This window comes from Myotis yumanensis, unplaced genomic scaffold (assembly GCF_028538775.1).
Source record: "Myotis yumanensis isolate MYYU_CA2020_CCGP unplaced genomic scaffold, mMyoYum1.0.hap1 SCAF_18, whole genome shotgun sequence".
Classification (NCBI taxonomy): Eukaryota; Metazoa; Chordata; class Mammalia; order Chiroptera; family Vespertilionidae; genus Myotis; species Myotis yumanensis.
The window spans coordinates 8,833,142-8,893,230 of NW_027223769.1; the positions used below are offsets into that span (position 1 = coordinate 8,833,142).

The 60,089-nt window shown below is 53.5% G+C and overlaps 3 protein-coding genes across 9 annotated transcripts; all 3 read right to left on the reverse strand.

The window, feature by feature from the left end:
- Window positions 1-221: 221 nt before the first annotated feature.
- Window positions 222-17,815, reverse strand: HPN (hepsin). 3 transcript variants are annotated; one of them, XM_070398006.1, is made up of 13 exons: window positions 17,646-17,815; window positions 17,020-17,089; window positions 11,393-11,494; window positions 11,269-11,310; window positions 5,116-5,245; window positions 4,921-5,043; window positions 4,735-4,775; window positions 4,330-4,495; window positions 4,040-4,230; window positions 1,435-1,530; window positions 1,100-1,242; window positions 776-940; window positions 222-562 (listed from the first exon to the last, which is right to left on the reverse strand). In XM_070398006.1, the coding sequence occupies exons 2-13, from the start codon at window positions 17,033-17,035 to the stop codon at window positions 524-526; spliced, it is 1,254 nt and encodes a 417-aa protein (XP_070254107.1). In that variant the 5' UTR covers window positions 17,036-17,089; window positions 17,646-17,815; the 3' UTR covers window positions 222-523. The 3 variants fall into 3 exon arrangements, with proteins under 3 accessions (XP_070254107.1, XP_070254109.1, XP_070254108.1); XM_070398008.1 differs by lacking the exon at window positions 4,921-5,043; XM_070398007.1 differs by lacking the exon at window positions 17,646-17,815 and having other exon boundaries at window positions 17,020-17,108.
- Window positions 17,816-19,539: 1,724 nt separating this feature from the next.
- On the reverse strand, window positions 19,540-31,595 carry SCN1B (sodium voltage-gated channel beta subunit 1). The gene is made up of 6 exons (XM_070398182.1): window positions 31,221-31,595; window positions 29,395-29,561; window positions 28,427-28,667; window positions 20,807-20,948; window positions 20,243-20,314; window positions 19,540-20,155 (listed from the first exon to the last, which is right to left on the reverse strand). Exons 1-5 carry the CDS (start codon window positions 31,258-31,260, stop codon window positions 20,248-20,250), a joined length of 657 nt encoding a protein of 218 aa, XP_070254283.1. The 5' UTR covers window positions 31,261-31,595; the 3' UTR covers window positions 19,540-20,155; window positions 20,243-20,247.
- A 2,773-nt stretch (window positions 31,596-34,368) lies between these two features.
- On the reverse strand, window positions 34,369-57,709 carry GRAMD1A (GRAM domain containing 1A). 5 transcript variants are annotated; one of them, XM_070398995.1, is made up of 20 exons: window positions 57,643-57,709; window positions 56,528-56,846; window positions 47,890-48,100; window positions 47,782-47,802; window positions 47,258-47,342; window positions 47,014-47,117; window positions 46,841-46,936; window positions 45,944-46,024; window positions 42,884-42,996; window positions 42,591-42,741; window positions 41,638-41,836; window positions 40,456-40,596; window positions 39,228-39,346; window positions 39,012-39,154; window positions 38,263-38,366; window positions 38,011-38,184; window positions 37,829-37,916; window positions 36,624-36,731; window positions 36,420-36,540; window positions 34,369-34,820 (listed from the first exon to the last, which is right to left on the reverse strand). In XM_070398995.1, the coding sequence occupies exons 2-20, from the start codon at window positions 56,794-56,796 to the stop codon at window positions 34,728-34,730; spliced, it is 2,421 nt and encodes an 806-aa protein (XP_070255096.1). In that variant the 5' UTR covers window positions 56,797-56,846; window positions 57,643-57,709; the 3' UTR covers window positions 34,369-34,727. The 5 variants fall into 5 exon arrangements, with proteins under 5 accessions (XP_070255096.1, XP_070255098.1, XP_070255101.1 ...); XM_070398997.1 differs by lacking the exons at window positions 56,528-56,846; window positions 57,643-57,709 and adding an exon at window positions 53,385-53,546; XM_070399000.1 differs by lacking the exons at window positions 56,528-56,846; window positions 57,643-57,709 and adding an exon at window positions 49,325-51,362.
- Window positions 57,710-60,089: the final 2,380 nt, after the last annotated feature.

The window sequence follows — 60,089 nt, forward strand, 5'->3', positions numbered from 1 at the left end:
ATAGGCACAGTTCTGATAAAAATATTTGAGCAGCTGGATCCAACAGTACCTGAAGCCAGCTGCTTCAGGACATCTCTGGTTATGAATCAATTCTTTTCTCCTGAGCCAGTGAGAATGAGAGGGTCACAGTCCCTGCCTGGTTTTTTCCAGGCCCTAATTCCTTGTTTCCTTCCCCCAAAATATCCTCATTGCTTCTTACATTTGCAAACTCAGAGGCCACATTAATCAAAACCAATTTTATTATTTAAAGAACAGCTTTTCATCAGGGATACCTAGATGGGATCCCCAGATGGCAGAACAATATTTACATGCGGGTCAGGAAGGGGAGTCTCAGGTAGTCCCAGGGCTGAGTGGGCCCGCCACTGTGGAAGACAGGACCCTGGAGGGAAGGTCTCCTTGCACTTGTGGGCTGGGCCCAAGAAGAAAAAAGTTCCATCCCAGGCCCAGGCTGGATCCCATGTGGGGCTGAGGCCACCTAGATTAACTTGGGCCCTGGAGGCGTCTGCAGCAAGGAGAGGTCAGGTCAGAGTTGAGTCACCATGCCGCTGGCTTCGGAGTGAGTCTGGGGAGACAATTGGGGCCTTCTGAGGTCTGAGAGGCTTCCCTGAAAGTCCCACAACTAGCCTCCTCTTCCAAGAAACCCTTTTTTAATCCCTGTTCCACAGGGTGCCTCTTCTAGGCCTGAGCAAAGGTCTCCAGAAAACCCTGCCTCCCTTGCCCCAATGAGAGTCCCAGACTTTCGTATCCTCTGGCCCCATCTGGGCCCAACTTTCACCTTTATGGCCTGGAAGATCCACTCCCGGAAGTCACTGACTTTGGTGTAGACGCCTGGCTTCTGGGCCAGGGCACAGCCAGTGCCCCAGCTCACAATGCCACAGAGCCGCCAACGTGGGGTCCGAGAGATGCTGTCCTCACACACGAAGGGGCCACCACTGTCACCCTGGTGGGGGCAGGGGAGGCAAGGCTGGAGGTGCTTTCGGATGGCCATGGGCTGTGGTACGGAGTCATCTGGCCCTGAGGTAGGAGCCTGACCACCCACTGCCCTGTGTCTCCATCTCTAGAGTGGCAGGGTCAGGGGCTGTCCCCCACAACCCCTCACCTGGCAGGCATCAATGCCACCCTCATGGTAGCCAGCACAGAACATCTTGGGCTTGATCTGGTTCCCGTAGAAGTCAGGACCGTTGCAGACATCGTTGCTGATTATGGGGACTCGGGCCTCCTGGAGTACCCCAGCCTGTTGGCCTGGGGGTGTGCGGGCAAGGCTGGGGAGAGCTGGTGAGCATGCACACCCTCCTCCCCTCCTGGTGCCCACCCCAGGCTCCTGTGTCCCTATGGCCCAGGGCCGAGAGGCACCAAACCTGCCAGACTGCCCTTCCCCCCCGGCCCAGGTCAGTCTCCCTATTGGCGGCTTCCCAGGCAGAGGGTGGGACTCACCGTAGTACTGCGTGTTGCCCCAGCCAGTCACCGTACAAATCTTGCCATCCACCAGGGCCTGGCCGGCAGCTGGGAGGCACACGGGCTGGATGTATTCTGTGAGAGAGACCACGCTGGTCCAGCCCTACCTGCAACCAGCGTCTGTCCAGCTGCCTCCAGTGCCCCTGACACACCCTTTCCTCTGTTCTTTAAAGCAGCTACAGCAGCAGTTGCTGTCTCCTGAGAGCTCACTCGGCATCAGGCACCTTCCCGTGTCAGTTCCTTTCATCTCCAGCAGCCCAGGGAGGAGGAGGACTCTCACCCCATTTCACAGAAGGGGGGACGAGGCCAAGGCACTTGTTCAAAGTCTCACAATGAGTGGCAAAGCCAGAATTTGAACCCAGATTGCCCAATTCTCAGGCCCGTGTTCTTTTTTTTTTTTCTCGTTCTTTTTTTTTTAATGTTTTTATTTATTTATTTTTAGAGAGAGAGGAAGGGAAAGAGAGAAACATCAATGATGATAGAGAAACATTGATCGGCTGCCTCCTACACACCCCCTACTGCGGATTGAGCCCGCAACCCAGGCATGTGCCCTGACTGGGAATCAAACCTGCGAACTTTGGTGCACGGGACGCTCAACCAGCTGAGCGACACTGGCCAGGACTCATATTCACCCTTTTAATCATGTCAATAATCCTAGGAAGTCCTTTTTACGGATGAGGGAAACTGAAGCACAGAGAGGTAAAGCCACAGGCCCCAGATCACGCAGCTGACAAGGACCTGCATCTGCCGTTGCAGCTGTGACCCCTCAGCCATGTTTTTTAAACCCAAGCCACTCCCACCCCATCCCCTGTGCCTCACGGACACTTCCTTACGTCAGTGCTGTCAACCCCTCACTCTTTTCACTACAGAGGAGACTTTATTTTGTTCTAAGGGGGGAAAGAACATGTATCACTCCCTTAAATGGAAAACCAGTATCATGAATCATTAAAAAGAAAATAACCATAAAAATAAGTATAATGCAAACCACAAAATGGTCCTGGCTTCCCTGGCACACAGCCTGGGGGCTGCAGGCTGATTCCAGTGCCAGGAGGCCTGGGCTCAAATCTCTGCCATTGGCCAGCTGTGGAATCTGAGACATCATTTACCTTCTCTCTGTTGGGCCCTCTCCCCGGGTGGAAAACAGGATGATAAACGGACCCACCACCCTAACTGGTTTGGCTCTGTGGCTAGAGCCTCGGCCTGCGGACTGAAGGGTCCCAGGTTCAGTTCCAGTCAAGGGCATGTACCTTGGTTGTGGGCACATCCCCAGGAGGGAGTGTGCAGGAGGCAGCTGATCGATGTTTCTAACTATCCCTCTCCCTTCTTCTCTGTAAAAAAATCAATAAAATATATTTTTAAAAATGGTGGGAGATTTATAAAAAATAATAATAATTTTTTTAAAAAAAGGACCCACCCTCCCAGGCTGTGGTGAGAACTAAATGAGCTTGTGCACAGGACCCTGAGAACAGGGCCTGACACAGAGAAGGCGCCGTGCAAGTGTTCGTGTTCATTCCTCTCATCACTGCATCACTTTATTGTACTATTTCACTATTACTATCCGACTGGTGCCTGTTGGAAGCCCATCACCACCACCATGGTTTTTATTATTATTACACACAATGGCCTGCTGAAAGCTGAAGCCCAAGGCCTGCCCTCAGCCCGCCAGGCAGCCTGGAGAAGTGTCAGAGACACCCTGGCCCCACGTGAGTCCTCCTCATTGGGAGCAAGGGAATGCCCTGGAGAGCTGCAGGGGGAATGACTCTTAGCTGCCTGATTCATCCATATATTTAAAACATTATCTTCATTTCATTTGATTGGGGTTTTTTTTGGTAAAAAATGTTTTTGATATATAATTCATATACCACACAATTCACCCACTTAGGATGCACAAGTCAGTGGTTTTTAGTGGGTTCACGGATGTTGAGTAGCATGCGGGGCACTACGAAGGCACATCCAGCACCACACTCAGTTTGAGGCCATTTTTGTCACCCCCAAAGAAACCCTGTGTCCTTAGCTGTCACCCCTAACCTCCCCACCCCCACCCCTGCCACCACGAATCTGCTTTCTTTCTCTATAGAGGTACCTATTCTGGACAGAAACATATAAACGGAATCACATAGTGACCTTTTGGTCCGACTTCTTTCTTAGCAGAATGTTTTCCAGGGTCGGCCATTGCATATCACAGAAATGTTTGTTCCTTTCTGTGGCCAAATAGTATTCTATTGTATGGATTGGCCACGTTTTTATCCATTTGTCAGAGGACAGACATGGTCGTGTCCACCTGTTGGCCACTGCGAACAGTGCTGCTGTGAATGCATGTGTACAAGCTCCTGTGTGGACACGCGTTTTCATTTCTTTGGGGCGTCCTCCAGCAGTGGAATCGCTGAGTCGCGTGGCAACTCCACGTTTCACTTTCTGAGGAACTGCCAGACTTTACAAAGCGGCCGCACTAGCCATTCCTACTTGGTGGGCACCCACTTGTGTCCCTCAAGAGCATTTCCCTTATCACCATGGACTCCTAGGCCCCTGGTCCCTCCTCTCACCTCACGGCCTCAGGAGTCCCCAGGCCAGGGCTCAGACTTACCTGTAAGGGGCAGGGGGCTGGAGAGGTGGACCAGAGCGATATCATTACTGTTCTCCTCACTGTTGGGATCCCGAAAGGGGAGATAGCCCCCGTGGTAGATTACTGCCTGAACCCCCATCTGCAGGCCGTGGGGTGAGGCCTGGGCAACAGCGCCGGCAAACACACTCCATCGTGACAGGACCCGGTTCCTCCTACCAGGGAACAGGAGGGGAGGGTGGCAGCCTGCCTGGGAACAGCCCCCCCACCTCACTGCCCCCGCTACCCTCCTCGGTGCCATGGGGGTCACTTACTCAGGGAAGCAGTGGGCAGCTGTCAGCACCCAGTCTCCGGAGAGCAGGGACCCGCCACAAAGGTGCGCTCCATCATAGCGGAGACTGACTTGCCATGGCCACTTGCCCAGGCTGGTGTCCTGGCCTCCCACAATGCGGTCTACGGGCAGCTTCCTACGGCCACAGTCTGTGAGAGAGGGGAGTCGGGGAGTGGGGGCCTGGAAGCCCTCAGGGCCAGCCCTGCCCCAGGAGGTCTGAGAGGACACGACCTGGTCCTTGGAGGACCTAAGAGGATATGGCCTGCTTGGGGTTGTCCGATGGGACAAGGCCCTGCCCTGGGAGATCTGAAGGGGACATGGACCCATCCTTGGGGGACATGGTCCTACCCTGGTCTCAGGAAGAGGGTTCTGAGTGTCAGGGTCTCACCTTGGCAGATGGTAGCCAGGAAGCGGCCCCTGGGACAGTCACTGTAAGAAAGACAGGGATGGGGACAGAGAGAAACAGAAAGAGGCCAGTTCAGACAGAGAAGGAAAGTGAGGAAGAGCAGGTAGGAGTGCCTTGGGAGCTGCGGGGCCAGGGTGTGTGCCCCCACCTGCCCACTGCCCTCCTCACCACACGGAGATGACCTCAAGCAGCCTCCGGGCGTAGGGCAGCCTTCCCTCGTCCACACAGAAGAAGCCTGACGTGCCGTTGGCACCCGCTGTCCGCACATCCAGCTCCGAGTGGGCCAGTGCCCTGGGCAGGGCAGGGGTCAGGCCTGCTCCTCCCACCCTCCCACTGCCACCCCTCCAAGGGACACCCCAGTACCTGAGGAAGCCCATCTCCTCACAGCTGAGTCCCGCCACCCTGGCATTGGAGCGCGAAGAGCACAGCAGCCGCCACGTCCCCTCCGTCTCGTCAAAGACTGTGAGCCGAGTGTCTGCTGGGCTGACCTGCACTGCAGGGAGACAGGACGGCCACACGCTCGCCTCCTGCCCAGCCTTCCTGGCTGCGCTCCGCCATGTGTTCTAGTCCGAGTCCCAGCAGGGCTGATCAGAGCACCCCATGCCCCCCACACTCCTGTGTCCAGAAGAGCACGTGACAAATTAGACCCAGGAACAGCCGCCCTGGGACTTGGCTGGCCCTGCTGGGAGCAGGGAAGCGCCTCTTTCCACAGGCCTTCCTAAGCTGGCTGCTCGCGCGCTCTAAGTCTGGGACTTTGCTGGGACATTTGGAAAAAGGGAAACTGTTTCGACCAGTCCCCCAAGGGAATGGTGTGTGAGGCTGCACGTGCTGAGGCCATCTTTGCCCACGTGAAGGGACAAATAAGCCAACATAGAGGAAAGCCAAGAGATTTCTGCGAATAGTTTTAAGCTCCTGATGGAGCCAGGCTTGAAGAACTCCCAGGAGTGGTTGAGTTAATCATTCCCTTTTTTCATTTAGCCAGTTTATTTTTTTTCTTCTGTCTTTTGCCATCTGAAGACCCTTGACTAATACATCAAATTGCCAAAATATTTAAAGACATCCTATAGTCTTAAATTTAAAAAAGAGGAAAGGATAGCTATCTTTCCTGTAGGACTTGTCAGAGCCTTGAGTATATTAAAGTGCATAATTCTCCAAGCAGAGGATGTAGTATTCATTCATTCACTCATTCATTCACCAAACTAAGCTTTAACTAGACTCATACTTCATGCTTCGTCCTAGGGGGGCGATGCTAGGCACACAAAGATGACTGAGACAGCCCTCACCAAGCCAAAGTCTGGGGTGAGGGAGATAACAAGAAACGCCACCCAACCAGGCACATCCTCACACGGAGACGAGGCAGGGCAGGGACACAGGAGGGCTGAGCAGCGCCTGGGCGGATTCCTCCTGCCTGGTGCCGGTGGTATTGAAAGCTGATGTCCTCTCAGCTCCTCACAGGCCACTCCCCACACATGGCCAGAGGACCCTTGCTCACCCCTAAGCCAGGCCACAGCCCTTAGTCATATTTATTTACATGCCCCACTCAGTACATGCCGGCTCTAGTTTAGGTAGTGAGCAAATCAGACAAAACCCCTGCTCTGTGGCATTCAAAGGCCAATAGGTGAGATGGATAAGGAAAGGTACCGATAAGGAAAATAGATCATGTGTCACCAAAGAAGGGGCCAGGGAGACAAATCAAGCTTTGACAGTCAGGGTGCTGGTGTGAGCAGTGAGGCTGCGATTTTCAATAGCTGGGAAGGAAAGCTTCCTGAGAAGTGGTAAGGGAACGAAGACCTGAAGGAAGTGAGAAAGAGAGTTGTGAAGAAAAGTGAGGGGACAGAAAACTAGGCCAAGGGAAGGGAATGCAAGTGCAAAGATTCTCAGGCTGGGGGTGGGGGCTGAGGAATAGCAAGGAGGCTGGAGCAAAGTGAGCGAGGGGAAGATGAGGCAGGAGACGGACTGGATCAACGCTAGGGACTTTGCTTTTACCAGGAGTGAGGTGCTCCTGGGAGGATCTGAGCCAGGAGGGCTCTGACCTGCCTAGGGTTCACAGGCTCCCTCTGGCTGTGTGTGGAGAACAGGGCGGGGGAGGGAAGGGGGGGCGGGGGGAGCAGGAGATAGAGGTGGCTGTGATGTCCAGAAGGGGGAGGATGGAGGCTGGGCCAGGGTGGAGCACTGGAGGGGGAGAAGAGTTTAGATTTTGGACAGATTTTACAGGTGGAGCCCGCAGGGTTTGGGGACAATTGGATTAAGGAAAGAGAGGGGTCAAGGGCAATTCCAAGGTGTTTGGCCTGAGCCACTTGAAGGACTAAGCTGCCACTGACAGGGATGAGGAAAGCGGGAGGTAGGTTTGGGGGAAGATCGGCTGTGGGCCTCTCCTTTTCTCCTGCCTCCACATGACGGCTGTTCTGAGAGCACATTCTGGGACCCTGATTCTGGTGAAAGTCACTTTCGCAACCTGTCAGGGAAAACCCAGTGAGACCACACCAAGCTGAGCGATCTTCCCCAAGCCCCACAGATCTGGGCAAGGACTTCCAGGGAGAACCCTGTCCTGCTGAGGACCTACTGTGCACCAGCGCGATGCTACATGCTCTCCGTCACTGTACCCCAAGGCCACAAAGGTCATCCCCATTTTCCAGATGGGTGAGGGGAAGCTGGGGGAGGCGGGGTGACTTGCCCCGCATCGCCAAATGAGGCAGAGAGGATATGTACTCAGGCCCCAGTGACTCCAAACCCCAAGCTCTTAACGTTGCCCTACACAGCCTCTTAGGCAACTTCCCCTCGTAAGGGTGAAACAATAATAGCGCAGAAATAATCATACTGACTACGTTTCCTGGGGTTGTCCATGGGCTGGCCCCATGCTATGTGTCATATTCTCTCCCACACCATCCCGGGAGGTAGAGACCATTCCTATGCCCATCTTACAGAGGAAGAAACAGCCTCTGAAAGCCTGGGGGGGGGGGGGGGGGGCTGGAGGTGGTTAATGGGGGGGAAAGGGGACATATGTAATACTTTCAACAAAAAAGATTTAAAAATAAAAATAAATAATTTTTAAAAGGAAAAGAAACAGCCTCAGAAAGAATGTATTTTTCCAGGGGCCTAAAAACTGGCAGAGCCAGGATTTCAAACCAGGCCTGCTGACCTGCATACCCATTGCTCCTTCTGTGGGTCTAACAGAGACCCTTACTTGTCCCCACCCCAAATACACTCACCCACAGCCCAGACTAAGAGCTTCCTGGCTAATAAGAAAAGATGAAATGCTGCCACTTGCAACAACATGAATGGATCTTGAAATGTCGTGCTGACTGAAATAAGTCAGTCAAGAATCTTATGATTTCACTCATATGTGGGATATAAAACTAAAAGCAACAAATGAACAGACAAGATAAACAAACAAAAACTCACAGACACAGACAATATGGTAGTTACCAGAGGAAGGGGGTTGGGGGGCAAGTAAAGGGCAAAGGGGGTCAAATATATGGTGACGGAGGAAGATTTGCCTTTGGGTAATGAACACATGATGCAATATACAGATCATTTTTCATAGAAATGCATGCTTGAAGTCTATAACCAATGTCATCCCAATATATTTAATTAAAAAAAAATTTTTTTAAGGCGTTTCCTGGCTTGCTTGCTTGCTTTAATCATGGCCCCTTGCTCTGGGGTTGGGCAGGGGGTTCCTGGCACTTCTGTTGGGTGGTACCCACCACCCCCTGAGTTCCAAGACCAAGACTTGGATTTGAAATACCAAGTGGGGTGGAGTAAATTCTTACTTTGAAATAAGTGCTCCAGAAATGTGATTTCCAAAAAGCATGAGGTTTTAGGAAAACATCACTTTATGATTGTGTTTTAGGGAAGGTGGAGGGGGAAGAAATGTAAAATGCCTTATAATTTAGAATTCAGTGGCCTTATTTTGTGCCACTCTTTCTCTCACTTTTAAATTCTTTATTCTCATTTGTATTATTTTAGTCAATGCAAAGTGTGTTCTGGGTCACTTGGTTTGCTTACCAAATTGTCTGATATATTTACAAGTGTGACAACCCCAGAAAAATGAGGCAAGGGTATAGTTTTATTTTTTTGTGGGGTTTTTTTGTTTTGTAATTTCCCAACACTTTTTGAAAACCCCAAGTATAGCTGAAGGGCAAGGGTGCTGGCACTGGCCTGAGCTGGTCAGAACTGTGGCCTGTTACCTTCCGTTCAGTGAAGCCCAGGACAAGTTAGTTCATCTTAGTGGTTTGTATTTGTGCTCATTCGTTAAGCAAAGATTTCCTGCCCTAGCCAGTTTGGCTCATTGGATAGAGCGTCGGACTGCAGACCAAAGGGTCCTGGGTTCGAGTCTGGTCAAGGGCACGTATCTAGGTTGCAGGTTTCTCCCTAGGTTGCAGGCTTCTCCCCGGTCCAGGCCCTGGTCGGGGCACATGCAGGAGGCAAACTCTCCCTCGCTCTTCTACTCTCTCTAAAAAATCAGTGGAAAAATATCCTCAAGTAAGGATTAAAAATAAATTCCTGAGCACCCACCATGTTCAGGACACTGTCTGGGGCAGTAAAAAAAACAAAATGCCCTGCCCTCCTAAAATTCTCCAGGAGTAAATAATCCACTGTGAGTGTGAGGAGCGTTCTACCCTGGCAGCAGGATGGCCATGGGCTTGGGGAACATGTGGTCTGGGAGTGCCGGAAGGCCTTGCTCAGGGAAGTTAAGCCAATGTTTACCTAGTTGGCTGGGAGCCAAGCCCTGCCTGGATCATTATGTCCTCTAATTCTCACCCCGAGCTTACAGATGAGAACATGGAGACTCTGCCAGGGCCCCCACTTGGCAGTGACACTGCAGAACCCTGAAACCTGCCTCTAGGTACGAGCTGGAAAGAGGTGGGTGAACAAAGGCTATAGTGCCAGGAGGGTCCTTCAAGGGTGTGAGAGTGCCAGGGGCAAGTGTGAAGTGAGGGTGTAGAAAGCCCTCGCTGAGAACCCAATGGTGGTGGGGAGCCATGGAGGGACTTGGCAGGGGCATGATCCCTCTGCCCTGCCCCTGATGTGACATGTGGTCTTGGGCAAGTCAGTGCACTTCAATGGCCTCAGTTTCCCCACCTGGGGTGATGAAAATAGCTCCAGCTTCACCAGGCTATTGTGCAAGGACCACAGCCAGGGCCTGTGTGAGCATATGTGAGTCCTCACTATGGCAGCTCCCATTTCTTGAGGAGCCATAGCACGTAGAGGTTCTGCATAAGAGCTGAATCCAGCGGCCGGGTTCCAGACCCCAGAGCTTACTAGCCGTGACCTGCAGCATATCGCCTGGCCTTTGTGTGCCTCAGTTTCCCCATATTAAAATGGGCTGTTGTGAGGATTTAATGAATGGACACCTGTAGGGCCAAGGCCTGTGCCTGGCACATGTAAGTGCTGCTATGACAACTAGCACTGATGTTGGCTTCCCTTGCCTGGATTTTCATTTCTTCTCTTAATGTGAGCTGAGTCCTTTATGGAAGTAGATGAGGCGCATGGGAGTGAAAAAGATATCCCATCACCCAACTTCCCCTTCCTTCCTGCTGTCCTGGACCACGAAAAGGCAGCTTGGAGTTGGCATTTTGGGCAGTTTATTCATTCATTCCACAATGAGCTTCTGTGCCTGTTAGCAGTGTGGTCATTTTCTCCTGCAGACATATCTCTATCAAGCAAGTCTAAGAGCTACTCCTGGTCCCATCACTGACCAGCTGTGTGTCCTCTCTGGTCCTCACTTTCCACATCTGTGAATGAGGTAATAGAAGCTACCTTCTAGGGGAGCTAGAAGAGCTCGCTGGGTTCATACAGTGCCTCTCAGACATGTTTTGTGTACGCTCTGCAGTAAAAAACAAAACAAAAAAAAACAGCTTTCCATCGTGATGTGGCCTTGAACTTATGTTTTCTGAGGCAAACCATGCCATGGCTCTGAGCCTCAGTTTCCCCATCTTTAAAATGGAGAGAATAACAGTCCCACCCTCATAAAACCAAAATAAAAGATTAGCAAGAGTTTTCTTACTGAGAGAGACTCATTCGAATATTTTCTAGTCTCATCTACTTCATACGTTTTATTTTATTTTTTTTAAATATATTTTATTGATTTTTTTTACAGAGAGGAAGGGAGAGAGATAGAGAGTTAGAAACGTCGATGAGAGAGAAACATCGATCAGCTGCCTCCCGCACATCTCCTACGGGGATGTGCCCGCAACCCAGGTACATGCCCTTGACCGGAATCGAACCTGGGACCTTTCAGTCCGCAGGCTGACGCTCTATCCACTGAGCCAAACCGGTTTCGGCATACTTCATACGTTTTAAAATCCGATTTTCCACTCACTGATTTAATTTTATGATACATTAATGGGTAACACATTTAGAGTCTGAAAAACACTGGGTTAGACGAGTGAATTGCTTTCAGCAGCACCTGGTCCAGACAAGCACTCGGCACAAGTGCATTCATTCCAACCCCCTCCACGGAGCTCCCCCAGCACAGGTTCCTCCAGGCGCCCCAGAGGGCCCTGCTTTACTCACCCGGATACAGTGGCTTCTGATCACTCCTGAGTAGAACGGTCACTGCAGAGAAGGCAGAGGTGAGGGCAGGTAGGCTGGGGCCGCAGGGGCAGGGGAGGGTAGAGGTGCAGGGGGCCGCTCTCACCAATGGCCCAGGACGCTGCCCCGATGCCTGTCAGGAGCAGCAGGGTCCCTGCAGTGAGAGCTGCTACCTTGGATCCAGAACAGCATGGCACAGTCCGGCCACCTGCAACAGAGACCATGCTGGGGCCACTGCCAGGCCGTCCTCATCAGGGTGGGGTCTGGACATAGGGCCAGCTCGGTCTCCCCCACATGTCGGAGCCTACCAGGCCCAGTTGGCAGGGCTGCCTCTCCCCTGCAGCGAGGACGGCCAGGTGTCCAGCTCCTCAAGGGTTGCAGCTGGGAAGGGGAGTGGCTGGGACAGCTGCCACCCTCGCTGCCTGCACTCCTGGCATTTCTCCTCCCCCAGTGACGCTGCTTTTAGCTCCGTCATCACGTTGGGACATCTCTTCCTGGACCTCTCACTTCTGCTAACTTTCCCAGACGTTCTTGGAGCCTCTTGGGGGCTGTGACGCCTGACCTTTGCCCTCTTGGCAGCTTTCTTCCCTGCTGTTTGGCATTCCCTCACTGCCTCGTTTCTCTCTAACGTTCCAGACCCTCTGTCCCTGGGTACCAGACTTTCCCCACAGGACCCAGCTCCAACGTCAAGTTTGCCCCTGGAGGTTAAGAACTTAAGTTTGAAAACTTGCCAGCCTCACTTATAAATACTAACCTTCCCCACTCTTAGCTGAGACCTTGGACAGGTGACATCACCTTTTTGAGCCTCAGTTTCCTCATCTATTTAACGGGCATCCACCTAGTACTCACCTCTAAAAATAATACTTTCAAATAATGAAGTTCTTTTAAATAATAATAGCCAAACTTTTTATCAGATGCTTATCATGCTCCAAGTACTGCTCTAAATGCATTAATTTATTCAGTCCTTATCTCAGTTATGAGTCCCATTTTTCATATAGGGGAAACTGAGGCCCAGAGAAGAATCACATGCCTGAAGTGACTCCGCTAGCAAGAGTCGGTGCTGGGTCCTGAACCCTGGGAAGATTTGGAGCTGGGGCTCAAATGTATAACTACTAAGCCATGCTACCTCTCCCTGTACATAGTCCCTGGCATATAGCAAGTTCTCAAAAAGTGCCTTTCAGTCATTAAAGCAGTGTGGCCCTGGCAACTCCCTTTACCTCTGTGGGCCTCAGTCTTCTCATTGGTAAAATGGAGCCTATTCATTCATTGTCTGGTTGAGCAGCTGCTGTGTACTGGGTACCATTCTAGGCTCTGGGGACACATCTCAAAACAAGACGGACGAGATGCTGGCCAGGGGGCTCACATTCTCACGTGTGTAAGGTGAGGGGGAAGTAAACAAGTAGACAATAAATGAACTTGATCATTTCCAGTTGTGGCAAAGACTATAAAGAAATAATGCATGTTGGGGCAGCAGGGTGCTCAAGGAGAGCCTCCCTAATAAGTGATTTTTTAAAAAATATGGGTTTGTGTTGTTTTGTTTTGTTTTTACTGATGAGAGAGAGAGAGAAAGAGATAGAAACATCAATGAGAGAGAAAGCTCATTGATCAGCTGCCTCATGCACGCCCCATACTGGGAATCGAGCCTGCAACCCAGGCATGTGCCCTGACCAGGAATCAAACCAGTAACCTCTTGGTTCATGGGTCGATGCTCAACCACTGAGCCACACAAGCCCGGCCCTAATAAGTGACTTTTGAGCTAAGACCTGAAGGGTGAGGCCAGCCATGCAAAGATCTTAAGGAAGAACACTGTGGGCAGAGGGAACAGCATAGTCAAAGGCCTTGAGGCAAGAATAAGCATGATCTGTTAGAGGGCAAGAGAGGCCACTGATATGGCCAGAATGGCATGCACTTGGGGAAGACAGTGGAACCAAAGCTGGGGCCAACCAGGGAGGCCTGGGACCTGAGGAGAAGATGGATTTTATTCCTTGTACAGCAGGGCCCCTGGGGATTAAAAGCCAACCCCTTTGCTAGGCATTTCAGACAGAACAAAGAGAAAAGGCTGCTGAAAGCCTTCAGCTGGGCCTGGCATGTGCCTGACTGCCCTTGGCATCTGCAAGGCACTCCCAGGGCTACAAGAGACCCCATTTTCTCAGCTGTGGCATGGTCGTCTGGGCAATAGGCACAGGGCCAGCCAAGCACCCGGAACAGAGCAGGGAGTGGTTCAGGACCTTCCTGGGATGGGCCACTTTCTGGGTGTCTTAAGAATTTGAGAGCCCAGCATTCTCGTCAGGCACGAGAGAACACTCCCTCCCTCCAAAGAGGCCCAGCTGGCAGACCTCGCCATGTCTCAGGAGGGCCTCCCAGGCCCACTCCCAACTCTGTACCCAAGCATTGTCCTGGTTCTGGTGGGCGGTCCTGGTTCCTTGGTTTTCAGCCGTGCTCTGCTGTGCCTGCTAAGGCAGGAAGCTGCCACCCATGTCTCTGAGGGCGAGAGGAAGAGACTCCTTCCATGCCCTCTGGTTCAGGGAACTCGAGCAACCCCCAAACAGGTGCCTCTGGCGGACAGGCAGCGCCCTCGCTCTGAGAGAGGGCCATCCTTGTCGTGATGCTATGGGAGCCACAGGCCTTTGAGACCAGTGAGCAGCCCCCCGCCCCCCGCCCCGACTTCACCCAGAGGCTCCGCTCTGCACTCCTGCAGGGGCACCTCCTTCTGCCCCCACCGTTTGTCTGTAAAACCCTCACAAGTGACGTCTCTGGCTCCTTGTCTCTGAGACTCCACTCAGCGGACGGCTTCATGTCTCAGTCCCCCTCAGACCCAACTTCAGCTTCCTGAATGGAAGGCCCCTCATTTAAATTCTGGGACACCCAAGGCCTTTCCTTCTCCTTCTCCAACAGTGCCTTCTCCATCTCCTGACCTAGTTATCTCTGAAATCTGGAATTCACCGAGCAGGCATGGTCTCTCCCCGCGCCCCGCTCATGCCGCCTCCCTTCCAAGTCTGTCTCACCCGCCTCCACAGCCTCAGTTTCCCTTTTCTGTCCTGGGCTGGGACTCTCCTGCAGATTAGGGTCCTGCAGCCTCTTAGACGTCCCCTCCTGGAATCCTCTAGTCCTTTCACACCTCAGGTCCCACACTGGCCTCCATGTCTCCCCAAACCCCCAGGTCCCATCTGCGGCCCTCATCCTCAGGCCTGCCCCTCCTCTGCAGGACACCCCCTCCCGTCAGAGCTTGCAGGTCCCCAGCTTGCAGGCCTCCTGAATGTCTCCTGTCCACCTTCTCCTTCCCTGCCCCTGACTCAGGCTCCTCCTCTGGTCCAGCCTCTACATGGAAGCTTGGGGGCTCTTCCTAAATATCAAACCCAACCTGTCGTCACTTTCCCTAGAACTCTCCGTGACTCCCCAATGTTCCACAGGACATAGTCCAAGGCCCTCAGCCCTGTGGCGCCAGCAACCCTAGCACATAAGCACGGCTGTTAGAGATTTGAGAGTTGAACATATATTTCCCCTAATCTGAGAGCCCTTCCAAAAAACAACTGAAACCACAGAACTTACAAATATAAGTTAGAAAAGAGAAACAATGAATAACAGACAGTGCCATCTTGTGGAGAGACCCAGCACACCCAGGCATCTGCCTGCCCCTCCTCAAAAACAGTGCGAACAGACCTCATCACCCTCTCAGCTCCATTTCAACTTTACTCCCAGGAATACCCAAAGCAGCCATGTGCCACCGCACCCCCAGCAGTCTGTTACTTGCCGACATTTAGCTAGGCCAGTGGTCGGCAAACTGATTAGTCAACAGAGCCAAATATCAACAGTACAACGATTGAAATGTCTTTTGAGAGCCAAATTTTTTAAACTTAAACTATATAGGTAGGTACATTGTTATTAACTTAATTAGGGTACTCCTAAGGCTTAGGAAGAGCCACACTCAAGGGGCCAAAGAGCCGTATGTGGCTCGCAAGCCGCAGTTTGCCAACCACCGAGCTAGGCTGTTCCCTCTGCCTGGCATACCCTGCTACTCCCTCCTCATGATGAGTGTCAACTCAGATATCACCTCCTCCAAGGCTGAGTCCCCAGGAGCACCAAGACCCTCGAGCTGGGCCTCACACAAAACCAAGCAGCCACGGCAGCAGCAATGGCTCTCAACCCGCATGCCAACGCACGGTCCTGTCCTGCGGATCCTCAAGTCTTTGCAACTGTTCGTGAGGAAGGTACCATTGTTATCCCCACCCTGACTTATGGGTGAGGAAAAGAGGCCCAGAGAGGTGCGGCCACCTACCCCAGGTCACCCAGCAAGTAAGCACAGCACCACAACCTTTCAGCATCTGTGTCCAGGTTTGACCACACTCTCCAGCCAGACTCCCCCGCAAGACAGGGCCTGAGCTGCCTGAGGATGCACTGGAGCCCACTGTGCCTCAGTTCTCTCTGTACCCAGACCTGTCCATCCTTCCCAATGTCGTCTGCAAAACAGAGATGATACCCATGCACACCTCACAAGGTGGTATGAGTATTGAAATGCAGGGAGTGCCTCCTCCTGAGCCCCTGGAAGCTTGGCCGCACTCTGGCCATCGCTGAATGGTTGGGTCTGAGTGGCTAACGGTACTGAGACCCAAGGAGGCCAGGGATTCACACTGATCATTGCAGACGACATACTCAGCACTTCCTGCATTAAATACTCGCACCACCCTGTGAGGTGTGCGTGAGTACCATCTCCATTTTACAGATGAAGAAACTGAGGCCCAGAGAGTTAGGCATACTGCTTGCTCAGGGCCTTAAAGCTAGAAAGCACTACTGCCTAGGACCGAACCCAGCTAGCCTGGTTCCAGGAGGAAGAGAGGGAGTCGGCCAGCTCGAGGGCGGGAGAAAAAGCCGCCCCTCCTGGGCCCCCAGCTGGCTCCCACGTGTGGAGAAGGGTGACATATCCAGGCGTGGGGCGTGGGGAGCCCTGGCTGGGGGCTGCCAAGAGCCCTTGAGTGCCAGCCACTCGGCAGTGGCTTCTTCCCATTGCCCTGGAGTAGTTTCTCTGCTCTTTCTCCCTCTCCTTCTGTCCTGCCAGGTCCAAAGTCCTCCCTCTGCCCTTTTGCCCACAATGCCAGGCGGCAGGGGGAATGTCTGAATTGGTGGGGGTCTCAGATCCCTGGGATTCCAAGTCGGCTGACCTCTGTCATGAGCTTTGGTTAGCAGCGTACATCTCACACGCTAAGCCCCTCCGTCACCTTGCTCCCAACCTCACGCCCTGCCCTGCTGCTGTCCCTGCTCCCAACAACCTCATGTGGCATTAGGATCCATGCTTGACCCAGGGGGAAATTGAAGTCCAGAAAAATGATGTCACGTGCACAAGATCATACAACAAAAGAGTGGCAGAAGCAGATTCAAACTCAGGCTCAAAGGTTCCACTCCAGAGTCTGTGTCCTTAACCGTCACAGCCAGTCTCCCCACCATAGCCCCGAAGGAAGGAGAGGCCCAGGGCCAGCTGAGGAATTGCTGGGAGGTGAGGGGAAACTGAGGCAAGGAGCCGGAAGGTCATGCGGGGTAGCAGGTGGGAAGGTGGTGGCACAGACTCACAGAACATGTGGTTAATAGTTAATCAGGTGAAGGCTTCAGAGGGGGTGGGGATGAGCCCAGGAGGAGTGCCAGAGAGAGGGGGCTCCAAGGGGGTGGAGGGCTGGGAAGAAAGCACAGAGGGAGGGGCGTCAGGCAGAGCTAAAGCTGGGGCTCAGGGAAAGGGGGACTCACCCTCCTTCTCCGCCATGTCACAGCCTCTTGTTAATGATTCCCCGGCTGACCTCCTGGGCCGGGGCAGGACCTGTGGGGAGAGGAACAGAAAGGCAGGGCCTGGGGAGCCCAGCCCAGCTCCAGTGCCCCCAGTCCCAGGCGCACATCCAGGGAGGCTGGAGGACCTGGGCCCTGGCCAGAGCACGCCGTGATCACGGACGCAGATTAGGCCGGGTTCAAGGATGGGGTCAGTGTCTGACCGGTGGCCAGGGATACACCTTGATGTGCAGGCTGGGGGCTCCCATGTCTGAGCCTGGAGGACAGCGGACTGAGGGTCTCAATTCCTAGGCAGAGTGGGGGCCTGAAACCCTGGGTCCTAGGGAAAGATGGTTTTGGGGGCCAGGACTCCGTGGTATGAGGTTGGAGGGCTGGAGGGGCAGGACACCTAGTTCTGAGGGAGAAGGAGACTGGGGCCCAATCTCTGAATCTGAAGAAGGGGGGGCTGCTCCAAGGCCCTTGGAGAGAAGTCAAAGAGCCCACTCCTGGGGTCCCTGGGAGTCCCTCAATTGGGAGGGGAGCATTAGGCTGGGTGGGAGTGAGGGGACCCTGGCCTGGCGGCGACTGGAACTGAGGGCCCTGGTCCTTACCCTGGGGTCCGGCCGGTGGGGGCGAAGCTGAGAGATGGTGCCAGTTGCGGGTCAGTCTCCAGGCCTGGGCAGGAGCATGGTGGCCCCGCAGCGGCGGCCAGGAGGCAGAGGCAGCGGCGTGGGGCCTGCTAGGCCTGGCTGCCTCACCTGAGGAGGAGGGGGCTGGGCAGGAGGCGGGGAAAGGGGTGTGGAGGGGCGGGCAAAGGGATTGGCAGCGCCAGAGGCCACCTGGCTGGTGGGGCAGGGTTTGCAGGGGCTGGACCAGGGGAGCCTGCCTCCCTCCAGCCTGAGGGGTGGGCCCAGGTGTGCCAGTCAGGGGAGGTGGGAGTAGGGGCCGGTTTGGTCTGGGGACACGGGTTTGGGGAGACAGAGCAGGCTGGGGGTGCTTACGAAGACTAAAGAAGGGGGATATGCATTAGAGGGAGTCAGACAGAGTGCCCCAACTGCCCTGCTCCTTCTCCTGCCTCCTGCCCAGCCCCCGCCCTACCCCAGCTCAGGCCTAACTCAGTCCCTGTCCACCCCGGCCCCTTGCAACACCCCCTGTCCAGCTCCTGAACAAGGTAGTCCCTGTCCCTGCCCCAGACCCCTCCCCAGACTCCTCCCCGGCCCCAACTCTTGCTCCAGCCTCTGACCCTTCCCAAGTCCCCTGCCCAGCCCGTCTGCTTTGTCCTGCTTATACATACTCCCCCCCCCCCCCCCCAGCCTCCTCCCCCAGCTGCTTTCCTACAAGTCACGGGGGCTGGTTTGCTTTGGCAGCCTCTCTGCTGCCTGCAGCAATGACCTCTGGAGCCTGTAGAGTCCTAGGTAGGGGGAAGGGGCTTGGCCCGGAAAAGGCAGCACTGAGTGCTGAGGCCCAAGCCAAGTGGCCGGAAGTGACCAATGGCAAATACACACTGTCACACTAGTGGTCAAGAGTGACCCACGTCACACCCCAGGTCCAGATAAACAGCCAGACACCTGACTGTGGACAGCCACATAAACACAGACCACAGCTCTCACCCGGCTAGGCTGTCCTCGCACAATCAGACCCACCTGCTCACCCCACTCAGCCACCGCCTCCCACAGGGGACACGCTAGTGTAGACTTGGTGCTGCTCTGCCCCTCGTCTCTCTCCCCTCTCTCTCCTTCCCCCTCTCCAACTCCCACCACCCCAGAGAGACCCACACTGCTGAGGAATGAGTGAAGAAATGAAATGGAGTCACTATAGTCGGGCTGTTAAATTTCTAAAGTCAGTTAGGTTAAGGTATAAGGAAACAATTCTATTTTTGCTTTGACTACACTTGGAACTAGAACTTTTGAACTTTTCAGCTGCGCATCAATGGCTGGGGATGGAAACCCTATAGATCGCCCTCTGAAGAACTTAGGGAAGAAAGTTCATGTATCCAGACCCCTGACATCTGATCACAACTTCAGATCCATTCAGAAGCCAAGAATGCAGAACTGATTTTTCCCCTCAAGAATGTACTTTTTACTATAAGAACTCTCAATTTTCATCTCTTCTTGGGAACACGCTGGGTATTACACGATAGTGTTTGCAAACCCCAAGACCCTTGAATACTTTGCCGTTTTTAATTTTAACAAAGCCTCCTGATTCATTTATGCTGAATGAACCAGGACCGCCCGCGCTGCCTCCTTGGCTCCCTCCCAGTCCCCCTCCCACTCATGGTGACTGCTGAGCTAATGACACCCCAAGTCCCACATTCATCAAGTACTAAGTGGCTGCACTTGCTGGGCTTCCAGGCAGGCACTGAGCCTGAGACACTGCACCCGCCTGCTCCTTCCCCATCCTTTTCCCTGAATGTGTGTAGGGAGGGCAGGTCCCAGGGAAAACTGAGGCTCTTGGATTTGGGGGTGGGGTGTAGAGGGCGACTGGGTTCACGAGAGAGACTAGAAATCAAGTCCAAGAATCTTTATTTCACAAACAAAACTACTTGTGTAAAGAGAGACGAGGCTGTCTGGACCACTTTCTAAGTGGCCACAATCCAAGGCTGGTGAGAGAGGGTGGGCTGGGCAAGAGTGCATCACAGGAGAGGAGACCCCAGGTCCAGCCAGAGGAAGCAGGAGGGGGAATGTCGGTGAGGGCTGAAGAGGGTTCCAGAACCCCCTGCGCAAAACTGTTCTGGCCTTCACGACCCCGCTGGGCAGGGAGGGGCTGGCCCCATAGTGCGTGTCTGAGCGGCCAATGTGTGCAAATCAGCAAGAAGGAGGGGTGCGGAGCCGCTGCCCCCCTCACCGCCCCCCCCCCCCAAAAAAAAACAGGCAGCAGAAGCAGGGGTGGCGGCAGCGGCAGTATTGCTTTAGCCATCATGCATGGCGAGAGTGGGCAAGTGGGCGGGAGGAAGAAGGCTGGATTAAGGGTGTGAGCTAAGCCACCTGTCCCTCCCACCCTAGCAGCTCCGCTGGCAGGACTCTGAGGCTGTGGAGGCCCAGGAATGGCCAACCCCCATTGGGGGCAGGCTTTGCCCGGAAGTTCCCCATTAGGGCTGGCTCTTCCTTGAGGAGCCCAGGGCCTAAAGGTGAGGGAGAAACAGGATCAGGGACCTAGTGAACTGACCCCCTCCCAGACTTACCAGCCCCTGCCCACACAGCCACCTTACCAGGGCTATTCAGCCACCTGGACACCCGTGCAGTTCTCTTTGCTTTCTGAGGTGATGGCCAGGTATTCCGAACTGTGGGAGCAAAGGCCAGGTGGACAGTGACCCCCTCATCAGGCTGGCCCACCGCCAGGAGACTGAGGAGGGTTTGGTCTCTGCCCCAGGAGCACAGGGCTCCGGAGTTAGAGAAAGGAGGGGCGACAGGCTGGACTCCTAGTGACCCACAAGAAGTCCAGGCTGGAGTCTGGAGTCCTGAGTCTGAGGCAGGAGAGGACTGGGGGCTCAAACTCCTGGGTCCTGGGGAAGAAAGAGGCTGGGGCCTGGACTCCTATATCTTTGGGGGACAGTATGGTTGGCCTGAACCCTGAGTCCTAAAAGAAGTAGGGCTGAGAGTATGAGAGAGGAGGGGGCTGGGACCTTCTCCCATCTCTGATAACAAATGTCCCCCTCTAGGGACAACTGGCAGATGGTGCCCGGGGTTGCTCCCCTCCCCTCCCCACTTAACTCCTGCTCCCCTCTGGGTGTCGGTCCTGGGTTGCCTCCCCCCTCCTCACTGACCCCACTTACGCATTTTCTTGCGCAGCAGCCTCTGTGGCAGCAGCGATCTTCTTGTAACAATAAACCATCTCAGCCACAAGCCATATGGTTAACACCACGATGAGCACATACATCATGATCTCAGACACGATGGACGCCATGTCTCTGTTGGCTGCAGGGGCCAGGCAGGATGAAGTGGTAGCTGAGGCCAGGCTCAGGAGGCATGGCCGCCTGAGTTCCTCAAGCTTGTGTGCCAGCTGGGACAGTGGCTCGACCTCCTTGGGCCTGGTCTGCACATGACAATGTGGGGCTTCCCTAGTGTCATCACTGTTACTGTGGCTCGTCACCAGCTGTGATGGACTGCAGGATCACCTCATCCTGCTCCCTGTGTAACTCGAGGGTGCATCAGTGTCAGTCAGGTGGCTGGAGGTGCCCAAGAGCTATAGCTCTGCAACCAGAAGGCTCGGGTTTAAATGCAGGCTCTGCCACTTGCCAGCTGTGTGACCTTGGCAAGTGACTCAACCTCTCTGGGTCTCAGTTTCCCCATCTGTAAAAAGTTGATCATCCTATCTCCTTCATGAGAGTGATGTAGAATTAAAAAGGCTTTAAAAAGTCGTGGACTAGTGCTTGACATATAGATGTCAATAAATGTGTTCTATTATTAATATTATTACTGTTATTATTGGGGCAGTACAGCATAGTACTTAAGAGCACGGGCTCTAGGGCCAGACTGTCAGGGCTTTGCCTCTTAGTAGCTGTGTGACCTTAGGCAAGTGACTCTCCCCCTCTGAGCCTTGATTCCCTCCCTGTAAAATGAGGACGATAATTCTCATGCCTTCTCACAGGGTTGCTGGGAAGAGAAAATGGCAGTTAACATCCCTCAGGTCCTTGGCTGCACTCACAGACATACTGTCTAAGCATTGGCTACTGCGCTGTTTTCCGGAAACCCTCTGTCCTTCCACAGCACTGGCTCCTTTCATCGAGCCTAAATTTAAACTGTAACAGGAGTGCACTTAGCCAGGGGACGAGAGTTGAAGGCCACTGTGGCATCCTGGGCCAGATTCCGCAGGTGTCTGCATCCCCAGCCCCTCCTCTGGCTGGCCAGGATCTCATCTTCCCCCCACTGGGCCCATGCGGTCTTCCTCCCTGTCAGTGCGCACTTCCTGCTGCTCACCCGCGCAGATGGCACTGATGCTTTCTGGGCCAGAGCGAGGGAGGGTACAGGGCCGGATGCTTCTCCCCTATTTCCCCACAGGAGGAGGTGGGGACAGGGTTTCACACTTCATTCATTCATTCATTCATTCACTCAAAGGATCTCATGAATGCATCTCATGCAGTGAATATGTGCTCTCAGCCAGGCTCTGTGCTTTGGTCTTCATCTGAGCATCTCCCTGACTCTTCAAAACAACCCCAAAGGTAGAGACAGTTCCGGTTTCCCATGTCAACTGACCTCAGGAAGCACACTGAGTTGACTGATATATGTTCAATACAGCTCACATCACCAGAATTCTCAACCCTGCTCCTGGAACTCAATGCCCAAGTGGATTTAAGTAATTCCGTACCTCCTGCTCTTCCAATCTGATGAGGACAGTGACAGACACGGCTCTATATCTCATTTTCCAGACAAGGATACTGAGGCCCAGAGAGGGGAAGGTGCTGAGTAAGAATGCACAGCCAGGACTGGACTCGGCGCCAGGACTCAACCCCGACTATAACTGACTGCAGGGTCTGAGCTCCTATCTGCTCTGTAAAGCTTCCACAGCCAAAGAAAGACTTGGTAATAGCTGCTGTACAGAGAGTGCAGTCTCCATCGACCCACGCAGACATCTCAGACGGAGGACCATCATTCTCCCTCGTTACAGATGAGAAAGTGAGGCGCAGGGTCACAGAGAGGCTCAGAGGCACTTCTCTGGGGAGACCTTTGATATCTTCAAAAACCCCAAATCTTACAAGAGCTTCCCCTGCGTGTCCACACAGCCGGACTTCTCACCAGCCTCAAACACTGCTCTATCTCAAGACATTCTTCACTCACACTGGGCACATCTGAGGAAAGAGTGAAGAAATCAACTGAAATCACTGTGCTCAGACTGCTGAATTACTAAAATCAAGTAGGTGGAGGCAGAGGAAATGATTCTACTCCCGATTCAGCTAGCCTGGAAACGTAAACTTTTGAACTAATGCTCACGTGTCCAGACCTACTACATCCATTATCCAGACCACTAGACACCTGGGAAATCACATCTCGGGTTAATCCAGAGGCTTAGAAGGTAGGACTGATTTTTCTCATGAATGCACTTCTTACTGTGAGAGCTTAGCTTTTCTTTCTTCTTCAGAACACTCTGGGTATTGTCTAGTTGTGTTTCCAGTTTGCAAACCTAAAGACTTTTAAATAAACTTGATCATTTATTTCTAGCCAAAGACTCCTGATTCACTTACACTTGGCTGATATATCAAAATAGAATTAGCCCTCTTCTCCCATCTGCCAGCCCCACTCCCCGTGGGGGCCGCAGATGCCTCCTACCAGCTTCTGTACCTCTGCCAAGCCAGTGAAGGTCTCACCACTAACACCCACTGCCCCTCCTTTAGAAATGACTCAGTTCATTCCTTAGCAGTTATTATCAGGAAGCAACATAGGCTGATAGGTAATGTTGAAACTGCAGGAAGAGAGTAACTAAAATAAAAAAGAATATGGCCCAGCCAGTGTGGCTCAGTGGTTGAGCATCGACCTATGAACCAGAAGGCCATGGTTTGATTCCCGGTCAGGGCACATGCCCAGGTTGTGGGCATGATCCCCAACAGGGGGCGTGCAGGAGACAGCTGATCAATGATTCTCTCTCATTATTGATGTTTCTATCTCTCTCTCTCTCTCCCTTCCTCTCTAAAACCAATAAAAATATATTTTAAAAAAAGACCAAACTAACATGAAACTTTCAACAGTTTCTACACACAGATACCTAAATAAATAAATAAATAAATAAATAAATAAAGGATATGGCATGGCCAACAATGCTAATAATACAATAATATTATGGGTAGTAAAATGCTATCATGTGATGAGTAAGGTTAAAAATACTACAATATGCTCTAGCTGGTTTGGCTCAGTGGATAGAGTGTTGGCCTGTGGACTGAAGTGTCCTGGGTTCGATTCTGGTCAAGGGCACATACTTCAGTTACAGGCTCAATCCCTGGCCCTGGTCAGGATGCAGGAGGCAACCAATCAATGTGTCTCACATTGATGTTTCTCTCTCTGTCTCTCCCTCTCCCTTCCACTCTCTCTAAAAAAAAAAAAAAAAAAAAAAAAAAAAAAAAAAAAAAATCAATGGAAAATATCCTCTGCTGAGGATTAACAAAAAATTTAAAAATTACTACAATATGGTGGGTGATGAATATATTATAGTATAACAAGTAAAATTTTTAAATACTACAATATGATTGATATTTTAAAATACTACAGCATGGTAGGGAATGATAAAAATATGATAGTATCTACTTATACAAAAACCATGGGTGGTGTTCATCACGTCCAGAGGAACCGCCACGACCAAGTGGAAGGAAGTCAGTCCTGCAGGGGTTGTCTTGGCAACAGCTGTGCCCTCCCCCAAGCTCTTTCCCGGAGCTGTTTCCTGTAAGGGCGGGATTTGAGGCAAGAACCCGCCCTCGGAGCATGGAGGCAGATCTTTCTAAAGTGTGCCGCACACCAGCACGGCCAGGGGTGAACCTGAGTGGGGGCGGCTGAAAGGCTTAGAAAAGACAGACAAGAGAATGAAAGCTGGGTCTCAGTGGGACGCTGCTTCTCTGAGAGACAGCGACCACGCCCACAGCCATGCCTTTATGTTATAGCAGATGCCACGAGGCAAAGTAAGGGTGTGACCAAGATGTTTACAACATTCTCCTGGGTTTCAATCCTACTCAACTACATGCACCTGAACTCTATCAAGCCTACATCACTCAGGCACGTGGGGCCACACGTTCGGACCATAGGTTCAAGCTTACAACTACAGCTGTTGGCTGTAATTGTGCTGGGAGGGCCCTGCCCTCCAAGCTGGGACTTGCATGTGGCAATGAGAGGACTGTGCCCTCTCATCAGTCTAAGGCTTGAACCTGTCCAAAACACTGTAGCAGCTCCCCACAATAAAGTTTCAATTCTGTTTCTTTGTTAATAATGTTATGGCCCCACCCCATAACAAAGAAACAATTTCCGGAGGATGAGGCCCAGGTGATTCTAATGTGCAGCCAAGGTTGAGAACCACTGCTATAGATAATATTAAACATATCTAAACGTGCAATTCTTTGTCCAAAAAATGAGCATGTTCAAAAATTAAATGAAATTTTGGATATACTCGATGGAGATTTTCACACATATTTGAGTGATGATTCCATTGATTCCACAGATGATGCTGAAAAGGAAAAATTTCCCATCGAATTTCTTAATAGTATTACTCCTTCGGGAATGCTGTGTCATAAATTAAAATTGAAAGTGGGTGCAATCATCATGCTATTGAGAAATCTCAATAGTAAATGGGGTCTTTGTAATGGTACCAGATTTTATTATCAAAATATTACGACCTAACATTATCAAAGCTGAAGTATTAACAGGATCTGCAGAGGGAGAGGCTGTTCTGATTCCAAGAATTAATTTGTCCCCATCTGACATTGGCCTCCCATTTTAATTGATTTGACGACAGTTTCCCGTGATGCCAACATTTGTGATGACTATTGATAAATCACAAGGACAAACTCTAGACAAAGTAGGCATATTCCTACCTGAACCCGTTTTTGCACATGGTCAGTTATATGTTGCTTTCTCTCGAGTTTGAAGAGCATGTGATGTTACAGTTAAAGTTCTAAGTACTTCATCACAAGGGAAATTAGTCAAGCACTCTGAAAGTGTTTTCACTCCTAATGTGGTGTACAGGGAGATATTAGAATAAGTTGAATCACTTTATCAGTCATTGTTTGCATCACTGTTGTTTTCATATAATGTTTTTGTTGTCTTCATATCATGTTTTTGTCATTTTTATAACATGCCTCTGTTGTTGTTATATCCTTTTGTTACTGTTTATTTATTAATAAATTTATATATTATTTTCATATACATTTTACTAATTTCCTTTCATCTCTCAGACTTCTATTATAGAGAAAGGGCAAATAGCAATATTAAAATATCTCCACTAATTAATTCCCTTTTTAAAAAATATATATTTTATTGTTTTTTTACAGAGAAGAAGGGAGAGGGATAGAGAGGTAGAAACATCGATGAGAGAGAAACATCAATCAGCTGCCTCCTGCACACTCCCACTGGGGATGTGCCCGCAACCAAGGTACATGCCCTTGACCGGAATCGAACCTGGAACCCTTGAGTCCGCAGGCTGATGCTCTATCCACTGAGCCAAACTGGTTAGGGTAATTAATTCCCTTTTAATGTGCACGAATTTCGTGCACCGGGCTACTAGTGGTAGATAATGTTAAAAATACTTTAGTGTGCCAAAACCGGTTTGGCTCAGTGGATAGAGCGTCGGCCTGCGGACTGAAGGGTCCCGGGTTCGATTCCAGTCAAGGGCATGTACCTGGGTTGCGGGCGCATCCCCCGTGGGAGATGTGCAGGAGGCAGCTGGTCGATGTTTCTCTCCCATCGATGTTTCTAACTCTCTATCTCTCTCCCTTCCTCTCTGTAAAAAATCAATAAAATATATTTTAAAAAAAATACTTTAGTGTGATGGATTATGATAAAAAATACTGTTGTATGCTAGGTAATGTTAAAATAGTATAGTATAGAGTATAATATAAAACACTGTAGTATAGTGGGTGATGCTAAAAGGCAATACTATAATAGAGTAGTTAAAAAACACTAGAGAATGGGGGGGGGGGGGCAATGCTGAAACTGTAGGCTCTGCGAACACTACATAAAGAGCTCTCTATTATGATAGATGTTGTTAAGAACATAGAGTCTGAGAGTAGCGCAATATGGTAGATAATGTTAAAAAAGAGAGACCTTACTGATCCACGGGTGTGCTTGAGCCCAGCCTCCACCAGGAAGATGAGGACGGCAGCCTGAGCCAGGCAAGACCACAGATGGAAAGAACCGCGTGCCTGACGGGATCACGGCACCTTCCTGCCCTCCGGACCCTCATCTCAGCATTGATTCCAGAGACAGGATTGACACAGATTATAAGACACAGTATATGGGGGCATCTTTGTCACAGCCACTCCACTTTCTCCACACTCATGCAGGCGGGGCCCCATCTTCTGTGTAAGTGGCTGCCCACCCAGCATGGTGTCCTACACCAGAGTTGCTCAGACATGTCTCCTGCATTGAATTCTGCTAGATCACTTTGGTGTGTGTGTGTGTGTGTGTGTGTGTGTGTGTGTGTGTGTGTGTGTTAATATATTTTTATTGATTTTAGCGAGGAAGGGAGATAGATAGAGAGAAACGTCGACTGGCTGCTTCCTGCACCCCCCTACTGGGGATTGAGTCCGAAACCCAGGCCTGTGCCCTGACCAGAAATCAAACCGTGACCTCCTGGTTCATGGGCCAATGCTCAGCTACTGAACCACACCAGCCGGGCTGCTAGATCACTATGAAGACAGTGAATCATGCCAAAGCAGAAACGGCAGTCACACAGGCTTGGTTGGCTTCCAGTTCAGGTCCCAGCCCCGTGACCTTGGCCATGTAATCTTACCTCCCTGAGCCTGGGCTTCCCCAATCTGTAAGAGCCCCAGCCCAGAGGGTCTGCATCTACATGAGGTGCTGAGGCCTGTCTTGGGGAAAGGAAGGACAATCACATTGCCCATGACAGTATGTGTGTGCTGCGGGCCCCAAGGGATATCCTTGCCACAGCTTTTTGGTGGTCCAAGGTCTGGGGTATCTCCCCGACTCTCTAAGCCGATATGGGTCAGAGGGCCCTGGAAAATTCCAACTTACATCCTTCAGAATATGGTTCAGAGAAGGGGTCCAAGGCAACTGAGGCCAAAATGATGAAACGGTTCAAAAACATCTTAGATCCTACTACCCAGGGTGGCCTCAGACCTGCAGCACCAGTCTTGCCTGAGCGCTTTTCAGAAATAGACCCTGGGCCCAGCAGGTCTGCTGGGTCTGGATCCACACATTGGCAAGGCTCCTGGAGGGCTGTGTGCAGAATTGGAGGAGCACTACTGTAGGTGATGCACTCATATCTCTTCCCCCATGGTGACACGGGAAGGCGGTTCTCAGGCTATTTGACAAGCCAAACTGCCACCATCGCCCCACATACAAGCATGCCAGCAGCTGACACCCAGCATATCACTCAATCCTCACAACCTCCCTGGGACATAGGAATGTTTCAAACAACATCCTGAAAGGTAGATATCATTACTGTCCTGTTTCCTACAGAACAAACCCTTCAGCTCAGAGACAGAAAGACACCTGCCAAAGGTCACACAGCACAGACAGCAAAGGCTCCACACCCAGAACTTCCATGGGAGAGGCCTTCTGTGACATCTCCATGAATTGAAGGGAAATGGAGGCCAAAGTTGGGGTTGGGAAAAGAGGTGCTGTTCCCCCTGCTGCCGTAGGCAGTTGGCTGGCCCAGAATGCAGCCTGCCTGTCCCATACCTGCCATCTGTCCCTCCATCTGGCTGCCAGTGGAGGGAGACAGACAGGGCCTGACTCACCTTTGTCCACTACCTCCAAGTGGATCTTTTTGACAACGGTGGTGTTGTGCTCATAGTTCTCAAAGAAGAGCAGGCGGTAGACATGGCACTCGTAGTCACCCGAGTGGTTGTAGGTGACATTTGTGATGAAGATGGACAGGTCCTGCAGGTCCCTGGTGCCCCGACTGCCGTTCCACACCACACGGCCCTCAAAGCGCTCGTCCTCCTCCAGCTGCAGCACCTCGTTCTCATAGCGCAGGATCTGCAGGCAGCGGTAGGGTCACTGCCTGGGCTCATGTCCCCCACCTAGACCTCTATTCTGTCCTTCGCCTGGACACACAGACAGACATATGGATACACACATGGGCTCAGGCAGGGAGGGCACAGCGGGGCTGGGGTCATGCCTGGGTCTGCCTCAGACCCTGATTGTGCCCCTACTCCTGAGACACACACTCACACGCATTCCCCGTCACTCCCCCAGCCCCTATTCGTCCCTACAGTTCCGCCCGGTCTCCAGACATCCGCCTCACTCTCGGACAGAGGCAGCCTGACCCCGCTGCTGTAGACCCTAATTCTCCAGTCGGCCCTGAAAGTGTACGCGCCTCCTCAGCTGTAATTCAAAGCACACATCGTGTAAAGGAGGTCAAAACATTCTGCTTCTCCTCTATGACGGCCACCCAAAACATTTTGCTGGTACAAAATAATTCCACTGTGCCAACCGTGGGCCGGGTGCATCAACTCAGTCAATCCTCACACTGACTACGAGCCGAACACCATGACCACCCTATCTTTACAGAGGAGAAAACTGAGGCTCAGACAGGCTCAGTGACCTCCCCAAGGTCACCAGCTGGTCAGTGGGGGAGCTGGAACTTGAATCCAGGTCATCAAGAATAGCACATTATTGAAAGCAAACAATCAGCCCCTCAATCCTGCCTCCACTCAGACACCTACACCCTCCCTCCCACACCCCAGGTCGGGCTCCCACACACCTTGACAAACTCCTCAGTGCCCTTCTGGCGGAAGGTCCACTCAGTGAAGGTCTCAGCAGTGGTTTCGCTGCGGCGCTTGCAAGAGATGCACAGAATTTTGAAGGTCTCCCCGTACACAGCCTCGGTCTCCGAGTCTACCTCCACACAGCCCGCCCAGGCTGAGGATACTGTGGGGACAGCAGGGGCACCTATCACCCTAGGCCATGCTAGGCTCGCGGGTTGTTGGCCCTCAGGCCCCTCGGAAACCATCTGTTTCCCCTCAATAATGATGAGGAATGGACAGAGCCGACACAGCCTGGCTCTGCCACTTTCTGTGTGCTCTTGGCAAGTCACCCATCTTCTCTGAGCCTCAGTTTTCCTCTGTGAATGGTGAGGGGAGCAATCATCTCTGCTTCTGGAGTTTGCGGAGCAGATTCCATAAGTTAGGTAACACTCAAAGCGGGGGGGGGGCGGGGGGGGGGGGCGGGCTGGAATGGCACACAGGAGGCCCCAATCAATAGGGCTGTTACTGTGCTCAGTAACTCTGAGTATGTGCTACCCAAGTACCCCTTCTTCAGAAGGCCACTTGTCTGAGGTTCTGCGACATCTCAGTGGCGGGTCTGAAATTCCAGCTGGGTTAGAAGTTCAAGGTGGCAGTCATTTCCACCATTATTGCTCCACAAAACCAGCCAGCTCCAGAGAAGGCTGGGAAAAGGCAAAGCCTCAAAGGGAGAGGTGGGCCCTAGAAGTAGGGAAGACCCACACTCCATTCCTAATCCCCAGTCCCAGAGTTCCCGTGTCATCCACCCCCTCCCCAACGGCTCCTGCCTCGTCCTCAGGCTCCCACCTCCTATCAGCTTCTCCAAACTCACCAAGCTCTTTCCTGCCTCAGAGCCTTTGCACTTCCAGCGGATTCCAGTTCCTTTGGGTCCCTCCTCCACATTCTTACCTGCTACCTCCTTCCTGCCCGACCCCCCCCCCCCCCCCCCCCCCAGGTCACTAACTAATGCTGTGCCTCCAGCTCCAGCTCCAGCTCTGGGTCTTTCTCTTTGTCTCTTTCTCTATTATTCTTGTCCCCTTACTCTGCTGTCCCTTTCCACCTTCCTGAATAACTCTGTCTCTGACTTCGCCCCCCGCCCCAGGGGTTTTTCTGAAGGTCCCACCACTTCTGTTCTCTCTCCAGGCTCAGATACGCTCTCCCGCGCTCCCTTTCCACCTTTCCCTGTCCCTTTTAAAGCTCCATTCTTCCCCGTGTCTACCCGTGTCTCCATCTCTTTCTGCCTCTTTTAATTTGCTCTCTCTGCAGCTCAGATGAACTCTCCTCAATCTCTTTCTCTGTCAAACTCTGCATCTCTCTCGTCTCTGCCCCTTTACTTCCATCTGCCGTCTCCCGGTGGAGCACTCCAGAGTACTCCGGGTCCTTCTGCGGGTCCTTCTGCGTCTTTCGCCCCTTCCCTCTCCTGTCACTATCTCTTTCAGCCTTTCCATCTCTCTAGTCTCAGTCTCCGGGCGCCGCCTCCTCCCCCACCCCTAGCCCCCCCTGCGGCGTGGGTGTCACATTGCAGCCCGCGGGGCTCCGGGAGCAGCTGACTCCACGTTTCCTCGCCCCCAGCTGGGCACCCGAAGCCGCGAAGCCGTGCCAGCGGGACCCCGCGGTCTCTGGCCCACCCGAAACTTCACCCTCCCCCCAAGCCCCGCGCCCGGCGCGCACAACTTCTGAGGGACTCAGCCAGGCCGGGGGATGGGCGGAAGCGGCCCTCGCCCCCACTCTCCGGGGTCCCGAGCGCGACCCCGCCGCCTGGCCGTGCCCCGCTGTGTCCCTCGCCGCGCGACCCCCGTCCACTTACTCAGCGCCGTGCCGACCACGAAAGCCAGCAGTGTCCCCATGACTGCGCTGCGCCCCTCTCCAGGGCCGCCGGTATTAATAGCGGGGCGAGAGGCGCTGGGCCCGGCGGCCGTTAGAATGTCCCCGGGAGCGCGCGGGCGCAGCAGCTGCGGCTCTGGAACCAGCGAGGTGGGGGAAGGAGGGGGGGCGCGGCCCCCCCCGCTCCGGTTACCGCCGGGGGCCCAGCCCCGGGGCCCGGCGTCCGGGCATCCCCGCGGTGCGGGTGGCTGCTGTTGGTCAGGCTGCTGCGCTGGCGCGCGCAGCCGGGCGCATCCGCCAGATGCCCGGACCCAGGCCCCTTTAGGCTTGGGCTCTTGGGCGCGGGCCCCGCTTTCCTGCGCACTGCAGCCGCGGCGGCCAGCGAGGGAGGAGGGAGAGGGAGGGGGCGGGATGAATCACCGCAGGGGGGGGGTGGGGGGGGGGAGGGCGCGGCAGCCAAGCCTTTGCCGCAGCGGCCCGGGAGGCGCCCGCTCCACCGGCCTCTCCGGATGGCTCAGGGACCACGGCTTCTGGGCAAGGGCGCATGGTCTGGGTGTCCGGCCCCTTAAGATGCTGGGAACCCCCAGCATCAGAGTCTGGGAAAGGTCACCCCCAGAATCACAAGGGGGCTGGGAGGGCAGTCTGGGGGCAGGGCTTAAGAATTCAAATTATAGAGATCATCCTCATGGGATCAAGAACGTCTTGCTGGACCACCAAGTGATCCCTGCATCAGGCCAGGGCATGGGGAGGTGTCAGGCTAGGACCACCTGTAATACTCCAGACCCCTCCCAAACAGGAGGAAAACCCTGGATCCAAACCAGAGGACACCCTGGGAGGTTGGGGTGCTATCTTTCAGGAGGATGCCCCCTCCTTTGTCTCTGACATCATCTTCTATTCTTCTCTCTCCCATGCCTAAGCTGGCGGCCCAGGTCCCTGCTGTTTCCAACACACCAAGTTCATTTCCACCTCAGGGCCCTTGCCCTTGCCCCTCTGTCTGCCTGGACCACTCTTCACCCAAGTATCCACAAGGCTCACACCAGCTCCTCCTACGGCTCTTGGCTTCAATGTCACCTTCGTCAGGTCTCTGTCCATTCCAGGGAAACTGCCTCCCCCTTCCTTACTTGACCTCCTTTACTTGTTACGTTTTTTTCCCCTCACAGCAGTTGTCACCAGACATTGTACTCTTCCTGTATATAGTTTCTCTGTTCACTGTGTGTCACTCCAATCCTGGAATATATACCCCCAGGGTGAGGACATTGTCCTGTGCACCTGTCTCCAGCACCCTGAACTGTGCCAGGCACAATGTAGGTGCTTGATAAATATTTGTCAAGTGAATAAGTAAGTGCCAATGCCAGAGTCCTTGTGATATGCTGAATCCATTTCTAACCCCTAAACATGTGCAGCAAGTTCTATTATTAGCCCCACTTCAGAAAGAGGAAACTGAGGCTGAGTCACTCCCTCAGCTAGGGCCATGCCCCTGGCCTCAGGTAGATCTGGAATCCTGCCCAATGATGGCAGGTGGCCTGTCTTGTCAGTAGGTTCTGCCAAATGGAGAGGATAGGCTGTCAGACTCTGGTGGGGGTGAGACTTCTGATTGGAGGATGTGGGGGTCACTGTTCAGGTCCTGGCCACCAGTTCAGGGGTGGGGGGGGAAGGGTCCCAGAAACCCCCTGGCCTACCCCTGCTGGCCAAGAGGAACCAGGGTGTGGGGCAGACCTGTGGCAGAGGGACAGGAAGCCAGGGACATCGGACACTTCTGTGGTCTGGGCCTCTGTGCCAGCACTTACTTCCTGGGTTGTGAAATTCCCCTACAGAAAATAACCTTCTTGCTGTTCTGAGTTTCCCTCTGGCAGGGGGGGTAGGTAGAGGCACAATGAGGACAGGTCTTAGGCCTGGGACATGGGCACCTACTGACAGATGTTCCCTGAGCACCTGCTATGGGCTTGGTGCTGCTCTATGCATTTTACTAACATTAACTCATATAATTCTTCCTACAAGGTGGGTATTACCATTGTGCCCACTTTACAGGTATGGGAAACTGAGGCTCAGAGTGGGTAACTTGCCATGACCACATAGGAGAGGATAGGAGAGGCTGGCTCTGCTCTTCCCTACCTGTGGTCCATCCTGCCTGTCCCATTCCTCCTCCAGTCCTCTGCCCCAGGCCATCAATTACAAAAATTCTTACAGCCTCATTGGGACATATTGAAGGTCTCTCTTTATCCCTTAGTCACTCTGGAACCAGCACATGATTTGAGTGGACAAATTTAGGTTTTACCTGGACCAGAGACTATCTCTAAGCCCATTTCCTCATCAGTAAGACAGGGGTGCAGATAGCCTCATCTGGGTGGGCTGTAGTGGGGTGCTGAAGAAGTTAGGACCTTGCATCTAAATGTGGAGCCACCAGGGGCCAGGCCTACAGTCCCTGCCTCCCTACTGAAGGGCCTCAGGCATGTAACTATTTGTCTCCATCTCACAGAGCCAAGGCAAGAATTAAATTAAGAACATCAGACCGTGGCACTTAGCCTGGGATGCATTGGTGCTCACTACACGAGTTACTTTTCCCCCTCATTTTTCTGAGTAACATTATTGAGTACCCTATCAGAAGTGGCCACATTTATTAACTCCTTGCATCCTCACAAAGCAGTTCTCAAAGTGGGATCCCTAGACAAGCATCACCAGAATCACCTGGGAACTTGCTGACAGTACAGGCTGTTGGCCCACCCCGGACTTGCTGAATCACTTTGCCGGGGGGTCTGGCGGTCTGCCCTCCAGGAGATTCTGATATAGCTTAAGTTCGAGAACAACTCACTTTGAACAACCCTGGGAGACTGGGGCTATTCTTATGCCCAGTGGACAGAAGACAAAACTAAAGCTGAAAGAGACTGACTGGCTCCAGGTTACATGCCTGCTTAAGTATCAGAGGAGGGATCTGAACCCAGGCCACCAGGCATTAGAGTCTGTCCTAGGAGCCCCCACACTGGACCCTGATGATGCACAGCTTGTGTGAGATGCTAGGGAATTTCAGGTCATGTCAGTGACTATCGTCCCAGGATATGGACAGATCCCCTTCCCTGGCGCATGGGATCTGAGTGCAACAGGAGGCTCCCGCCCATTCCACAGGCACAGCCACAGCCATTTCCAACCCTTTATTAGGACTCTGTCAGCCCAAATAAATACATTAAACCCAGAGCTGAGGGAATCATGCACCCCAGGAGGTGCCCCCACAACCCCGGCAGGGCAAAATAAGTTAGCAGGGGGCCTGCCAAAGACCAGGCCAGCTCCCTGGCTGGGCAGGCAAAGGCAGCTGGACTCGCACACGCTGGTCTAAAGTGCATCTCGGTTCCGTGGTCCCCATGTCTGCATGGCCCCTAGCTGGGCCACTGGGATGGGTGGGCAGGAGGTTCCTGGTGCTCACACCGTGCCAGCAGTGGTCACCGAGGTTCTGTGTCCATCTGTCCATTTGGGGGAGTCACTGTGTGACCTGGCGTCCTCAGGAGAAGCTGTCGTCAGACCGTGGCTGGGAGTCGAAGGGGGGGTCTGACACAGTGATGCCTTGATGCAGCTTCTCCAGCGAGAACTTCATCTGGGGGAAGAGGTGAATGCTGGGAGGGGTGATGCACTCCCCACTCTGCAGCTGAGGAACTGAAGGTCCAGAGAGGCCATGTCCCCTTGCCAGGGTCACCGTGTTACACAAGCGGAGCCATCCTGTACCCAGCTTAACTTCTTACAGGCAGCAGATGGAAGGGGCCCAGATGGCCTGGGTTCAAGTCCGGCCTCTGCTACTTACTGAATAACCTTGGGCAAGCCCCTTACCCGTCCCAGGTGCCTCAGCTGCAGGATGGGTCAGTAACATACCTGCGGCACCAGGTTATTTCAGGGTTCTGACGGGGGAACACCTAGGACCTGGCACACGTGTTATTCTTATTCCCGGCTGCGCAACCTTGGGCAAATTTAATTGCACCATACCTCAGCATCCCTATCTATTACATGGGGGGATAGGAGCACCTCCCTCAGAGGCTGGCCGCGAGAAGCAAAGCAGTTGGTCATTCTGACTCTGAGAACAGCCCAGCTTGATCAGTGTCTGCTGTTAGCATACATTTGAAAAGTCAACTCTGCGCCCATAGCAATGTGAGAGGGAAATAACAAGAATTTAGCTGAGGATGGAGAGGTTCTGCCCTCTTCTCTCTGAGCTTCAAACCCCTCTACCCTGTCCTATGGCCTTTCCCAGAGGGAGCATATCTGTTCGAGCATAATTTCAGGGTGCAATGAGGCCCCTTGTAAGCCTCAGCATTATGGCCCATAGTGACCAGACACGATGTTCAGTCACCCACCAACTTACACTCAGATACCCTTGGGTGCCCAGCCAGTGCCAGCTGCACCCCAGCTTCCCACACCCGCTCCCCACATTGGGCACTTACCCCAGGTGTCTCAAATTTGTGCTGAGCCACCACTTTATTGAGCACCTGCTGTGTGCCTAGAACTGGGACTGCAGTGCTAACAGCAAACACAAAGTGTTTGCTATGAACTTGGCACTATTCCAATTTGAACTCATTTAATCCTCAAAACAGCCTTTGAGGTACCGTCAATTACTATCCCATTTATAGAGGATGAAGCCAAGGCCCCAAGTCACACTCCGGAATTTAAACCTGGCCTTCTGAATAGATGCTGCCCCTGAACTATAGGGGGTATATGGGGCAACCCCTGCTAGAGGTGAGACCCCAGTATCCTTTGGAGAACTTTTCTCCCACCCTTATGTAATCCCTTAGTCACCTCAAGTGGGGGAGGGACTCAGGGACCAAGCCTGGCCCACCCCTGGCCGCCGTGACTGGTTCAGGGGTGGGCACGTGACCCCAGTAGCCAGTGAGAGCACTTTCCTTTGTCAGCTTAGAGCTGCAGGTACCACCTGGTCATCCTGGGGGAGAGGATGCCCAAAACCAAGCCAAACCTGGGGGGCGGGGCAGTCAAAATATGGCAGCAGAGATCAATTCTTACTGCCATTTAGCAGCTGGACCCAGGATGAGAGCCAGTACCTCCTATTTTTCCATTCTGCTGATTTTTCGGGCAACCCTGGAAGGTGGGGGACTACGAATGGCCTCCTCATTTTATGGGGGAGGAAACTGAGGCCCAGAGGCACCTGCCGCCTCTTGGGGGTGAGTGCAGGGTCCCACAGCCCGGGCCGCACCTCGTCCAGGAGCTCTACCGAGGCCCGCAGGATCTGCCGCCACTTGTGCACCTCGACGCTGTGGAACTGCTTCTGCAGAGCCAGGACCTCCGCCCACTCCGCAGCCGTCTGGGGGAACTTGCTGTTGGGGGGAACAGGGCCTGAGTGGAGTTTTGGCCTCCCCCGACCTGCCCAGCTCCCAACCCCCTCAGGGTACCCACTCACTCCTTGGCCAGGGCCAGACTGTGCCAGGACTCGAAGGTGTGGGCTGTCCTCTCCAGGGACCAGAGGCGGTAAAAAAGGAGGATGTTGAGGGCGATGAGGACGATGAGGCTGGGGGCAGGGGACAGAGGTCACGAGTTGGGCACACACACAACTTGAAAGGACACAACGACTCCCCCCTTACAGAGGAGGAAGTTAAGACGCAGAGAGGGGGAGACACGTCCAGGGTCACACAGTACAGAAGCAGCCAAGTCAGGGTTCTCATCCGGTCTGAAGCCCACACCCTTAACCATCCACCAAATCACCTCCCTGCGAGAGCCAAGGGCAGAGAACAGAGAAGCTGCAGCCAGAGGGGAGAGGGGAGGGGAGGGAAGGGGCAGGGAGGGGAGGGGAGGGCAGGACCCTACCTCACACAGATCCTGAGGAGGCAGTGAGGGGAAACAAAGAAATGAGAACTGCCCAACCCATCCTACCCACCCCACCCTCCTCACCCCAGCCCCAGACAGGCTGAGTGCGATCTCATGCTCACCCCTAAAGTTCACAGGATCTCACCTCCATTTCCTCTGTGTCCTGCCCCCCACGCCTCCAGACCTTTGCATGTGGGTCTCCCTGCCTAACCCTCTGGGGCCTCAGGAGTCCTCTTCTGTCCCAGGACCCTTCCCTAACTGCCCACCAATCCCGCCTGGAGGAAGCCTCCGTTGGCCTCCCAGACCCTCCCATCCCAGCCCTGTCCCCTCTGCCTGTGTTTCCCCTTCACTGTGGTCTGGTGCCAGGATTGTCTCCCCCAGAGCTGTTGGTAACTACTGTGTCCCCAGCATCATCCAGCTTAGGGTTAGGCACAGAAAACATGAACACAATGTGTAGCACAATTGCTTCTTTTGCATCTCTCCTGGTTCACCTAATTTCACCTCATTTGGGTACCTGCTCCTCCAGAAAGCCCTCCCTGCCCCCTGGGGGAGGTCAGGTCCCTCTAACCTCCCAGAGTCCCGGGGCGTCCCTCTCCCAGCAGGAAGACTTCTCCACGGTAAATAGAGCAGCACACTGTGCACAGAGCTCTGCAGGGCACATCCCAGACAGCAACTCCTTTTATCCTTGCTATGAGGTGAGCACACACTCCCACTCAAGCTGAGGCCCAGTGAGGCCATGGTCACACAGACAAGATGCAGATCCAGGCCTGTCTGATCCCAAAGCCCAGCCTCCTTACTCACACAACGCTGATGAGCACCAGGGCACTGGGGATGCCTGTCCCGGGACCCTGGTCCACGGACGGTTCTGAGAAGCGGGAGCTGAGGGAGCCTGTGGGAGAGCAACTCGGAGTCAGAGAGACTCATCTAGGCCTCCTCAAGGGCCCCCCTCCTCCGCCCGCCCTGCCCAGGCCTGAGGGACACACCCGAGGTGTGCATGCCAGCCCGGATGCAGGGGTCTGGGTCCGGGTGCTGGGGCCCATCACCGTGACCCCTCCAGCTCAGGGGCCGCTTCCGCCTCCGCAGGCCTGACAGCAATCCCCGGGCGTCCTTCCCGCCTTCCTCCAGGGATAGCTTCTCGGCCTTGGCAAGCTCCCGCTCTGCGGACACAAAGAGCGCTCTGCAGGTCTGAGCCTGGCCACCCCCCCTCCCCGGTCCTGTCCAGCTCTGTCCCCTACCCAGGTGGTGGAAGTAATCCTCAATGCCACTCCACGAGTTCTTCTCAATGAGAGACTTCACGAGGCTCCAGGGCTGTTTCCGGTAGCGGATCTCAGAGGACACTCTGGGGTGGAGGAATGAGGTAAGGGGGTCAGGGTCTGACTCCAGCCTTGCTGCCCTGCCCCATTCCTGGGGGTGCTTTCCCCCTAATTCAGAGAGGCCCTGTACACCCATAGACAAATCAGACACCCTGCCCCCACTCACCCATGGCTTCCCCATGATCCCCGCTCACCAGAAGCGCTGGCCAGTCAGCCCATAAACCCTTCTCTGTCTACCTGGCCAGGCAGCCCATAAACCCTTCTCTGTCTACCCACTACCTTGGCAAGTCTCCCATCCATAAGTGCTGCCTCAGCACCTGTGACCTCCTGCCCACCCAAACTGAGGCTTAATACCCTCTTCAGCCTTGAACCTCTTCAATCTCGCTGCTGCATGCATCTCTACATGGGGGTATAAGATAGCTTAACACGTCCCCAACTGAGCTCCTGATCTTCCCCAAACCTACTTCTCCCCATTTCCCCATCCTGGTCAACAACAGCGCCATCCTTCTAGAAGCTCAGGCCAAACACCTCTGGATGTTCCTGGCCCCTTAGGGACCAACACTTCTGCCTGCCAGGGTAGCAACCAACTTTCTGCTGCTGACTCTGGCTGGGGAGAGTGGGGTGTAGAGGCTCTGGAACCACCAGGGCATCAGGTGGAGGCAGCTGCTCACCGGAGACGGGCCTTGTTCCGGGCAAGGCCCAGGATGCAGTAGCGGTGGGCAGTGTAAAAGTAGTCCTGGTAAGGGATGCCCTGCGTCAGCACCTCCGAGTCTACCACACACCCGCCCGCCTGTGGGCCGCGCCGGAACAGAGTCTGCAGGGACAAGGGAGGGAGTCAGGGCTGCCCCACCTGGCCACCCAACCCAGCTGGCCATCTGTTGGCTCACCTGCGTCTCGACCACCGAGGCGCTTTTGGGACCCAATGGGTTGCTGATGGGAATGGTGTAGGTCAGCACTCGGCGCTGATGGCACTTGCTGTCTCCACTCCAGGGGCTCAAGGTCACGTCTGGGGCAGGGAAGAGCAGAATGAGGAAACTGTTCTCCAGCCCTTTGTCCATAGGCTGTAAGCCTTACCCCTAAACCTGCCCTTCCTCCACGTCCCCACCTTAGTGCCTACCCCACCTTCCTTGAGACGTTTAAAACCTTATATGTTGATGATGGCTGGAACCTTTCCCCTCCCTACACTTCTCACCTCTCCTGAGGCCATCTCATCCATTCCTGCTGCCTCAGTTTCCCTCTCTGTCCCAGTCCTGGCTTCTCCCCTAAGCCTCAGACCTAGGATCCTGTGACCTCCTGAACACCTTCCCCTGAAAGTTCCCTGGACCCCACATTGGCTTCAGCATCGCTTCAAACCTGCCCGTCCCCTGGAGCCCTATCTCAGGGGTGGTCCAACTGTCCTCCAGGCTCTCCCCAGAGCCCTGGGCCTGCACACTCCTGCCCCCATCTGACTCCTGAACTCCTCTGCTGGTCTCATGGTCAACCCTTGCACTTTACCTGCTGCTGTGGCTTCCCGTGCCACACCTGGCCACAGGGGCCCAGCCTCAAGGCGTTTCTCACAGTGCCTGCCTCTAGCCTCAGGGCATCAGCAGGCTTCCTGGGTCCCTGTCCCCCACCTCCTCTCCTTTCCCTGGAAAAGTTCCTCCTTCAGGCCTTAGTTTCAATTTCACATCCTTCCAGCAGCCTTTCCTGATACTTCTCAGATCTCAGCTACCGCTCTGACACTCACCCTATTTGTGTGAGGATCTATTTCCTCTCATTCTTACTAGATTCTGGGTACATCTGTCCTGGTCTCTGCATAGAGTGGGCACTAAATGTATGATCATTACGTCATATTTATGAAATGTGTACTATCGGTTACTGTCCTAGGCACTTTTTTAGTATTAACTCATTTAACTCTCCTGAGACCCTGGTAAGACAGGTACTATCATACCTCTATCAAGCAGAAGAAACTGAGGCACAGACAGGCTGGAACCCTGCTAGTAAGAGGCAGCCCACTCTGGTCTCATGGCTGCTGTTTTTAACCCCCGCACCTTACCACACCCCACCTGCACAGCAGCGCCTGTCTTGGGCTTGCCCTCCCCACCCTCCCTGTGCCTGGGGACCTCAGCCCCTGACCTGTGAACTTGCACTGCTCCAGGAAGCCCTGCAGGAAGGGCGAGTCTGAGAAGAGCATCTGCTGGAGCCGCTCGGCACCCATGTGGAAGACGGAATTGATGAGGAGGCGGCCGGAGAGGTCGGGGAGCAGGGCAGCCAGGTCTGTGGGGCCACACACAAGGGCAGCGAATGAGGCCCCCTGCGCTCCTCCTTCCTCAGAGTGGTTCCTCGGATTCCGTGGTGACCACTCCCCCGACTCCTGGCCTGTGGAGTGGATGGGTGGGCCTATCCTCCTAGACCAGAGTGGACTCTGTGACACAGCACACTCCTCGGCCCCCTGTGCCCCAGGGGTGGCTTTAGGGTGGCGTGTGCCCCAGGCCCAGACAATCAGAGCCACCAGGACAATCACGGAGGCCCAGCCAACTGCGTTTCCAGCCATCACAGGCTCATTGGCCTGTGGCTCTTGGCCACAGTGATCGGTTCAGGGATGTGTGTGATCCCAGGCAACCAGCGATTGGTTCAGAGGGGTGGGTGCGACCCAGACCAAGCAGCCAGTGATGGCTTCAGAGGGGAATGTGCGACCCCAGGCAGCCACATTGATTAGCTCAGGAGTTGGCTCGCTCTCCACTCAGAGCCCACCCTAGAGCTTTCAGGACAGCCACTGGGAAGCATCTTTTCCTTCTCCAGGCTTCTCGGGAGCAGGGCAGGGGCTCCCTCTGCTCCCACAAGAGGAGAAGCTGCCTGAAAACGAAGTTGGTACAGAGAAATGGAGATGACGATGATGATGATGATGATGATAGCTAACACTAACTGGCCCAAGCACTTTGTTCGTATTAACTCATTTAATTCTTTTAACAACAACCCTATGAAGCGAATATTATTAGTGCTTATCCAACTTTTCAGATGGGGGAAATGAGGCTCACAGAGGTTAAATAATTCGCCCAGGTTACATAGCTAGCAACCAGTGGCCAGAATTTGAACCCTAGCAATCTGGCTTCAGAGTCTGTGCTTCTATCCACCCTGCCTTGCTACCTTTAAAGCAGAACTGAAGCCACCAGGTGTCTAACAACACCATTTGAATGCCTCACCTGCCCACTCCCTGGATTTTTTTTAGTCCACTGAGCTAGCAAATCCTTGTTTATACCAGACTGAGTAAGGCTGTCACATGCAACTGAAACAAATGATTCAGACCACCTGCCTCACCTTCCTCCCCCGTGGATGAGGAGGAGTTACTCGTGTCCGTCAACAGCTCCTCACTGGGCAGCAGGTTCAAGGGGCCCAAGGAAGTGGGTCCATCAGGTGGGGTGGGCTCTGCGCTTGGGGGTTCAGCCAATGGAGTCACTGTCTGGCTGGAAGAGGCATCTGGCTGTCTGTCCGTCTGCTCCTCTTTGTCCTCCTCTGCCTGCAGAGAATGGCTTAATCCAGCCTTGTCCCACCTCCACCCCAGCCTGAAGGCCTCCTGTGTGCCCACATCGGCCATTAGAATTCAAGACTGTAAGAAAACCAATTCCTGGAGGTCACATGTATATGGAGGACTTATAGCAGAGGCCCTAGGGCAGGGGTGGGCAAACTTTTTGACTCGAGGGCCACAATGGGTTCTTAAACTGGACCAGAGGGCCGGAACAAAAGCATGGATGGAGTGTTTGTGTGAACTAATATAAATTCAAAGTAAACATCATTACATAAAAGGGTACGGTCTTTTTTTTTTTAGTTTTATTCATTTCAAACAGGCCGGATCCGGCCCGCGGGCCGTAGTTTGCCCACGGCTGCCCTAGGGCCACCAAGACAAGGGCTGAGAGTCCCTTCCAGGCTTATCTTGGATGCCTGGGCCATAAGCTTTCTTATGCCTGACCTATCCGTCTGTCCTGTCCATGCCTTGCCTATATCCTAACATCCATCCATCCCTCTCTTGCTTCTTTTGTCTCTCACTCTTTCCATCTGTCTGTCTCTCCTTTGCCTGCCCCTAGTTTCCTTGCCCACTCCCAAGCTCCATCCTATCTTTCCATCCATCCCCTCTCTTACCCCTCCATCCACTTCTCTGTCCCTCTGACCATGCCCTCCTTTTCCCCTAGCCTGTCCCTCTCCCAACACCACCTCTAGCCTTCGCCTGTCTCTTCCCCTCAGCACCCTCCTCTCTCTTTCACCCTCCTGCTCACCCCATGGTCTGCATCACTGCTGGCTCGGGAAAGGTTGGGGGTGATGTGGCCACGGCGCAAACCCACTGGGCTTGGCTCCTGGCTGTGGTCGGCTGCCCCTGAGGGGGTGATGTCACTTAGGGCAATCACATCTCCTACTTCCTTGGGGCTCCTGCAATGAAAGGGAGGGGGTGAGGTCACTGTATCCTTGAGCCCCATACACCCACCTCGGTCCACCCAGGAGTCCAGGAGCTCTGCACGCAGCCCCTCCTGTCTCCCCCAACCCCGGAACCAGTTGTCAACCTTTGACTCACCCCAGACCATTCAGCTGCAAGGGGCAGACATAGTCCTCATCCTCGCTGGTGAGGCCCAGCTCTGAGCCGTAGCACTGATGCACCAGGTGCCAGAGCTCGCGGGGACTCAGCGTCTGGGCAGGAAGGACGTAAGGGGGCTGGCCTCCACCTCTCCCAGGCCAGAGCCCTTCCCACCCGTCCCCACCAGCCTCAGCAGTTCCCCCAGTGCCCACACGGGGCAGCATGGTCTCCCATCCTAGATCTCAGCCCCAAGGCAGCCCTGGGGAGGAGTCAGTATGCCCAGGACTTTCCCCTCAGTTTTCACAATACTCACACAGCTACAGGTCAAGGGTCCCAGTTTACAGAGGAGAATACAAGGCCCAGGGAGGAGAAGTCATGTGCGCGAGGTCAGGGATTCAAACCCAGCCAGCCTCCAGAACCTCTGCTCCTACCCCCCATGCTGTCCTGCCCCCACCCATTTCTCCAGTGTCCTCAGGAGCCCTGGCCTTTCAACTACCCATGGCCAGAAGGGGTAGATGACAATAACAAAACAGTAGTAACAGTAATAATGACAGCAGCAGCAGCAGACACTCACTGAGTTGTTACCATATGCCAGGCATTCCAATTCCTGCACACGAGTTAACTTACTGAGTCTTTAAAAACAATTCTGTAAAGTTGGTGCATTAATCGTCGTTTTAAGACAATGACTCTGAGGCACAGAGGTGCCCAAGTGGCAGTGCTGAGATGTGATCCCAGGGGCTGGTCTAGCACCCTGAGCTAACCACTTGACAACCCTGCCCCATAAGAGATGACACTGACAAGCACTTATTCTGAGCCCAACTCTGGCTGCTATGAAGTAGGGACAGTATTCCTTTCACCGATGGGGTTCAGTGACTTATCCAGGTCCCTCAGCTCCTCAGTGATGGGGCTGGAACTCCAACCCTGGCAATCTGGTTTCGGGGCCTGAGCTTGGAACCCTCCTCTGTCCTCCCCTTCTTACAGACTTTGACACTGTGCTGTTCCCCATCTTGAGCCCCTGCCCCAGCATGCTTGCCCCTAGTGGCTGGAGCTGCCCCTGAGAGGACAGGCGTGAGCGCAGCACTGCTGGAGGAGCGGGTCTGGGCCTTCAAGGAGCTATAGCCAGCAGCAGCAGACCATGAGCCATGCCACCCTGACATCTAGCCACCCTCCCTCCCTGCCAGCAGAACTCTGATTTGTTTGGGGTGAAAATCTTCTCCAGCCAATTCATCTTTCCTTTGCCACAAACCCAGCTTCCTTTGCAACTGAAGGCAGTTATGTGACCCAGTTCTAGCTAAAGAAATAAAAAGAGAAATCTGCTGAAGGAGGCTTTTCCTCCCTGATAAAGGAAACTCCACTTTCTATTCACCCCTTTTCTCCTTCATGTTTGGGACATTTATATGAGGGCATGATGCCTGGAGCTGTAGCAGCCACTTTGTAACCACGAGGCAACAAGCATGTGAACAACACATTAATATGCAGAGGATGAGAGTATGGAAAAATGGACAAGAGCTTGGGATCCTGATAACATAGGGAAGCCTTCAAACCCACCCTGGACTACCTGCCTCCAGACCTGTCATTACATGAGCATTAGTGTGATGCAGTGGATGAGTGGAGTCCAGAACCTGACTGTCACATAAAAGCCCATGTGACCAGGGGCAAGTCTATCCCTCCCTGCCTCACTGGTGAAGTAAAGATAATAACCCATACTGCCTCAGAGGGTGGTTTGAAGATTAAATGAGTTAATTCATGTAATGCTCAGATCAGTGCCTGGCACTTAGTAGCACCAGAAGTGTTGGCTATTATTACCTTATGAAATAATTCAGTATCTGTTTCTTAAACCATTGTTTGGTTGGCATTTCAGTCACTTGCAGCCAAATGCATCCTATGTAAACCTATGCAACCACAGTGGGCATTCCAGGAGAGCCGGCTCAGCTAGCACTCAATGGGCTATCAGACTGCAGTAAGTAAAAATCTAAAGTCCCTAACTCAAAACCTTTGGGGCAAGATATGATTCAAAATTAAGATTTGGGATTTAAGAATGATAGTATAGTGCCCATGATAAAAACTAGTATATTTAATATCCAGTGCAGTGTATGTCAGAGGTTCTCAAAGTGTGGCCCAAAGATTTCTGGGGGTCCCCTGAGCCCTTTCAGGAGGTTCATGAGGTCAAAATTATTTCACAAGTATAATAAGTATTACTAGTAGTATAAGATGTTACTGGTCTTTTCACTTTTATTTTCTCATGAGTATACAATGGACTTTTCCAGAGGCTATGACAGGCCATGCTGTCATTTTTCTGGTGGCTAATGCAATGCGTGCTTGTGTATTCTTGTGCTTAAAAACATCCCAGTTTCAATTTCTAATATAGTAAATATCACTAGGTATAACCTACTCACACAAACGTTCTTAGAGTCTACAATTATTTTAATGAGTGTAAAGGGTTCTGAAATTATAAAGTTCGAGAGTCACTGGCAGATTCTATATTGGACACTATAACTTTATATTGATCACATCTAAGCTGTACTCCAGTCATGCACAGTAATAACTTTTTGTCCTGAAACACATGAATAGTCATAGTGAGAGTTAGACCTGTGCTAGACAATAGGCAAGCATAACCACTTACGTTTAAATTAATTAAAAGTGCAGATCCTCAATCACATTAGCTACTTTTCAAGAGTTCAACAGACTCTTGGCCAGCGGCTACCCTACTGGGCAGCACAGACAGAGAACACTTCCATTGTAGCAGAAAGTTCGAGTATGCAGTGCTGACACACAGGATAATAACCATATTATTAGGTCAGATCAGACTTTGCTGCCACATATATAAAACCATTACGGTGAATAAGGGGCCATGGATGCATATTTCTAGTGAGCAAGGTCTGGTGCTAGAGCCCGTGGTGGCCCCTCATGGTGCCTATGGAGGAACCTGCCAATATGTTGGGACAGATACTCATGGAGAAGAGCTGAGCGGTCCTGCAGTTCTGGCACCCCTGGCTCCATGGTCCCCCTGGCCCACCCGTAAGTCTCCCCAGCCCCCACCCAGGCCTCATCCAGGCCCACCTTTTCAAGCAGTGCATTCTGCCAGAGGCGGAAAATGAGCAGGAAGCAGCGGTCCCGGGCTCCAAACGAGGTGAAGAAATGCTGCAGGAGAGAGATGGAGTGTGGGAAAGACACGGAAGGATGGAGGGACGCTCCATCCCCATCCAGCTCCGTTCCTGATCTCCACCCTGATGTACATCCATCCATTCATTCCTTCCTTCATTCCACAGAATGTTTATCCTGTGCCCAACTCGGCAATGGATGCTGGAGTCACTATGATGAGGAGATGGTCCCTGGGCCGGACGCTGCCCCCGTCCCCAGAGCTCACGGTCCAGGGCAGGAGACAGGCACATCTCCAGATGGGGTCAGTCCTGAGTGATTGGGCTGTGAGGGGGAGGAGCCCAGGGTACTTTCCCAGCCACCTTTGCCCAGTAGGGTGGTCAGCTGATCTTTTTTTGGCCAATAAAACACAAAGGGAATTCTGCTGTGAAGTGGGGTGTGTGTGTGTGTCCCAGCCACATTTCTTTTTCCTTTCCTGTCTGGGCCATGGGTGTGAGGCAGCCATCTTGGGGCCATGAGGCAAGATCGTGAGGACAGAATGGAGTGTCAGGGAAGGCTTCCAAGGAGAGAGGACATCTGAGCTGCAGATACGTGGGGGGAGAATTTTACCATTAATCCTGTCTCAGCAGCTGTGTGAGGGGATGGACTGCAGGGACTAAGGAAGTAGGAGGCTGGTGCTGAGATCCAGTCAGAGATGATGGGAGCCTTGGCCAGGGCAGGGGCAAGAAGAACAAAGAGAAAGCCACAGACCGAGCGCAGATCAGGGTGCAGAAAATACAGGGCATTGGTGGTGGGAGAAGGGAGGAGCCGGCTAAGATCAGTGACCACATGGCCTTGCCAGCAGGTCCTCTCACTCACCTTCTCGCTCTCTGTGCAGATCTGGATGGCATTGGGGATCAGCTTGGCTGTCTTTTCCTTCTTCAGACATGTCACTTCCTTTAACTGGATGGAAATCTAGAAGGACAGGTGGGTCAGAAGGGGCCAGAGCCCTCCTTGCCCTGAGGCCCCTTCTCATCCCTGTGTTGGCTTACTGTTGTCTCCCAGCGGAAGATGTTGCTGTAGAAACAGATCCAGTTCTCGGAAAGATAGAGGCGGCCCTGGAGGAGGATCTCACGCTGCAAGGCACAGGAGTAATCTGAGGCGGCCAGGGAGAGATGGGCAGACAGACACCCGAGTCACACGGCTGGCCTGGCTAGCACCCAGGCGGGGAGGGTCGGGAAGGCAGAGCTGGGAGCTCAGGGTCGGGTCCAAGACTAGGTGGGCATCAGGCCTCACCTACAATGAGGCGTTCGGCTTCAGGGAGTTTGCTGAACAGTTTCCGGAAGTCCTCATTCCGCTGTTTGTACGTGGGGCTCAGCATCTGGGGAAAGTTTGGGAGGTGTGAATCAAGATGGGGTTCATACTCTCAATTCTGCCCCACTGTTCTCCCAGAAGCCCCTCAGTCTCCGCTGTCCCAGACAGGCTCTCCGAGGCTTCAAGTCTAGCTCACGCTGGCTTCCACTGCCAGTAACATGAGAGTAACCATGATGAGAGCTCCCATCTACTGATTTCCACATAAGCCAGGCTCTATGTCACATACCCACCATCATCGACTCATAGTGACCTTCAGCCTTGGAAGATTGGGACTGTTTCACAAGGAGAGAGGCCCAGAGAGGTTAAGCAACTCACTCAAGGTCACACAGCACATAAGTAGCAACAGAGGTATGACCCCAGGTCTGCTGACCCCAGCTCCCACTTCTTGACTGCTGTCTCCTCCCTCCCTTCCCCCCCTCCAGCAAGTCCCTCTGCCCAACACTTACACTGTACCAGCTCTGCATCTTCTGCAAGAGAAAGGAGTGGAATCAGAACAAGCCCCTGGATTCCCCACCTCCCACCCCTCTCCCCACCTGGCCTGGGCCTGCACCAACCTTGCTATTGCGAATGAAGTTCCGGCTGCCCAGGCTCTGGGTGCTGGGTGTCCCAGGCACCCCACCCTTCTCGGAGGAGCTATCTGACCCCTTCTCCACCATGGTGCCTAGTTCTGGCTCAGGCTGGGGTCGGCTTGGGGGCAAGAGCTGCAGCCGCTTACGGAGAGATGGGGAGCTGCTTGGCGTGCTCCGGCCAGAGTGGGGGGTGGTACTGGGGTAGGGAAAGAAGAAGGGGTTATGGGGTAAAACAAGCCGTGGTATGGAGACAGGCCTATTTTGGGAGGCCTGCCCACCAGTCCATTGATCCCCACCCATCTATTCTACTCTACTTCCTAGCGGCATGGCTCAGAGCAGGTTCCCTAACTCTCTGTACCTCGGTTACTTCATCTGTGACCCAAGGGTGAGAAATACATGTTCTCATCTAGTTGTCTGCAGAATTAAATGAATCAATACATGCACAGTGCTTCTAATAGAGCCTGGCACACAGTGCACTCTCAGTATACCGTTTTTTTTTTAAATTAACTTATTAGTCATTCGTATAATACTTATTGAGCAGCCACTTTCCACTCAGGTGCTTGAGCTAAAAACCTAAGCATTTTCTTTCTTGCTCCCCCTCATTTCTAATCTGTTAGCAAGTCCCACCTCCAAAACCTATTTCCATTATTTCTACTTCCCCGCCTCCAGCGCCCTGGCTCTGCCTCCGGCACACCAGTAGCCCCTACAATCTACTCCCCACACAGCCCAGAGGGGGCCTGTGAACCTGAGTCAGGTCAGGACAGGGCCCTCCTGGTTGAGTTCTCACCGGGCTGCAACTCAATTCAGCTGAAAGCAGTCCTTACCTTGCACCCAAGGTCTAGTGTTGTCCCTGTCACTCCCCCGATTCCAGCCTCTGCATTTCTATTCCCTGTGCCCGTATATCCTTCCACAGGCCCAGCATAAGCAGCTCTGTCTTATTCCACCCAAATGCTCTTCCCCTGGTGGCCCCCCTCAAGTGGCCCCCAGCCACACCCAACCATCTAAACTCCCCCTGATCACTTATTCAGTTTGTTCATTGTCTCCCCCAGACTGTGAACTTTAGGAGGTCCTGGTTGCCACTGTGCCCCCAGCACCCAAAACTGGACCTGGCACGTAATGAACTCTGAATACACATTGGTGACTACATGAATAACCCAAACGCTGCCTAGAACCGGGAGCAGCAGATACCACTCGAGGAGGCTCCTGCCTCGGAGGGTTAGACTGCTGCTGGGAGACAGCCCCAGAACAAGCAGAACGCTCAGAGGACAGAATAAACACAAACGGCCACAGGGCTGTGGGGTCAGCTGGGGAACTGTAAAGGGACTCGAGTCAGGACCCAATATCATGGCCAGCTCTGCATATGATGAATGTACTCTTCCCACAACATGCTGTGCATCTGATACGACTATCACACACATACCCTTTTCACAGGAAGAAACTGAGGCCCAAAGCAGCAAACCACTTGTCCATTTAATTCAGAGCAGGATTCCAACATGGGGAACTCGATCTCCCTGGGAAGGAGGTAGGAGCTCCTCAACCTCCTGGGGCTCCTCAAGCTTCTCTCTTGTCTCCAAGGTTAGCACATGCTCTTTTCCTCTGTTCAGACCGTCCTTTCTCTTCTTGGCCTAGCAAATTCTGATGCATCCTTCAGGACTCTTGCTCCACGCCTCCTCCCTCCTGGACACTGCCCCCCACAGCCCCTACCCCAGCTCTAACCACTCTGCCTATGCTTCTCTCATCCTAGCCCTGACTACTCTATGCTGTCACTGTGTGATGACAACTCCATTTCCCCCACAGATCTGTAAGCTCCCTGTTGTCATGGTTACTGCTCTGTCCCTAGGATTGCTCAAGACAGGGACAAGGGTAGGCAGTCATGTCCCCTGTACTTGTGAAATTAATTTGTGGAAATAAGTAAGTAAATAAGTAAAATAGATGGTGACCTAAGCCACCACCACTCCTCTTAAACTTTCAAAGCCACCTTTTCCCTAGGTCTCCCTGCTCCATCCCTCTCCCCGACATGCAGGGAGAGGGAGCCTATGAACCACACTCATAAGCCCTCCCCTGCTGCACCTCACTCCAGCTAAGGCCCAGGGCTGGTTGCTCTCATCGCCTCTCCCCTCACTCACTCTTCCCCAGCTCCTGCCTTGACTAGTCCCTCTGCTCAAATGCCCTTCCTCCCAGATGTCTGCAGGGCTCCCTCGCCTCCTTCAGCTTTCTGCTCAATGGACATGTCTCCAAGACACCTTCCTTCCCCTCTATTTAAAACACACTTCCTACCTCCCAACCCCCCTTCCTCTCCACCTCTTCATCTCCCCCATCCTGCCCAGAACTTGGATTCAACCAGGTATATGGCTTGCCCAATCCTCTGAGGGCTGAGGCCAAAGCTGGTCTGTTTGGCCACTTCCCTGGGTGGCCTTGGGTAAGTGTCTAAGGCTTTCTGAACGATTTTTTGTGCCTGTTTCTTCTTGAGTATAATGGGAATATAACAGTACCGACCTCACAGGGCTGTCTGGAGGACAAACAGACAGCCCACCACATGGAAGGCACTCTGATTTGATCATTAAGGACTGTCAGCCTGAAATAGAGCACATGGCCACTGCCACTGCCCCAGCACACCTGTGTCAAAGATGCTATGCTGAGCCTGACAAGTATGGCAAGACACCTCAGCACGACTGACCCCAAACTGCAGTCATTCACTCTCTAACTACATACTGACCACCTGCCATGCACTAGGCACTGCGCACACAGAAGTGAGCAAACCAGGTATAATCCCTGCCTGCAGGTCTGGATGTTCTGTTTGGGGAATAATCAATAAGGAGACATGTAAACGAGGATGATAATCTCACTGACCCTGGTCACACCAACAGCACCAGCAACACCTGGAAGTTGTGAGAAATGCAGGTTCTGGGTCCCACTGCAGACCTACTGAATCAGAGATGGGATGGGGCCCAGGAGACTGATGCGTGCTCAAGTTGGAGGACCACAGTGATAAAGGAGGGCGAAGTGGGTGGGTGGGGTGCAGGGCACACTTAGGCTGAGCCCCGAGGATAAAAAGAGAGATCTGGCAAAGGGACGGAGAAGACTGTTTAGGGAGCAGGAACAGTGAGCTAAGCAGGTCTTAAGAGTGAGGTGGTCAGTGGGGCTGGGGAAGGAGGACAGGAAGGCAGAGGCCCACCCACAGGTGCTGTGGGCTCTCGGCAGAAGTTTGGACTTCACCCTAAGGGCACTGGTGAGCTATGGATGGGTCTGAAGGAAAGGTGACCACATTCCTTCCCGGTCTCGTCTTCTCCCTTCTGGTCTGACTGCAGACCCCTCCTCAACCTGTCACAGTCTCCCGCAGAAACAGGTCAGGGGAGGACATCTGTGGACAGGTCTAACACAGACAGACAGAGCAGGGCAGAGCCTGTGCTCCCAGATCTTGCTCCTTGGCAGGAGGAACAGGAAGTGCTCAAGGGCAGACACAGCCCTGAGGCTGCCCAACCAGGCAGGCTGCAGCAGACAGAAGGGAGGAGCCCCAAGTGGCTGGAGTACCGTTATGGGGCGGGGACTAAGAAGAAATGGGTTTTTGCCACTGAAGACACCTCACCTCCAGCTTCCTGGGCCTAGGCAGGCCCAGAGCTCCAGGCAAACTGCATTTCTCCACAGCTGCAAGCAGTCTTCTCCACCCCCCACCCAGCACTAGTACCACAGGTATGTTACAGTCATACACAGAGCCACGAGTCCCAGCATAATTACACACAGCGTTGAAGTATGCTACAGCCACAAAGTCCCAGAAGTTACACACACACACACACACACACACACACACACACACACACGAGGCTGCAGAGGGTTACAGAAAACCATAAAAAGTCCCAGATAAATCACATTCACACACAAAGCTACAAGAACATCTCAGAGAAGAGTTGAAAGCAAACAACATTCCCAGTTAGAGTCACGCAGTGAAAGAACAGTCACAGAGGACCCCGGCGAACACATGCACAACCTCGGGAAATGAAGTCACAGTGTTCGCCATGTGGTGGGGAAGACAAAGCCAAGGCCTGCCTAACACGGCAAGGAATGGAGGCGTCCGCTGCTGCTGCTGACAGAGAACCCTGACACCGGCACGGAAGCCAAGGACTCAGAATAACGGGGCCCCAGGGGTGTGGCCCCATCTCAACCACACGGAGGCCAGGTACTGATACATGCATGGAACATGCTTTACAAACTGTACCAGGGAACGATGGCAGTTGTGATTATTGTTCCAAATAGTAAGTGCACCCGCAAGGTCTCAGGAGGGAGGCCCCAGGCCCACTCAGAGTCACCAGGGGTCTCTTTCTCTTGCTCTTCACACACACAAAGCCCCAGAGGGTCCCAGCTGCACACATGGAAGGCCAGGCGCATACATAAAACAAAGTCACAAATGGACACACACAGGAACTTTCACACAAAGATGGAATCTGAGGTAAATTACAGGCACAACCCCAGAGAGTCTGAGTCATACACGTGTGGCCATGCTTGGACACCCAGGTAACTGACTTTTGCACAAAGAGTGAATAGGATCAGAGGTAAATTACAGACACATTCAGAGGCAGATGGTTGGTCATAAGAGTGAGCACAGAGCCTCAGACACATATGGTCACACATTACAGTCACACACACTTGAAGCCACAGATGGAATCAGATGTAAATTACACACACACACAGCCAGGGAGGGTCACAGCTGTCTGCACGAGGCACCTAGACACATGCACACCTACTCCCCATCCCAACCTGACAGCAGCGTCTGCTGGGATGAGACACGTCGCACGGACAACCACGGAAGCCGGGGCCACAGCCTGGGCCCCAGACACACACGCAGAGTCACAATCAGACACACGCAGGGACCTTACAGTAACACAAGGAATTCGGGGCAAAAGACACACACGCGGCCCGAGGATCACAGCGGCCTACCCGCTAGGACACTGACGCCCATACACAAACTTTCCCTACGATTATTCGATTATTCGGAAACACCGGGCCCATCAGGGTGCGGGACCCCGGCGGGGCCAGGCACGCGGTCGGCCCGCTACCTGGAAGTCCCTACCCCACCCCCCCCAACCCCGACGAGACCCGCGACAGGACGGTGGGCGGAGGCTCAGCCCCGGAGGGTCAGCCCCGGGCCTGCGAGCTGCCCCGCCTCCAGCCCAGTCCAGAGCCCCGGGTGAGCTCGCCCCCCCTCGCCTCCCAGGCAGAAGCCGGCCGGGCCGGGGCCCACCCCGCAGGCCGCGCTCCCGCGGAATCAGCCCGGGACCCGCAGCGACGGCCCCGCCAACCTGGCGCATCGCTCCTGGGCGGCAGCAGCCAGGCCGGAGCGCCCCGCCGTCGGCGCTCAGTCCCGCGTGCACCCAAGCACCGCCGCCCCTCCCCACCCAGGCCGCCCCCCGAGCCCAGGCTGCGGGACCTGGGCTCCGGCCGCGCCCCCGCCCGGCCCCGGCGCCCCCGGCCCCGGCGGTCCTTACTCGAACATGGATGCGGCGGCGGGCGCGCCCGGCCGCGGGGCAGGGCAGGGCAGGGCGGGCGGCTGAGCGGGGCTGGGCCGAGCTGGGCGTCCCGGCTGCACACCCGCCGCGCCTTCCAGGCCGCCGCCCCACCGGCCCGCCGCCCGCACAAAAGGGTTCCGCCGCCGGAGGCCGCCGCAGCGTCACGCACCCCGTCCCGCCCCCTCCCCGCGCGTCACGGCGCCGCCCCCGGCCCGGGAGCGGAGGGAGGGGGGGTGGCCCCGGCGGAGGGCGGGGCCTGGAGGCCAGGCCACGGGGGGGCGGGGCGGAGAGCGGGGGGCGGGGCCTAGAGACCGGAGACCGGGCCGCTGCGGGGAGGCGGGGGGCGAGGAGCGGGAGACTCGGGGGTGCCCGTCCCGGCCGAGGAGGGGGGCGGCCGCTGGGGGCCGCAGGGCCAAGTGGAGACCGAGGGACTTGGGGGCGCGGGGAGGGGGGGAGACGGAGAAGAGAGGCGGCTGGGACGCCGGAGATACAAAGCGAGGAAGAGGAGGCGGAGAGCGAGAACCCGAGGAGAGAGGAGCAACACAGGCCGACTTGGTCAAAACGAAACGCCGCCATGGCAGCTGCCTGGGCACGGGCGGCCACTCTCTCCCCTGGGGCCGGAGGGTCCCCAGCTCCAAGGGCGCCCTGGCGGGACCCACCTCCCCCCGGGGGAACCTGAGAGGTGGGCGGGGCTGCGGGTGGAGGGAGGGTGTGGGAAGCCGAGGAGTCGGGCGGCTGGCACGGGGTGGGCATCGCGGCCGGGGAGGGTTGTCCTCGGGAGGTCCCAGCCGGGGCGCGGGGACCCCTTTGCGCCCGGCGGCTGTCAGCCGGGCCGTCGGAAAACAGCCTCCCGGGCGCGCATCTGTGCCGTGACCTGGAGCTACCGGCCCCGTCCTGGGGACCCACCGCTTCTGCGGGGAGGGCAGCAGCGCCCTTCACAGTCGGGGAAGCCCGGCCTCAAAGATGGAGAGTGAGAGGCCGAGTCACCCGCCGGCAGCCGCAGCGAGAGCGCCCCAGCCCTGCGGCCTAACCCGCGCCGCCCTGCGCCGCCGCCCGAGCCTGTTGGTCCTGCACTCCTTTGCGGGACAACACGGAATGGGTGTCCCACCTCACAGCTTCTGGCCTGGAGCACCCGCGGAGAGAATGCTCCCCACCCCTCTGCAGGAGAGGCTGTCCCTTCCTCTTGAAAAACTCCATTCCCATCCCGCCCCCCAGCCTCCAGACAGCCCGACTCAACATGTCCATGTGGGTGGACGGCGGCCCCCAAACTTCAGCCTTTCCTGACTCCTCTCTTTCTCTCACACCCTCTCCAATCCCTCAGCAAACTCTGCGGGCTCCACCTACACAATCTACTCAGAATCTAAACTCTTCTCCCCTCCACCTCCCAGCCTGGCCCAGCCTCCACCCTCTGCCTCCGGGAGACTGCAGCCTCCTCCCTGCCTCCTGCTCCTTTCCCACCCCCACAGCCAGCCCCCTACAGGCAGCCTGAGGGAGCCTGTGCGCCCCGTCAGGTCCCTGCGCTCTCCTGGGGCTCCACCTCATTCCAGCTAAACGCAAAGCCCTCACCTTGAGGCCCAAGACACAACTTTGACGTCACCTGTCTCCCCCCTGCTCACTCCCTCCAGCCCCCAGCCTCCCTGCTGTTCCTCTAACTCACCAGACAGGTTCCGGCCCCCGAAGGCTTCGCACTTGCAGTTTCCTGTGCTTGGAAGCTCTTCCCCCAGTTCTCGCCTCTCACCCTCAGATCTCAGAGAGACCCCCCTCCATCGTCTCCTTGTCTCACTACCCTCTTGGCCTGTTTCCTGTTTTGAAATACTTTAACATTTTTAATTAGGGACTGTTTGTTTCAAACGAGAAAAAATATAAGTCATCTGTGTCCCCACCACCCATATATAATTGATGTGGACATTTTGCCATTTTTGCTTCAGACCCTTACTTGTTTTTTTTTTTAAGAAATAAGTGATTACAGTTACAGCCAAAGGCCCAGATCCCACCCTATTTCTCTGCCTCTGCCCTCAAGGTACATACTACCCTGAAGCTGTGCACTTTTCCATCCTTTTCCACAGAGGGATGCATCTACCAGCAATATAATATGTACTGTTGTTAAATGTATTTAAAAGATACACAATTAGGCTCCTACTGTATCATTTTACAACCTGCTTTCTCCAGCATCAGTTTCTGAGATTTGTCCACGTTGGCACACAGAGCTCTACTTCATAAGCTTTAGTTCTTATCATGAGTGCATATTTCTCTTCAGGGCCAATGTAGCTCTTTCCTCTTTTCCCCTGTAGCCTTGAACCTCCCACTTCCTGTCTCCTTGTGCCAGAAATAGTGTTCTTTTGCAAAAGTTTTGTTTAGACTTTTTTTTTTTTACCTGTGAGCTGCAGCAGGAAATACCTTTATATTGGCTTCCATACACACTTAGAAAGGAACCATACTTAGTCACTATGCCTCGTATGCTGTGTTAGTTCCAATTCTATCCTAATTCTGTTTGGGAAAAAAAAGTGCCAATTGCAATGCACTACATCAGTTTCATGGTCTTTGAATGGGTCACGATCCATAGTTTGAAATACACTGGGCGCTTAGCTGAGCTCAGGTTTGCTTGTCCCAATGTGTACTCTCAATTGCCTTTTTTTGTTTGTGCATCTACTTTACAACTTCCAGTCAGGCTAAGGCCACATTCTAACGATCATCAGCCCCGGCCTGGGCAGACAGCCACAGGAAACCCACTCTTGAGCATGAGTCTCTAGAACAGTGGTTCTCAACCTTCCTAATGCCGCGACCCTTTAATACAGTTCCTCATGTGGTGACCCCCAACCATAAAATTATTTTCGTTGCTACTTCATAACTGTAATTTTGCTACTGTTATGAACTGTAATGTAAATATCTGATATGCAGGATGTATTTTCATTGTTACAAATTGAACATAATTAAAGCATAGTGATTAATCACAAAAACAATATGTAATTATATATGTGTTTTCTGATGGTCTTAGGCGACCCCTGTGAAAGGGTCGTTCGACCCCCAAAGGGGTCTCGACCCACAGGTTGGAGACCCACAGGTTGAGAACCGCTGCTCTAGAAAGAGAAAAGCCCTTTCCTGCCCCACCACCCAGGTCTCACCTGTCCTGGGGCAGACTCTCCAGGTCTGGGGTCCTCAGCAGCTGCAGGCGCTGGAGGGCCTGGGTGCAGTGGGGTGACTCCCCATCACTGGATGGTGTTATCTGAATGGAGGGCACCTCCAGGAGCCTCCAGGGCTCAGAGGCCAGGTCCTCAGCTCTGCCATCCTGTGGCTGCTGGCTCTGCCACTCGGCTGGGGGGACAAGTGAGTCCTGGTCTCCACTCTGGGTCAGCAGGGGCGCCCCAGGGAGCAGGGGCAAGAGCTCAGCCATGGGAAGGTCTCGGTCTGCTTTGTCGGGACCTTGGACAGCAGGTGTGGTCTCTGGGGGGAGAAAAAGAGAGGTGAAGGGAGCAGGTCCTGTCCAAGCTCTGCTCCTCCCAAAAGGGGAGATGAGCTGAGGTGCAGAGCACTATGTGGGGATCAAAGAGGTTTGGGTGGGATTCCCACCTCTGCCAGTGTCCTCCCTGCATGACCCCAAGCCTCCATTTCCTCTTCTGGAAACTAAAGGTCTTGATGCTGACATCCTAGGGTGGCTGAGCAGTGTCAGAGAGTTCTGACATATGGAGGGCCTAGCCTAGGCCCAGCACACAGTAAGTGGTCAGTGAATGTTCATGAAACCTGTCCAGGGCCAGGTGTTTCTGTTTGTTTTTTGAGTATTTACCAAGGCCAAGCCCCGGGTTTTCTATAAACCCTGCCACCCAGCTCCCTTCCACACACAGGGCCAGGAAGGAGCCAGGCCTGAGGGGCCCCAGAGGCCTCAGGCCTGGGTAACGGCTGATCAAGAGGCAGAATCCAGCATTTCCCTTCCCTGTTTGCTCAGCAATTGACCCTCCCAAGACTAACAGCGGGAGGGTGGCTGGGCTGGGCTGCGGCCTCCTCAGATGAGAGGAAGCCGGGTCAGTTTCTGCGGTTGCCGCTGTGATATTGGAGGCTGCCTGGGTCTGGGGAGGTCAGATCAGTCGGTCTGTCCTTACAACAAGGGCTTCTTGGCACCCAGCTACCAGGGAATAGGGAAGGAGGACTGTGGGACCCAGAGAGGGTTCCCCTGGTTCACGGAAGACTTTTACAGGCCAGGCCTGGACCCCAGGGTCCTTTGCAGGCACCCCAATACCCCTACCTTATGGCTTCTACCTCCTGTCCTCACGGGGTTTGGACTTCCAGGGTAAGGGCAAAGAACAGGCTCTTCCCTCCCCCGGGAGTCCTGGCTGGGCCAGAGAGCTGTGACCTTGCCAATTGGAATAGCATGTCCACTGGCGTCATGTTCCCCTCTGGCCAGCAGGAGAAACGACAAAGTGGGGGTGGGGGTGTTCATACCATAGAGGAGGCTGAAGGTAGTGCCCTTCCCTCTTGACTGCCCTGTTGAGGAAGGGGCTGTCTTCATCCTAGGCCTCTACTGACCATCCTTCTGTTGCCTGGCAGCCAGCCACAACCCAGCTTCTCTCCCCACTGCTCTCCCAGAACTGCTCCTCCAAGCCTAGGGACCCTCCAGGTGGCCAAATCCAAATCCCACACACTTTCCACTTCTCACCTGCCCGCCCTGCTCTCGGAAGCTGGAACCTGGAACCTGGAACCTGGGAGACTGTTCTACCTTCTGGGAGGTTCTCATAGCCTCCAAAATGCCACAGGGCCTGGCTCTCCTCCCATCTCACTTTTATTCCCAGGGCTTAGGCCCAGGCACTTCTCTCTGACTTTTTCATTTTTATTACATAATAATCGCCACATACTAAAATATGTCTGTACCATAGATGTGAGTGACAAAGTGTAACAGCAAAATGAACCTCATAACTCCCACCCACCCAATTTGAGAAACAGCACACCTTGAAGTGTGCCCCTCCCCTCTGCCTCCCTCCAGAGTCTTCATTCATCAGACAGATATCATCCACTCACATTATTTTGTTTTTATTTATTTGTTGTTGTTTTTTATTTTGTTTTTCGTGGGTTTTTTTGTTTCTCCCCCCCCCCCTCACATTTAAAAAAAAATTTTTTTTTTTATTGATTTCAAAGAGGAAGAGAGAGGGAGAGATAAAAACATCAATGATGAGAAAGAACCATTGATCGGCTGCCTCCTGCATGCCCCCTACTGGGGATTGAGCTCATAACCGGGCATGTGCCCTTGACGAGAATCAAACTCGGGACCCTTCAGTCCCCAGGCGGACACTCTATCCACTGAGCCAAACCAGCTAGAGCCCCACTCACATTTTTAATAGTTTTTATCACATTGGTATACATCCCTAAACAATATATTGTTTAGTTTTACTTACTTTTGTGCTTTATAAAATGGAATCATACCATATTTGCTTTTCTCACTCAACATTATTTTTAAGAATCATCCATAGGGGTGTAGATAGTTACACTTCATCTATTTTGGCTGGGGCACAATATCCCGTTGTGGGAATACAACACAACTTATTTATCCATATTCCTGTCCATGGACACAGGGTTGTTTCTTGTTCTCTGCTCTGATGACCAGAGCTGCCTTGAGTATTCCTGGTGTGCTTCTTGGGTAACTCCTGGGTTAGCCAGCGTCCCACCCATGCCTCACCTATGCAGGCCTGTCTCTGTGTGCTCAGGTTGGTTCCATGGATCTGTCTAGCCCTGGGTCTATAAGAGATTACCTCAATTACTTTAGCTTTAAAGTAAGTCTTGATATCTGGTAAAGCAAGTCTTCAATCTTGTTTCTCTTCACCAAAGTCAGCTTGTCAAGTTCCAAGAGGGAAAAATCAACAATGGGAATTTAATTGTTACCCTATAACCAGCAACTGATATCTTTACAATAAGGAGTTTCCCAAAATGTTCACATGGGGTCACTCTCCAGGTAGTTGGGTATTTTTTAAAAAATATATTTTTTAAAAATTGATTTCAGAGAGGAAGGGAGCGGGAGAGATAGAAACATCAATGATGAGAGAGAATCATAGATCGGCTGCCTCCTGCCTGCCCCCTACTGGGGATCAAGCCCACAACTCTGGCATGTGCCCTGACCAGGAATCAAACCGCGACCTCCTGGTTCATAAGTTGCCGTTTAACCATGGAGCCACACAGGTTGGGCTATTAGTATGTTTTAACGTCACTTCTGTGTGTTTAGGTATTTTTAAAAATCGTGATAAAATGCAATAACATAAAAGTTACCATAGTAACCATTTTTAGGTTAGAGTGTAGGGGTGTTAAGTACTTTCTCATTGTTGTGCAACTATTACCATCATGTGTTTAGGTACTTTTTAAAAATAAAGTCTCTTTTTTTTTATCTTTAAATTCTTTATTAGTTAAGGAATTACAAATGTGTCATCATCCCCCACATTAACCCCCATCCTCCCCCCACACACACACACTCATGCTCTCATCCCCCTGTTGTCCATGTCCATTGGTTTGGCTTATATGCATGCATACAAGTCCTTTGGTTGATCTCTTCCCCTTACCCCCACCCTCCCCTACTTTCCCTCTGGGGATTAATAGTCTGATTGCTGTTTCTCTGTCTTTGGATCTGACCCTGTTCATCAGTCTATGTTGTTCTCTATATTCCACAAATGAGTGAGATCATGTAGTATTTATCTTTCTCTGACTGGCTTA

What these genes read in the sequence shown, in the direction of transcription:
- SCN1B (XM_070398182.1), bottom strand. Translation starts at nt 31,260, where the DNA reads ATGGGGACACTGCTGGCTTTCGTGGTCGGCACGGCGCTGA. An exon ending in CGTGGTCGGCACGGCGCTGA is followed by an intron (nt 29,562 to 31,220) that starts GTAAGTGGACGG and finishes CTGTCCCCACAG; the next exon opens with TATCCTCAGCCTGGGCGGGC. An exon ending in GCTGCTGCGCAAGAAAATGC is followed by an intron (nt 20,315 to 20,806) that starts GTAAGTGGGGTC and finishes TTGCTCCCACAG; the next exon opens with TTCGGAATACCTGGCCATCA.
- GRAMD1A (XM_070398995.1), bottom strand. Translation starts at nt 56,796, where the DNA reads ATGGCTGAGCTCTTGCCCCTGCTCCCTGGGGCGCCCCTGCTGACCCAG. An exon ending in ACTTCATTCGCAATAGCAAG is followed by an intron (nt 47,803 to 47,889) that starts GTTGGTGCAGGC and finishes TTTCTCTTGCAG; the next exon opens with AAGATGCAGAGCTGGTACAG. An exon ending in AGATGCAGAGCTGGTACAGT is followed by an intron (nt 47,343 to 47,781) that starts GTAAGTGTTGGG and finishes AACTTTCCCCAG; the next exon opens with ATGCTGAGCCCCACGTACAA.
- HPN (XM_070398006.1), bottom strand. An exon ending in CTTGAGGTCATCTCCGTGTG is followed by an intron (nt 4,776 to 4,920) that starts GTGAGGAGGGCA and finishes TCTTTCTTACAG; the next exon opens with TGACTGTCCCAGGGGCCGCT. An exon ending in CCTGGCTACCATCTGCCAAG is followed by an intron (nt 4,496 to 4,734) that starts GTGAGACCCTGA and finishes CCTCTCTCACAG; the next exon opens with ACTGTGGCCGTAGGAAGCTG.